A 61,237-nucleotide genomic window follows, 5' to 3' on the forward strand; every position below is an offset into this window, starting at 1 on the left:
GTTCATGATTATTTGGGGTGTCTCTTTTCGATTGCTATAGAAGTTCCTTTTGATCTTAAACGTAACTAACTGTAAGCCAAATTATAGTTCATGTAACTTGCACATTATTACACTTGCGTGACTCCTGACCATTTCCCAAAACATGCGATATTTTTTTACCCTCCAGACAGCACTGTGACTATTGGCCACATTTGTCAAAGTTTTGAGAGACTGTAAATTCTTTGTGGTTGTGTTTTCCAAAACCCAGAGTTAGACATCTCAGAAATTGGCATTTTATCTATTATGTGTTGAAAAAGGTAAATGTGAACAAGATGTAGAAGGAAATTGTGAAAATACCACATAATTGTTCATATTGTTACTGTGCAAAAAGGATCAATTGTAATGTGCAGAGAGGGAACTTTGTTAATTCCTTTGAAATAAGTCCCCCTCATTGCAATAAATACAAATGTTGGCCCCAGTGTGAATGGAGCCTATTTCAAAACTAATTGATAGTGTTTGAGCCAGAATTACCAGGACTACCATGGATTGAGTAGGCGTGAAAGCACCATTTTTCATTTAGTAACCCTCACAAGAATTCAGACATGATGCTGTGTTGGATCTGCTGGATGCTAAATAAAACGTTTAGTGGCGAGTGTTGTTATTTAGCTCTGCAGAGTGTAACAGTGTCTGCGTTTTTTTTCAGATGGGAGGGACGCCATTCGGAAGTCTTGGGGCTCCCAGCATGGAGCAAATGGCTGCCATGGGAATGCAGGGCCCTAACATGAACCCCCAGGTGAGCACTTGATCAGTCACCTACACAGTTGCAGCATATTAAAACAAAATGTTTCTAATGGTAATAACCTTGTCGCATCTCTTTCAGGCTCTTTCTGCAGACTTCCTGAAGCTCATGCAGTCCATGGACCCCAAGTAAGAAACTATACACTATTTTAATCGGAGTATGCAATCTAGTACGCCTAAATACTTTTTTTTGCAGTAAAAAAACTAAATAATTGACGGCACTTGCAGACTGAATCCATTAGCGGCCGGACTGAACTTGAATGCAGGGCTGAAAAACGATGCCTCCAATAAGGAGATTGAAGAGGCCATGAAGAGAGTCCGAGAGGCCCAGTCTCTCATCTCTGCAGCCATTGAACCAGGAAGTGAGTGCCCGTCTCCTCATGTCCCCTTTGCAGAAAAGGCTACTTGTTTTATTTATAGTACATTATAATGAGTGAAAATGCTAATGTCCTGTTAAAACATTGTGCTGGAATTAATTTTTTTTTTTTTAACGTCATGTGAGCAGTAAGTCTGTACTACCTGTTAGACATTTAACTTTGTCATTGTTTTTACAGATAAGAAAGATGACAAGCGCAAACATTCCCGCTCCCGTTCGCGGTCACGGCGCAGGCGCTCCAGATCTCGCTCAAGACACCGGTAAAGACACCTGCATAACAAACTCTGACTCTGGATGAGCAATATCAGATGTGAAAACAAAAAAGCAACAAGACATTAACAGTGTATTTCATTTCTGACAGTAATTTACTGTTTTAAAATCTGCCACTGCTTCATTTTGGCAGACGTACGAAGAGCAGGTCTCGGCGGAGGTCTCATTCAAGGAGTAGGAGGAGGTCCAAGAGTCCGCGGAGGAGGAGGACCCACTCCCGGGACAGAGGCCGGCGTAGTAGATCTAGGTCAGCATCTCCACTGTTGTTGTCCTCAGTACTAAAATATAGCTGCCTTTTTATTCTCAAACACGTGTGAACCACTGCTACAGAATTTGAGCTGTAGTTGTAGTCATGATTTTAATTTAATTTTTAAACCTGCCACTCTCTGAAAACACAATATTTTGCAAAAGAATTCACTTCCAAGAGCTGCCAGTACATCCAGTTTTTGTTTCCTGCAATGTGCTGCTGTTTGCTAATTGTTGACCTTGCTTGTGTCTTGATCAGGGACAGGAGGAAGGAGGAGAAGTCTAAGAAAAGGTCTAAGACGCCCCCCAAGAGCTACAGCAGTGCCAGGAGGTCTCGAAGCATTAGTCGGTGAGTGGTCTGAGCGCTGTGTTGTGGTGAATCACAGGCACACATTCCGGTCACAACAGGTGTACTTCCTTTCAGTTAATGTGAAGCTACGTTCACAAAAGCACATAACTTCAAATGGCAGCAGTCCATAATAGTATAAACGTTTATTTGTATTTTTTTTACTTTGCGTCTCAGGAGGCACAGGCGAAGCCGCAGTGCATCTCGGTCCCCCAGGAGGAGGCTGTCCAGGTCTCCGTCGCTGAGACGGTGAGTTGTAAGGTGCATTTTTCATGCAATTAATTAAGTACAAGGACTAAAAATGATACATTTGTCTTGTTCAGTCACAAGAAAGAGAAAAAGAAGGACAAGGAGCGCGAGAAGGACCGGGATAGAGACAGGAGGGAGGACAGGGACCGGAGCCGAGATGAAAGGGAACGCTCCAGCAGTAAGAAGAAAAAGAGCAAAGACAAGGAGCGAGATCGGGAACGCAAATCCGATAGTGAGAAAGGAGACGTTAAGGTACGTTTAGAGTGTGTAATTTTAGATTTAAATTACTGGCATCTAATTGAACATCCCAATAGGTGGTTACATTCATTTTAATGTGAATTTTGCTGAAGCTTCTGAATTCCCCTTTATTTATTTTTTTAACTCCTTCAATTGTCTTGACAGGTGACCCGGGATTACGATGAAGAGGAGCAAGGTTATGACAGTGAAAAGGAAAGAGAGGAGGACGACGACGAGAGGAAGAGCGACTCCGACTCTGCCTCATCCCCCAAAGGCCAGGATGAGATGGAGAGATCAGAGGGTCAAATCCCCAAAAAGTCCAAACTGAATGGAGACGACCACCATCAGGAAGACATGGAGATGAGCGACTAAGAACATCCCGAACCAGACCTCGTTACCTTTTCCACTTTCCTCTTTTATATTTTTAATATCGGCCACAACATGTCTGTGCCTGATCACTCAAAGTTAAAGATTTGTTGTCTTAACTGTAGAAGCATTTGGGGAAAAGCGGTTGTAGAAGGAAAGCAGTCCAATAATTTTTGTAAAGAGGACTAAAATATAACATGAGACATGGTTTTAAATTGTCATTGTACTTTTTTTAATATCCTGTTTTTTTCTTTTTGTTGCCTTTTGTGTTCAAACTCTGTCTTCCTGGCAGTAGAATACACAGCATTTCCCATTTAAAGTGCTGTTGTGTAAATATTTTGCTAGTCGGGATTGAGTCCTCTCTCCTTTCAGATTGTTAGTCACTCACCTCCCAGCACCAACCATTTTGCTTTAACTGTAATGCACGAAGTCCTGTTTCAGCTGACCTTCCTATATACAACCCTTTGTAAGTGTACACTGTAGATTGAAATGTGTTGTTGCAATGAAATACATTAGGTTTTCCAAAGGAAACTAATAAAATTGGCTCAAACTGTCAACTTGCTTTTGTCACTGAAAGAAAATGTAACTTTTCTACAGTTCATCACTTTCTGTAATTTCCTGGCATCTTCAATGGTTACCTGTGAACTGCTCAGCGCGGACATATCAGACACATAACTGCCCGTAAAAGAGCGAATTGTTTAAGCTTTGGACTTCATTTGTACAAATGAAACCAGGGATATTTCAAAGTTTTGATGACAGTGCCAGAATATAATTGCGGGACGCACAGGAAAAGTGCAAACAAAATGTCTTTTCCATCTCCCTTCCACATTGTACTGCCAGGTTGATCTTGTGTGGATCATCCACGTTTTGCCAAAGAATACACTTCATACCTTTCAACTTCTTTTACGGTCTTAACTACATATATTATGGGAGTCTGTACAGACATGGGTGTGAACTTGACTAGTTGGTGGAGACCTACAACCACAAGCCAGTAATTCTAGTTAATGATGTACTATGACTTTATTTTTCTCATTGATTTTTTTATTGCAACATCATTTTACAAGTGCCCAGGAGGTGAAGTGGCACCTTTCCAGCTACCAGTCCACCACCATACTTTGTTCCATATGAGGACTTGAACTAGCAACCCTCAGGTTCCCAACCCAACTCCTTACTGACTGAGCTACTGCCACTATATTTAGGGTTATATTTCTGAGAATTTAAATTATCATAAATACTGTATATGACACACTAATCATTTAGGAGCACTCTGCACCCAGCTCAAAATAGGATGTTCTTTTAAATCTGACCCCCAGGGAACTCTATAGCCTTTACAGGCCGACCTTTTTCTAAAGTAAAAGAAAACAGAATGTTGATCAATACCATATTGAGAGACCAGTTCTTGAAAGTTAAGAATATTATTAGGCCCATTAATGTCCTTAAGAGTTATGATAACTTTATCTTCCCAAGCTTTGTTAGTAAATGGTTTCCCCCCGGTTAAAAGGTGATTATTGTTCTATAATGGGGAAGACCTACACCATACACTCTTAATGTTTAGCAATTTTCCTGTTGCTCTGAATACTTTAAGCATATGAGTTAAAATTGGACCTTCATTTTTTGGTAGATAAACCTTTAAGGAGGAAATCCTTTAATCTTACTGGTGCCATTATTTTCGTGTTCCATAACCTTCCAAGATGACATTTTATCTTCATTTACCCAAGAGCTGAGACTTCTCAATTTAAATGCCCAATGATACAGTTTAAAATTAGGGCATGCCCATGCCCCATCTGATTTTTAGTATTGAAGAGCTGACCATTTTATAGCGGGTCGCTCACCATTCCAAATATAGCATCTCAGTAACTTATCTAGTTTTGCCAATATCCTACTGGAGGTGCTAACGGAATCTTTGAGCTAACAAAATTAATTATGGGTAATATGTTGAGAGTGAGAGGGAGAATCCACAGAGGAGGAGAAGGAGGTAGAGGAAGAGGAAGAGGCCCAGCCAGAGGTAGAGGCCGAGGTGGAGGTGGAGGTAGAGGAAGAGGGAGAGGGAGAGGAAGACCTGAAGCCGGAGAATATGCTCAAAGAAGAAGAGGACCAAATTTAGCAAATGAAAGTTGCGCAACACTAGTGGACCATGTTGTGAACCACGGATTGACGCTGAGGGAGGCTGGACTAAGAGTTCAGCCAAATCTTAGTAGATATACAGCGGCATCTGTCATGAGGACATTTCAACAAGGAAACAGGTAAAAGAAAATCTGTCTACAGTTGCAGTAATCAGCTGCTCATCGTATGCACCATATCAGCACCTCTGATACCCCTCCCTGTGACATTTGAGGATTGAGGGTCGAGAACGACAAGGAGGAAGGGGGGCCATATTCACGCGAGGGTTTACGATCTCCGGCCCCAGGCTCAGGTACCCCTCATTGAGGCCCTGGAGGTCGCCTGTGACCAAGTCGACGCCGCAGCTGCGCAAGGATGGATTCAACATTCAAGACGGTTGTCTTGCCAATGAGGATGTTTGCCTGTGATGTTGATGGAATTCTCTGGCCAGATACAGCTAGGCGAAGGGATAATGTCTAGTCTTTTTCTGTGTATTTCTGTGTATTTTTGTGATTGTAACCTGTACTGGATACCGTATTGTCTGTTGTTTGCTGAGCTAACAGTGTTATGCACACTACTGTAGTAGCATGAAAACTGGGACATGTTGTGATTCTCCATGTTGACATGTTGATTGATTTGGGTATATGGAGAGAAATAAATTATATTTTCCTCACTCTGCAGCATTGGTCTTGTGTAGTGTTTGGTGAACTTATTGTAAATTTGCACTTTCTCTAAGATGACTTGGTCTGCTGCCTTCTGCATAATACTTAAGTTTGGTTATATGGATCATATATTCTGCCCTGTGTCTTAATAAATCACTCAGTTCTGCTTACTTTATTTTAAGCTCACTTTCTTTTGTTCTGGTGTATCTCTTTATGATGTCACTTTCCATAACGCTACACTGTTCCTCTAAGTCCGAAATCCTTTGCAGTTAGCTTTTATGTAGGTGGGAGCTGAACCATATGGCATTATTTCATATAAATCCCTTGATGGAGGCCTAAACCACTGTCATATCTGAGACACTTCTTTTATTCAAGGTTATAAATTCAGTCAGTTTTAATCCTAGTTGTGTCACAAAAAGTCATAAAAAAGTAATAGTATAGTATGTCAAAAAAGTCATAGTATAGTATGTCAAAAAAAATTACAAAAAAGTCATAGTGTAGTATGTCGAAAACAGTCATGAAAAAGTAATTGTATACTATGTCGAAAAAAGTCCCAAAAAGTCATAAAAAGTAATAGTGTAGTATGTCAAAAAAAGTCATAATATGGTATGTCAAAAAAATTATAAAAAGTCATAGTATAGTATGTTGAAAAAAGTCATAAAAAGTCATAGTATAGTATGTCGAAAAAAGTCCCGAAAAAGTCATAGTATAGTATGTCGAAAAAGTCATAAAAATGTCATAGTTTAGTATGTCGAAAACAGTCACAAAAAAGTATTATGTTGAAAAAAGTCCCAAAAAATGTCATAAAAAAATAATAGTATAATATGTCGAAAAAGTCACTAAAAAGTCATAAAAAAGTAATAGTATAGTGTGTTGAAAACAGTCATAAAAAAGTCATGACATATGTCGAAAAAAGTCCAGAAAAAGTCAATGTATATTATTTTGAAAAAGTCATGGTATAGCAAAAGTCATATATACTACACTATGACTTTTTTATTGTATACTACTACTGTGACCTGCAGTGCCCTGCTACGTCCTGTGACGCCCTGCTATACCCTCCTACGTCCCGTGACACCCTGCAGTGCCCTGCTATGCCATGAACTACTACAACTACTATTTCTAGTCACTGTTCCATTGTCTTTATTGTGACTATTATTGCCACTGTTCATCACACCCCCAACCGGCACCGTCAGACACCGCCTACCAAGAGCCTGGGTCTGTCTGAGGTTTCGTCCTGTTGTGTTGGGTCTTTGTAAATTATAGAGTGTGGTCTAGACCTACTCTATCTGTAAAGTGTCTTGAGATAACTCTGTTATGAATTGATACTATAAATAAAATTTAATTGAATTGAACTATACTAACACTTTTTGGACATTTTTATGACATACTATACTGACTTTTTAAAAACCTTTTAGTATATCTTTTGTTAAACTTTTTTATGACATACTATACTATGACTTTTATTACATTTTATAAAGTTCCGCCAGATTTTACTTATTTAGGCCAAATATCCGTTGCAGGGTAAATCCAGACAGCTAGCTAGACTATCTGTCCATTCTGAGTTTTCTGTTGCACGACTAAAACAACTTTTGAACGTACACGTTCCACCAAAACAAGTTCCTCCCCGAGGCTATTTTACAGAGGCGCCGCTGCTCTGTACGGTGCTTAGCGCTGCCCAAGACAATTGTGATTAGTTTAAAGGAATGCCAATAAACCAGAGCATTTTTTTCTCCCATCCCAGAAAGCTGTGGACTCGGCAGACCCTCATATGCAGCGCTGTGGAGGTAGGTCTGGCAATGCGGGATTATGACATACTATACCATGACTTTTTTGACATTTTTATGACATACTATACTATTACTTTTTTTTTTTAAAACTATGACATACTATTACTTTTGACATTTTTATGACATACTATACTATGACTTTTTTTGAATTCTCTTATGACATACTTCATATACTATGACTTTTTTTATGACATACTACACCATGATTTAAAAAAAAGAATGTATAACATACTATGACTTTTTTAAAATTACTTTTATGACATACTATGACTTTTTTTTGACATTTTATGACATACTATACTATGACTTTTTTTGAATTCTCTTATGACATATTTCATATACTATGATTTTTTGTGACATTTAAATGTTTTTTTAATCCCTTCTTTGTCATCTTTAAGGTTTCAATCAGTAACAGTAAATTAAGGGTGTGAAAAAAATATGGAAGTCCAAACATATGTGGAATTTTTATTTTAATACATTTTATATGAAAATAGTGTCGCAGACGTATACAACAGTGTTTGCTGTACAACGGACATGTAGATGAATTCCCTACTGAAAACATGGAAAATTCAAGCAGCTGAAAACAGGGAGGAGCATGAAATAAAATGAAGAGCGTTGAAAGTGAGGAGGCACACTTCCAATAACGTTAGCTGCGCTTGCCGTAAGGAGGAAGGGAATGTGAAAAATGAAATGTACTGTATTTGGTTATACTGATACTGAATATAGATGTAAAAAAAGCTAATTGATTTAACAACACTTTGAGCCACCACATCGGTGTAGTACACCTTCATTTTAAAGTCCAGTAGCAGCCAGGCAAGTTAACGAACAAACATGAGCACAACACCTAAGAGTTTAACAATTCCAGCCTCCAGTCAACACCTGGACTTAATTTCAGGAGGAAGCTTGGTGCTTTGTGCTTTTCACCCTGTAGAGGTGAATTTTTGTTTAACACATCTGGAGGGGGTTCAAAAGGTTTATCAGATATAGTCGAAAGGGAAATAATGACAGAAGAATTATTAGATTCATTTTTCCTTTAAAACATTACAAGTATGTACAAAAATAGCAACTGCCACCGTGTTACAAATCAATTAACTTGTGATGATACATTTAAAAAAAATCCACAACTCTTCCTCTTGCAAAGGGCATCTTAGACTCATCAGCACAAATAATAAGAAAAGAGAACATAAAAGACAAAAGCTCATAAAACATGTATTTACATTCTGTGCAGGGGGAAAGCCTGGTTCTTGTTATAGTGTAAAAATGGCATGAATGTCATTCATTCCCTAATATCTACTTCCTGTACAATCCCCAGATCTCTTCTTTCAGCACGATTGTACAGTTTGTTACATTGTTACAAAGGTGTAGTATGAAACAAAAGACATCATCACTTACACGTGAGTAATGAGAAAAGAAACTAAAGAGAAAACTTTGTGGTACCGTTAAAAACTGCAGCATTTCTAGCTTTGCCTCGAAACCATAATATTTCAAATGCAGGATTAAGGGTTGAGTATCACAAAATGAGTGTTTATAAACTCTGAACTGAATGCCGAGTGGCTGTAGTGGATCTAAATAGTGCGTGAACGCTCAGTGATGCTACTCCATGCCCATAAAAATCAATTTTACGCACGCACGCACGCGCACACTTTAAGGAATTCTACAAAAACTGACCTAAACAAAATGCAACTTCCAAAACTGGTTTTTAGTATTGCAAATTTTAAGTGACACCAAAAAATTAATTTTTTGTGGAATTCCTCCCTGTCTGACACAGTAATATCAGTGCTTTACTACAGGTAAGTTAAAGACATTCCCTTTATGAACATTACTTACATATTTAAATACATAGTATCGACTGAACTGGTTGTTTGTCTTCTACTCATAGCCCATATACAGAAAAGTCACTTACTCCGCTGTCACTCATTTTAACTTCAATGCCCTCTCACTGATGAGAGGTTCAGACTCTCAGCTCCAAGTTAGTTGCACTTTCTGCCTCGGCTGCTGGATTTAACCAAATCTAAGAGTTTCCAAACACTTTGTTATTATGAAGATATGTCGACCTCTCCGTCACAGTTGGCCTCCCTAAGCTCTGATGACGCCATTTTAGTCCTGTATGTCAATTCGGGTCGTCTTGCTGCGGTTTGTGTTCAGGGTTGGGATGGGCGATGGAAATCCATAAACTGTGAAGGAACAATTACTGCGGTTTGTTTTTTTCCCTCCATTTTTCCTTTTGTAATTCGAAATATAGGTTTTGTAGCATAATGTTGTCTTGCTGCACGTTTGTTTCCTGTTCCAGCTCGAGAGGTTAAAGGTCAGGGAAGCGGCTAGGGTCTTCTTTATAGTCGTTGGGAATGGTAAAAATGGACTGATCAAACTCATCATATCGAAACTCCTGAAACGTCACGGTGGCTGTGATCGTAGGGAAGACAGGGATGTCTGCAGGGAGACATAAGCAGAATTACGAATTATATCTTTGGAAATCTTACAGGCATGCTTTTTTTTTATTTTTGGTATACCTGTCATTGTCTGATTTCTTTCCGTATTTTAAATGAGTTGGAGAAAATATCGAATGAAAAAAATCCCTTTTAATCTATCAATCTTACACATGAGAATTACATCTACTTACCCAGTTTGACAGGAAAGCCAGGGGGGAGCTTCATCTGAACAAACTCCCGGAGTTTATTAAAGTGCTTGAAGGGTGCAATCACCTCCAGAACATTCAATAACCTGGCGGAGAACAAAAACAACAAATGGTGACAGGTTACAGACAAGAAACTACCCACAAATAAACATATAGCTGAAATAATTTTTTTTTTAATATAAGGCTTATTTTACTGGTTATAAATGGTTCTTAGATGTTGCCATATTTTGTGAGATGTATTAGTAAATAATTGTTTATTTCAATACAACAGCATGAACTTAACTTAATTTGCCGCTTATATCAACCCAATTATATCAATCATTTTAAGCTTCACAGGACGGAACTGTAACACACTGTTGTACACAAACAATCAGTAATTACAAAATGAAAATAAAAATTCAAAGCTTTAAAAGACAAACAAAACAAAATCTGAGTTTTCAGTAAATGTAAAGGAAAGAATGAACTCCAACAAAAAGGTTTTTCTGCCATTTGCACAAATAAGTAATTTCCCTTTTATCACCACTCTGCAGATGCCAGGAGAAAATAACCAGAGGGAATATTGGCTGCCTTAAGTTCTTTTTAATAACAGTCTGGATGCCAAGTTAAAGAGAAGACTCACGATTCGATGCCCAGAGGGAAGTCTTGACTCATGGCTATTGTGGCTTTGAAGTTTTTCTTGCTCTCTTTGCAGACCAGCTCTCTTCCTAGATGAGGAGCTCTGAGCAGACAGAAAGAAACAACCACCTGTCAGAATGTAGCCGCTTTTTAATATGCAGAAATCTTTCACTGTACTTTTTGTCCAATACTAAAAACAGCTGATGAGTATTGACATTTTCGTTATTTTCACGGAAGTAACTCGCTCTGCTTTCTGTCACTCGTGTTCTTTCTGCTGAACAGTAACTGAACGTGACTCTTATCAGTCAGAGGAAACAACTGGCCTTGAAAAGTGCAGTTAAACATTCTGTGACACTGAAACTTGTGTAGAGATGTTTACACATGAATTCTTCTGTAAAATGAAAAAAATACATGCATAATATTACATGCGACGTGTGCGAGAAGACAACATAGTCTACAATGTGTATGGAAATTACATAAATACGTAAATCATGCAGCAATATATTTCCTATTGAAATGTGATTAACCTTAAATCTAACTTTCCATCTTTTTAGAGAGGGAAACTAAAAGAATGGTTCATTTTCAAAGGACAATCAGATATTTTGCTCCTTGATTCACAAATACAATATGTTACAGTAACATAATTTTTTCCTCAATGGTCTGGTTTCCTCTTTAAAACCTACTTTCCATTGTCAGCAGTGATGTATTCCAACCAGGATATAGTGTTGGGTGAAGGGGCAGTTAGAGATTGCCTCCTTGCCGGCTGAAGAGCAGAGAGAAAACAAAAACATGTTGAGGGCAGATCTAAAGACTAAACTACTGCAGGGCCACACAGAAGAAGAAAAAAAACAATGATTAAAATCCACACTGATATCAGACAAAACCCTATGATTCCTGATTAAACTGAGAATATTCTAACATTACGCTTAACCTGTTTCTTTGTAAAATCTGCGAGCTGCCAATTTCCGCTCAACAGTAAACCTGACAAAAGTCACATGAAGACCTCAGTTAAGAAAGTGGAATCTGTGGCCGGGTTGGATCAGTGGGTAGAGCAGGCGCACATGTACTGAGAGATTTATGCCTCGACGCAGAGGTCCAGGATTCGAATCCGACCTGTGACGATTTCCTGCATGTCTTCCCCCTCTCTCTCCCCTTTCTCACCTAGCGGTCCTGTCAAAAATCAAAGGCGGAAAAGCCCCAACAAATATTCTGAAAAAAGAAAGTGGAATCTCTACATTTAATCAGTATGTCTTGATTTATTCCCACAGCGATGATATGATCAGCACAGGCCACTAGAGGGCCCCAGTGCATCACTAATACCACAGTAACCTCAGTTTGGCCTTTTAGGCCTTGCAAATAAAGCGTAATTGAATTACTATAATTTAGTACACCACTAAACATCTGATAACAGCGACGTGATGCTATTTCACAGTGTTTTTTAATCTAGCTACGTACATATTGCCATTACTTTCTGAACAGCAGTGTTTCTGCTCTTAATCCTTTACAGGAATAAATGACTGCAAATACAGCAGCAATAAACAGTAAGAAAGAAAAGCAGTAAAGACATCACCTCAGACTGTCTGTTTCATTTACAACTCAATATGAAAGTTTACTGAGATAGGTACTTTACAAATTGAGGCAAACCATTTCTGTATTCATCTTTTGTTGCGGTTCTTTTTTTCCCCGTTTATTTTCTTAGCTGCCTCAAAAAGTAAGTGTGTAGCATTAAATGCATTAACAAAACATCTACAGCAAAAACCTGGAGGAAAGAACTCGGGGCACAAACAGCAAGATGGACAAAAAGACAAACAGAACATGTAAAAGAAAAAGTCAACCAGATAAAAACATGTAGAAGTTGCCTCCTCATTTAAAAAAATGAAGAAATAAAACTGTACATAGTTCTTCTTTAGCGTCACTTTAAGATTGGATCTACTTGTGCTGACACTGAAATAGAGCTGCAGTAAGCTCCATCATGTTTCTCCTAAAACTGACTTTCACCTAAAATGATCTTGCAGTTCTTGCCAACGTTCAAACACACCAGCTGACCTCGCTTTTTGTAAGCCGTAGTTAAATAAGCAAGTAGGGCAGAATAATGTGGAAAAATGTTGTGGATGACAGGACACCTGGCTGTGCCAAGAGTCAGCCGTGTGTCCTGTGAAAACAAATGTAGACGATATCTTAGTTCACCTTCATTCCCACCTACACTGCAATCATCAAAGAAATGTTTGGGTGTTTTCACGTTGGGCTGCGGCCATGTAAAGTGCTCGCTGTCACACACCGGGTGTATCAGCTCTGGCGTGTTGTTGTGACGAGGACAGAGTACACACAGCCTGCCGAGGCCCTGATCTGCTGGTATGCCGGTTCCACCCCTCCATCATTCCATGGCACCGGGGGTTTTAGCCTTCATCCATGTGATCAATAGTGTCAAGCCCTGTTCAAAAGCCCCCCATGCTTCCCTGTGTCCACAGATCTCCCTCGCTGTGGTAAACACAGCTACGTCACACCAGCTGCTTATTTTCTGCTCACCCACTTTCCACGTATGATTTTCCGCTGGGGCGGAAGGAAAAACTATTTCCACATCGACACGGAGACCCACTAAAACACAGCTTTTTCACTTTAAACATGAGTGGGCACTCAAATTTAAATGAGTGTAAATACACTGACAGACAACAGAGATAGACACTGATGAGACAAAGCCCAGCACAGAACGGGGCAACAAAAAACAACTGAGCAGTTAAAAAGGCACCCATTGAGTGTTGAGAGGCTTTGACTTCACTGTGTGACTGGCTTTATTGTCAGTGTTTAGATAAGGGCTTGCTAAGCAAAGTCTGGAACATACTATGAGGGGATGGTGGGTGGGAGAGTCATCCCTGTCAATGTGAAGGTGCAGCTTTGTAGCTTTTACTACAAGGCATCAGTGCTGGGACTCAAACTCATGCATAGTGGAATGGAATGGGGGGAGGGGTACCTGTCACAGTGATCGGGGCCAGCTTTTCATTTTGTTTTCATGTGCGAAACAAAAAAAAAAGTAACAACAGCAGGGAGTCCGACAGGAATGTTTCAATAAACCATGCAAAGTTGATTGACAGGGTCCGGCAGGAAGTCCATGCTGTTTCTACAGGATTTATCTTTGTACAGATACAGTAGTGAGAACTGGGGGGTTTATTATGTTTGAGACTCGTGTCCTACCCCAAGGTTCCAGCAGGACAGGACAGTTTCAGGACTGGACTGGTGGTTACTCTGCAGGTATAAGTAAACAGGATGTTTATCGAAGTTCCTCGCAGTGAGTCACAAAGTAACTTTACATGTGCATCTTTGGTCTAAGTGTCCAGCTGCACTCTATTAGCTATCGTTTCTTCTATGTTTCACTCTGAGGAAACCTCCAAGACTTTTTGAAGACAAAGATTTATGATGTCTGTGACCTGCCACAGCAAAAGGCCCAAAAGAAGGCAACTAAAATCAGTTGAACAAGTTTAACCAGGTTTTGCTGATTCAACGTGATTGAAAAAATATAAGTCAGAGTGATCAGAAATTCTTAAATCCACAGCATCCTGATCGGTTGTTTGCTGCCGGAGGCTGAAGACGCTAGACACTCCCTTAAAGTACATATTGTACTTCAGTTTCATAACAGGACTGTGGGAGTCAGTGAAGATTCTGTCTTTTTTTAAGAATGTCAAGGTGGATGTTGGTCATATTGGCTGCCATGTAATGTCATGTTGTCAACGTGCAGGTTTCAACACCAATCTACGATAGGATGTTCATGATGCGATGTTCCTAGGTGCCACGTAAACCCAATAATCACATCAAGGTTGATGATGGCGGGGGTATTGTGGATTCTCTGGTGGAAGTCTCTCTGCTTCCTCCACCACCCTGCTGAAAAGACAAGTGACAAACAGCCATATTTGAAGCCCGACTCACCTCAAAGTTCTGCTCTATGAGATTTCCTCCTTTACTCAGGCTCTCCATGATGGCTTTGTTCCTCAAGATATCCTCCTCGCTCAGGTGCTCCCGTCTCTTCCTGGACTCGAGCACCAGGCCGTTCACAGAGTAGAAATCTGCCAGAAAGTTTCCCACGCGCTCCTGGAGGTAGAAGAAACACTTAGACAAGTCCCCCTGCTGAGTCACCAATTTCCCTTTAAACACATGTCAAAAGGACAAAGGAGTGTGAGGACAGAAAGCAATACCCACATAACTCATCCACCACCTTCATGCCCCCTGCCCTGTCTGTGTTGTTGTTTAACTCTGAGCCTATCACCTGTGGTTCCCTCCTGGGGTTATCACTGATTTATTTACTGTCTTTCCTGCCTGGTATGGGAGATGTAACACAGGGAATATGATCAGGAGACTGGACGGAGTCTACAGCAATGAATAGCAATGAATTTATTTGCCCAAAAAAATTGAAAGAAAAGGGGAAAAGAACAAAAAATAATAATAAATCTAGCAATTCTAATTCAGTCCAGACCTATCAAACTATTGCTAATTTATCTGCAATCCTTTACTTTGCTGACACTATTGCTTTTACAGCAAAGTAACAGTAAAAAGTGTGAGTACAGGAATCCAATATATTTCTCATATTATGGCTTTTCATAAGACAAGGCATCTAACAGAGTCAGAGCACTTGCCAGACCAGATCGATTATGGCTTTTAGTTTGTCCATGTTGTCAGACATGTAAAGGGGTCAACAGTCTGAGGTCCTTTTGAGTAAACCAGCTGAAAAACATCATATATTGCAACTGTGGTATGTTACACATAATCTGTAATATACATTCTGATATATCTGTGTACCTTCCATTTCCTGCCTTACCCAGAGAATAGATCAAATTCCCAAATTTCTGTCTGGATCAAGCTTCTACAAATTCCAGAAATTCCACGCCCAGGTGAAACTCTGTGACCAACAGCTGACTTGGGAAAAGCTGTAGTGGTGGGAGTAATAATATCATAACAATACAACTAAAACAACAGACACCAACCGTCTTGTCCTCTCTGAACAGCCAGCCGGTCTGCGCCCTGGAGAAGGTGATGGACTTGGTGGATAGTGTGGCGGAGTACACATCGCTGCTCATCAGAATGTCCACTTCCTCCTCTGTCTCCATCTCCGACTCCTGAAAATACAGGACAGTGTCAGGAAACTACAGAGGAATTAACAAAGGTATGGACACTCAGTATGTGGTTCCTCTAAATCTTTGATAAAGAGCAAGATATCTTAACAACTACTGGCCAGATTGCACACAAATGTTGCATGAGTATTCATGCTTCCCAGAGGCTGATTGAAATGATAGTGGCGACATAACCTTTTGTTTAGTTTCACCGTCAGGTCACATTTTCCACTCGCGCATAACATCAAACTATGAAGGAACACTGCCCCGTCGCTTACTGAAAAGACTCATCATAGACCTTTTTGATTTTAAACAGCATTTCTGGCATCACCATCAGAACAAACCATACAGTTTTAGCCCCACAACCAAAAGTTCAGTAATGCGGTAGAGCTAAAACAATTTATTTGAATATGGCTCTGGAAAAATATGAAACCTTTTTTTTTTTTTTTTTTATTATTATTATGATTTTCTAACATTTTGTAGACAAAACAATGAATTGAGAGAATATTTGGTAGGTTAAATCAATGATGAAATAATGTGTGTTGTAATGAATATTGTAAACTTCAGGGTCTACAATCTTTCAGTCTTATATATTGGCATGTCTCACACACCTCATGGTGTATCCGCTGGTAGACTTTCTGTTCGTTGTCCAGCACAACAAAAGACTCTGAGGGGATGGCATTGCCGTTGAAGATGAAACTGAGGTCCCCGCGCTGACACTTCATGTCTGTGAAGTCTATCAGGGTAGTGTCCAATCTACATGCACACACAGACAGACAGACAGACAGACAGACAGACAGACAGACAGACAGACAGACAGACAGACAGACAGACAGAGAGAGAGAATGTTTAGTGTGGGTACTTTAGATACATGAAAGGAGAAAACAAGAAAAAAGAAAACGAGTTGCACTGACCAACGTTGGCCACATCCAAGACATCAGCAAACAGTGTCAAAACTGTAAGCGAAAAGAAAAAACTGTGATGGATGTCAACACCTTGGCTCTGAGAGTTTAAAGACAATGTGTATGGTAAATATTGCCATGGGAGACCAACAGCACATTTCAAGAATCTTTCTCTTTCACTTTGCCATAGTGGGTAGTCCTGGAATGAGGCACGACAGCAAAGAGAATGGCTGATCTGCTTGTGAAGTAGTATGAGTAGGTATGACAGGCCTGACCACAGGTGGAAAGTATTGAATTACAATTACTTGCGTTACTGTAATCGAGTAGTTTTTTTGTGTACTTCTTTTTAAAGTAGTTTTTAAAATCTGTAATTTTACGTAAGTATGTTTTGTTTGAAGTATTGTACTTCGCATCATTTTAAATCACATCCGTTACTGAGTAAAAAAAATAATAAATAGGCAGCGCCAGTTTGTGTTCACTTCCAGTTTGCGACCACTTCGGCTTCAAGTGCAAGAAAGACAACAGCTTTAGTGTAAGCTGTTTGCCCAGAGATCTCGAACTAGCAGCTTATAAAAACTCCACATTAAACATGCGCAAGCATGTAGAGGTCCGTTAAATAATAACTGTACCATTACAGTGCCGCTAGTTTCATAATGATGCGAAAAACATTTAGAACTTCTCATAACACAAAAGGTCCCTCACATTGTTTTGCGCCATTGCTTTGGCAAAGTATCTGTCAAACGAACTAAAATCAATATGGTAAGATACAACATTTATATAGCCCATTACACAGGCGAGACCCTCCCCACCCCCCCAAGTAACTAAACAACTTTTACTAATTTTAAATGAGCTACTTTTTACTTCTACTTGAGTATATTTTCATACCAGTAATTATACTTGTAATGTAAGTAGAACATTTTTGTAATCTTTTTTTACCTCTGGGCCTGACACACGGTAGCACTAGAATTTAAATGAACTTACTGCAACAATTTTTTTCTTTCAGTCTCAACTCCAGGCTAATAAGAAGGCATTTTGTATACCAAATTAAACATCCGGGAGCAGTTTCAGAGATTAATGACAAGCTCCACATCAAGGATATCTCATGCAGGAACCCGTCTTCAAATAGATGTAGTTGATATGTTATGATACCCAAATATAGAAGCATCTGTGTATGTGCTGGATAAAGGGCTGCCCTGGTTTGTCTAACATATAACCCAGTAAGAAAACTGGAATCCAAGTTGATGTCTGTGCATATGCCTTGGCTGTGAGAGCTGTAAACCTCAAGACTGTGGAACGCCGCTTGGTGTTAGCTTTTTGCCCACAGGCCATGAAGTACAGCAACGTGGATTCCAGCTGTAGATTCATTGTTGTGACTACGTGTCAGCGTGCGTCACAGGGTGATGAATTTCTGCTGACGCCCTTTGTAAGCGAGCTAGGCAGCACATCACTGTAACTCGCCTTCAATGGGACTCTGATTTGAATTGTAACACAGAAGTAAAAGATCTGTGCACCGTTCACTTCCTCATACTGCCAGGCACTGATTTCACACTCTAGTTAACCAAAATAGGTTGAGGGGAGAAAATGAGGAGGTGTAGAGAGAGAGAGCGAGCGAGAGGTAGAGAGAGGAAAAAAAGTAGAGGCTGATATGTGCAGCACAAGATGACAGATGAATTAGTTAAGACTCAAAAGTAACAAAGTGCCTCGATATAAGGTTTTCTCAAAGAATTACTGTTTCATTTTATGTGGTTTCCATAAGTTGGTTTTCTTGTTTGACTCAAGACCACCATCATAGACTTTATTTAAATGCAACACAAGGACTTGTTGACAGGACTTGCCTGATGTTGAGGCCCTGCTTGTAGATCTTACAGGCATCTGAAGGCAGGATTCTGGAGAGCAAAGGCACTGAAACATGAAAAGATACAGTAAGGACATGTAAAATGTCTAAATTTAGAAAGCTCACTCAATAATGAAGACTACCATCGTCTTCAAAGCCTCAGTAGCATATAGCTCTGTAGACTAGAGGGCCGTATAACGTGTAGTTCTGTCTCTAAATATTGATTAAGTAACTGAAGTAACTAAAAAGCAAGAAACCTCCCTCACTGTTCTATCACTGCTCAAAACTCTAGAGGTATTTTACCAGTCCAAAATAATTGTTTGAAGGACTGCACTGAAAAAAATAAATCCCTGTGACAGTCTCAGATCTGTGAGGCTGGTTTAAGCCATATGCTTCTCTAAGCACAGTGTTTCCCATACATTGATATATTTGTGGCGGCCCGCCAGACAATCAATGTTGACCGCCCCACACACACACACACACACACACACACACACACACACACACACACACACACACACACACACACACACACACACACACACACACACACACACACACCCCTCCATGCAGATTAATTAATGCCATTGATTATTATACACACTCCAATACAGTAATGTAGGTGGCAGTGTGAGCTTTATAGGTCCCATGACATGGTGCTCTTAGGATGCTTTTATATAGACCTCAGTGGTCCCCTAATACTGTATCTGAAGTCTCTTTCCCAAAATTCAGCCTTGGTGCAGAATTACAGCCACTAGAGCCAGTCCCACAGTGAGCTTTCCTTAGTATGTGCCATTTCTGTGTCTGTAGCTATTGAGGAAGGTGGAGGGTGGGGGTGTGGCCTTGACCAAGTGCCACTTTGCTCGTTTGAAAGCCATGAGGTCTCTCTCTCATGAGTGGGCCAAATTATCTGGGCGGGCAAAGCAGAGAAAGGGGAGGTAACCTTGCTCCTTATGACCTCATAAGGAGCAAGATTCCAGATCGGCCCATCTGAGCTTTCATTTTCTCAAAGGCAGAGCAGGATACCCAGGGCTCGGTTTACACCTATCGCCATTTCTAGCCACTGGGGGACCATAGGCAGGCTCATATTAATGTTAAAAAACCTCATAAAGTGACATTGTCATGCTATGGGACCTTTAAACTTGGTTTGTGAGCCGCTAATTAACACACAGAAGAAGACATCGACCGACATCGATCTTTTTCCCTGCAGAGAAGACACTGCGGTCAAGCCAGCCGACACTCAGATCTCCGTGGTCAAATCAGCCAATGCTGAAATTGTAGTGCACTCTTATACTTGTACTTTTGGTAAATGTATTAAACGGCGCAGATCGACAGTCTTAGCAAAGTGAGCGGTAATATACACATGGGACTACTTCTGGTTTTCAAAATAAGGTGTTGAAGTTTATATATAAAGTACACATAAAAATAAGATTATTGGATAATATTTTCAAGAAATAAAAACGAACATTTTTATTGTATACATTTTGAAATTTTACAAAGTAATTGTCCCACATTTCTACCGTAAAATGACTGAAAGTCGAGATGCTAAAAAACAATTTTGCTCCATAAATCCAGTCAATGACTAAAATATTTGAGTTTATTATCTGTAATAATTAAAATCTAACAATTTAACTGTATGAATATGGAGGTTTTTCCAAGTCCAACATTTTTACTGTAAAATGACTTTAAATCTGAATTTGGAGGTGCAATAAAAAAACGTTGGTCCATAATTCCAGACAATGACTGATATATTTGAGTTAAGGACATCTCTGACTACACCCTTACTGAAAATCAGACAATTTTACTATATAAATATGGAGATTTTTAGAAGTAAAATCCCATACCTCTACTGTTAAATGATTAAAGGTCCCATGGCATGAAAATGTCACTTTATGAGGTTTTTTTAACATTAATATGAGTTCCCCCAGACTGCCTATGGTCCCCAATTGGCTTGAAATGGTGATGGGTGTAACCCGAGCCCTGGGTATCCTGCTCTGCCTTTAAGAAAATGAAAGCTCAGATGGGCCGTTCTGGAATCTTGCTTACTATGAGGTCATAACAAGCGAGGTTACCTCCCCTTTCTCTGCTTTGCCCGCCCAGAGAATTTGGCCCACCCATGAGCGAGAGGGATCGTGGCTTTCAAATGAGCAAAGTGGCAGTTTTACTGTATATTTTTGGAAAGTTTACCAAGTAAATGTCCCACATTTATACTGGAAAATGACCTCAAATCTGAAACTTGATGCGCTATAAATAGACTTTGCTCCATAATTACAGACAATGACTGATATATTTGAGCACAGGACATCTTACTAAAAAAATCTAACATTTTTACTGTATAATTTTGGAGATTTTTCAAAGTAAAATCCCATACCTCTACCATTAAATGACTAAAAATATGAAACTGGAGGTGCTATAAAAAGACACTGGCATATACTACACCAGAATAATTGCATGTTGGGATGACAGTTATCCTTCTTTGTTCATCACAGTCTCTAAGAAAAGTTGCTTTTTACAATTATCTGCAGCACGCTACTCTCATATGTCCTTTTATCTCTACTTTCCCTTGCTCATTTCCTGGCATCTGCCCTCTGGCAGCTGACAGGTTGATATTAAGTAAAACTTTTAATTTTGCAGATTAGCAACCAATCAAAATAAAAAAATTTAAAAACTGTGACTATGACAACTGCAATGAAACATTTGGTTAAATTATGTTAAAGCTTGTTAAAGACCTGCATTTGTGAACAACAATTATATTAAACAATATCGGACAGCATGAAGCTCTGTCTTTTCAATTAAAAGAGGTTATTTATTGACCTTTTACCGATTCAGTGTGATAGCTGTGTGGTTTCATGCTCAGTGCCTACGGATGGAAACAGCACAGCTTGATGCTGCGAAGACAGGTGATTGGGATTGCTGTCTGTGTAGAAAAAAATGCAACATACAGTACGTGCTGTGTCTTTGTTTTATACTACTAGTGGTCCTCTATGTTAGCTAACAGTGCTGTAAATACAGTGTACGTGAAAAAGGGAGTGTGTTCCTTTGGTATAAAGTAGCCAAGGTACATGGAGTAAGCAGCTAAAAAAAAAGTGCTGTTGACATCATAAGTGTAAATATCAAAGTTATCAAAAACTTAACTGCCCTGACTCATTTAATCAGCAGCCTTAAAGAACATGGTTACCTAAAACAATTGGTCTTCCAGGTGAAGTGCTTCACATTGAGAAGCCTCCAAAAATGTTTTCCCCTAGAGTCAGAATTTATCTAACACCTTCCTGCATCGGTTGTTCTGTTCCTTAAACAACATGCTGTCACAGTGCTGTTGCTCTGTTGTTTAAGTTCTGAATATCATGATTCTTGTATTTATTTATTTAATTAGTTTATTTGTCAGGGACAATGTACAAAATACATTAATCTTACGAAAAGATGTTTTGTACCAGAGTTAGCTAATGCTAGTTTCCATCTGCAGTCCCCGGGCAGGTGCACACAATATTAAAACATTACATTACAAATAACTGTCAGTAGTATTAACAAATACATGCAAGATTAAACACTAATCAGATATTTAAATGAAAAACTAATCAAAAAACCATCACAGCCTAAAATATATACAACATAGTCAAAAACATTTACTTCAATATTACATTTGTAAACTTTTAAGTGTGCTGATGCTCACATAGCTGGTTATCGAGGATGTATTTCTTTAAGTTTCGAGAGAAATTATTCAAATCTACAGACAACTGTAGCGGTCATTACTATTGGAATTATTCAGATTCATTGTTCTTATAATAATTAAGTTCTAACAGTAGTTTTTTTAATTTAATTTTTCTAATGTTTGTTTGTATGTTTGTATTTTGTATTGTACCCTAACTACTAACCCAGATTAAATAACCATTACACTGGAATACAGCATAAATAAGTGGTTTTCCTGTGGTGCTGGCAATGTTAAAGAAAGGTATAGAAGGAAAGAAATCTGTACAAGTGGGGATATGCATACTACAAATAAAGTAATGTACTATTACAAGATCAGTTTATGCAGTGTTCGAACTGGCCTTTGGGGAGCCCACTGTTTTTTGTTGACACAAGAACAACGGTTAAAGTTACTCAGGCTAACGAAGAATACCATAATTCCTCCGTTCAATTAGGCGTAAGCGATTCCATCCTTACCCGTTTTGCTAGCAGCGTGTTAGCATTTGAACAAAGTGCTGTGTGTCCACAGTGTGTAAAGACTGTAGTTGCAGTATTGCCTGAGGCCTTTTGGAGGAGCAACACAAACATTGCAGCCGTTACTTGCATCTATTCTGAATAAAACCAAAGGATGCAGCCAATGGCCAAGTGTGACTTTGCTTAAGATGCAAAGGCATTACACTGTCAGCTATTCCATCAATCAATAGATAATCTCTCTCACGGGTTAAAGACGACACACGGGTTAAGAAACAGCCATGTATATGGGCTCTTCCAGTCTCTCCACTGCTAGCTGTTCCAATTTAACGGGAGAGAGGAGCAAGAGGGGTTATAATCGTGACCGGCCTCTGACGAGCTGTTACCACCTCCATCTTCAGCCAGAGAGGACATTATTTCTTCAGCTTCTTCTTGCGTTGTCACCCCGGCGGGAGGTGTCTAACAGGGCTTGCAGCAGGTGAATCGGTTGTGCTATTAACGTCATCGCTACACAATTTCTTAGTAAAACCAAAATCAATTAAACTGCCTTGTTTTCTTTTTGCCATGGCTATATGATGCTAACTGCAGAATGGATTTGAAGGACTTTTTGCGCCGATTAACGTTTATATTTTTCTACGAATCTTTGAGTTAACATGTAGCCTACTAAACATGAGTTGAATTTGCACCGCAGCGCCGCCACGCCCTGATGCTCATGACAAGAATGGCATGTATAGTTATCTTTATTGAAGTGAATTAGGTTTAAATCGCCATCATGCATGAATGAATGATATTTTTGCAATTTTACACATAATAATCCACGATGATCACATTACACAAAACTGAAATTGCACATCAAAATGACACACTGTTAATATTTTTAGAGTCCCCCCCCCAAAAAAATTTCACAAATCACCCAGCCCATGTCTTATTAAGGGGAGCCGAGCTCCCCCTAGCTCCCCCGTAGTTCGCACCCTGAGTTTATGAGTGACAAGTGCTACCACCAATCTACCATGTTGGTGGCAGTGGTGAATAAACACTGTAATTTAGACATTACACGTAATAAAGATTTTCAATATAGGCCTGGTATAACAACAACAGTTCCAATGCCAAGCTCCACAACTTTGTACACTCAGCTGATGGCCCTGGTAACTAGAAGAACCCTAACCCTAGACTAGAGGGGGGAGGCGGCCATTCCTTATTTCCCACACCCTTACTTCTGGCGCACAAATGTGGGACTTTTACTTTAAAAAATCTCCACAATTACACAGTAAAAATGTTTGATTTTCAGTAAGGATGTCCTGTACTCAAATTTATCAGTCATTGCCTGGAATTATAGAGCAAAGACTTTTATAGCTCCTCCAGTTTCAGATTTCAAGTAATTTTAGCGTAGAAATGTGGGACTTTATTTCCAAAAATCTCAAAAATTATACAGTAAAAATGGTTTCATTTTCAGTAAGGGTGTAGTCAGTGATGACCTGTACTCAAATATATCAGTAATCATCTGGAATTATGGAGCAAAGTCTTTTTATAGCACCTTAAGTTTCAGATTTGACATCATTTTACCCTAGAAATGTGGGACTTTTACTTCATAAAATCTCCAAATTCATACCGTTAAATTGCTTGATTTTTAGTACGGGTGTAGTCAGAGGTGTCTACTGAAATAAATCATTGTCTGGAATTATTATTATATATTATTAATGTTGTATCCTTGTAAATTCCAACAATACATTCCTTTCACAATTTAGTGGCATTTTATTTGTATTGTATAAGGGATAGACACAGGTTACATACATTTTACTTCTGGTGAATATAATCCATTAATCTTCGCTTACTCGATCTGGGCCGTTTGAATGCATTTACCAGGCGTGCCATTATAAGAGTGCACTATAATTTTAGCGTCGGCTGATTTGACCACGGAGATTCGAGTGACGACTGTCTTGACGGCAGTGAGAAGACGGCTAGAGTGACAAAACACAGACCCCTCTGCGTCTACGCCAGACCCTACGCCGTAGCCTGACGTGCACCTCTCGAAAAATGTAACTACACGTCACGGCGACGCATGCCGCTCGGCCGTGCCTTGGTAGCGTTGCATTTCCCCCCGACTCATTTCCTGGTTCTCCTTCTCCATAAACAACGTGAAATAAAAGGAGTTAACTTCTAATGCTCCAGATTTCCCACCATGGTCAGAAAACACAGGGGAGACTCTTTGTTTCTCTCACTATGACTCTAGAGTCGCTACTCGCTCCGAAGCTAATCGCCGGCACTCTCTCACTTCTCCCTCTACCACACACATGCGGCTCGACGCACACACCAGCGCACAAGTATAAACATCAGGCCACTTATGTAGGCTACGGCGAGAGCTCTGCGCGGAGCCTCCGCACAACTGTAAAACGGCCTTAAGGCTAACGCTAGCGATACTAATGCTAAATATAAGCAAAGCCGGTCTACGGAAAGCCGTTCCACTCCCTATTCAGCCACATTGTACCGAATTTGGTTGCAGTTCCACCAGAGTTCCACTGGGGGTGATCGCGGTCCAGTGCAAAATGAATGGGACCCTATGGAGCTAGACGGCTAAATGTGGCTCTTTCGCCTGATTTTCGTTGAGAAACCTCAGATTTGATTGTAGTTTTTGCAAGTTCAACATGGGTTATAGGTCGAAATTTGAATGAACGAGTACTTATGTCCTTTTGATTTCTTACAGGGTGAGTCGTTGTAGCCCATAACACGCTAGCATTCTGCTAATGAATGCTGATTGGTCAGTGAAGGTCTGATTACGATCGGAGATCCCGCTTGACGGCATCCGAAGCAGAGCCAGAATGTCAGAGTGAATATTTCGGCGAGGTCTTTAAAACATCAGCAAACCTCTTTCTAGCATGTGTATTAACAGGGAGAGCCTAACCGGTCAGCTGTGTTGTCGATGCCTCGAGAGAGAAAAAGGAAGCGACTCAGAGCTTGCCGTAAAGCAGTATCTCTGGCCATATATGTGTATGACGTCATTGACATTTTAAAAGGCTTTTTAGAACAAAAAAGCGACTTTAAAAAAATCTAACACCCAGCAGTGTGTATTTTCTCTGCCTCCCCTTTCGAATGCAACATTCAAATTACTAGACAAAAAATTATATCCTGAGAAAAGTGGGTTTTGAGGGGTATAGCTCCATAGAGCCCCATTCATTCTGCACTGGCCTGTGAGCGTCCCCTATATGGAACTCTGGTGGAACTGCCATTGACATATATATAATGGACCAATAGATCCCTTTGCTCTGGACGGAGACCAGTGAAGGCTATTAGAAGCACTTTTCCGGTGATGGCCAGCTTTACTGCACAGCCTCCAACTGAGAGAGACCGCGTAAATGTGACGTGAGCAACGTGTCTGAAAGTTGTAAGTGTTCTGGTAGCTGTGCCAAGAGAAATCTCAATCATTCCCAATCTTACAGAGACGGAGAGTGTAGGTATATGTAAGGAGATAACATAAGCACAGGCTAATTATTGCTAACTAACATGCTAGTTAACATTAGCAATTAAACCTAAACAGCTAATGTTAAGGTGCGTGCGCAGGCTTCTCCTGTACTATACGGTAATTTCTCTACTACTGCGACAGTAAGTCACTTGGTTATGACACAATCGTTAGCCTATTTTTACAAAAACGTCTGCTGCGGAGCCATAACGTGAGATACAAGGTAATGGAGCCTTTTATCCTTTGTTGTGTTTCTTTAGAACTAAACAATGGACAAATCGAGTCTTTAAACGCTCGGATGTAAAGTTATTCTCAGTCAAGTGACGTAAAAAATTGGCGCAGCGAATGCTAACAGGAGGTGATGGCCAGTTAGCAACTCCTTTCTATTCCAGAAATTCTATTTCTTCATGCCGTTCCCCATCTCACAAAAAACCTTCCACCCCACTTCTCTGCACTGCCATGATATTTCTTCTTTTTCTTTCCTTTGTCTGTTTTCTTTTTTATTAATTAATTTCAACCATCGCCCACGTCCATCATTCCACTTCCCCTACGGTTTCACATCTTGGGGGGGGGGTGGGGGGGGGGGGGGGGGGGGGGCGTTTTGGGGGGGGGGGGGGGGGGCACCACTACATCTTGCCTTCAATCCTCCATTCCTCCCTGCTGTCCATTCCACCTCCTCTGGGCTATTTTTCCATTTATTTCCTTCTTTCCAGCTACTAAGTGCCTTGGGTGCTTAAACTCCTTTCTGCATGCTCCACTCCTTTTCCATTCCATACTATGCTTTCCTTCTCTTCCTTTAATTCCATATTTTTTATATTCTCTTTTTCTTCCACTATGTATTCTGCCCTTTTCCTTCATCCACTCCATACCACTTTCCTTTCAGTTGTACCCTATTCCACCTATTCATTTCGTTTATCCATCCTTCCAAAATTATTCCATTCCATGTGCTGGGGTCCCTTCCTCCATTCCTTCCTTCTCCATTCCATTCCATTCCTTCTATTATTATATTCTCCTTCCATTATCATTGTTTCCTCTCCTAGTCAGTCCATTTCCACATTCTGTGTGGTCCTGTGTCCACTGTCTCTCTCTCTCTCTCTCTCTCTCTGTCTCTCTCTCTCTCTCTCTGTCTCTCTCTGTGTCTCTCTGTCTCTCTCTCTGTCTCTCTCTCTCTCTTGTCTCCTGTCTCTCTCTCTCTCTCTCTCTCCTGTCTCTCTCTCTGTGTGTGTGTGTCTGCCTAATGTGTGTGTTGTGTGTGTGTGTCTCTCTCTGTCTGTCTCTCTCTCTGTGTCTGTGTGTGGCTGTGTCTCTCTGTCTCTGTCTGTCTCTGTGTGTCTCTCCTGTCTCACATGTCTGTGTGTGTGTTATATCTCAGGTATGTTTCATCTGCCGATTGACAGTTTGTTATCAGATTGAGAGTGTATAGGATTGGATTGTTGCTGGAGGATTCTGCTTCAGATTATCAGTGGATATGTGGATCCTGATGTATATATGATATATATGAGGGTAGTTGACATTAGAGGATGGTGTGTCAGTTCATGTCCAGCAGGAGGAGTCATTTTCAGCCTGTAGCCACTTGTGACTCCTACAGTCAATGTCCCTTATGGCACAGATCAAACACTAACCAGACAGACTCCATCACATTTTACCATCTGTAACACATTCTTCTGTTGGTGTTTCAGACTACACCATTACTAACCCAGATTGGATAATGTCTGTGAAACAATTATGTTTTCTGCCACTATCATAAAACAGCGTAAAGTGTTGCTTGACTCACCCCAACTTTGGAAGTCCCAGTGAAGCTCCAAGTAAAAGTCTCCAAGCTTCAAATGAAGACAAAGAAAACTCAATCACAAGTGAAACTAGATGAGTGGCACTGAGACATTAGGAACAGAGAACGGAGTAAGGCCTACTTACTTCTTTCAGGGCTTTCAGCAGCTTGGGCCTCTTGTCCTCCACAGTCTCCCTGGACTGTTGCTTCAGCTTCCTCAGCAGTGCTGTGACTGAAAGACAGAAACAAAAGTCATGAAAAGTTTGAGTGAGACTAAAAGCATCATCAATTAGGCAGATGTTTTAGCGTGAAAAAAACCCAAAAAAACAGCGTTTTTCCATGCAAATTTTTTGGAAAACAGCAAACATCCTTATTTCCATGGCATGAAAGCCAGCTTCTCTTTAATCATGATTAGTTGGCTGAGGAAAAAAGAATTTCATTTTTACAAGCTGAACTTTCCTCACTTTTAGGAAGAGTTGCGCTCTTCCAAAATTAGCTTTTTTTTTGAGAGCATCTGCCTTCTGAGTGCATTGCAGTCCCTCCCTACTTATTTTAATGTAAAGATGTGATGCCAGATTTTATATGTGACCAGCTGTTGTTGCTTTATTCACGAAAAACAAAAACATTTAACTAAAACTAATATAAGTTTATATCACAAAGACTAAAAGGTGCCAAAATCCATGCTGTATTGAAGTAGCACTGTACAGGAATTGTTTTGCAGTGCAGATTGTTTTTTGTGTGCAGATTTTGCCCCTTCAACATGACAAAGGTGATCCTGTGTCATTGTGAGGGTTAAGGCTTAAGCCTTAATGTACTGTGAGTTTTTTTTTTTTTTTATCTTAGGAGCTGTCTCGCCTTGCAAATCCTGTCAGCAATGTGACATGCTAAAGGAATAGAACAGGCGGTTTACAGTAACGATGGCTTTTGGATCAGAGATACACTGACTTCTCGGGGCCAGATGGGACACTCCCAGCAGCATCGGGCCAATCACTGCACACTGCTGCAGGGATCAAAACATTTCCAGGAAGTTCAAAGGGAATAAGCCTGACAGATATGGAGCTGCCTGCTAATGAGCTGCGCCTTTAACCTCCTTAACGACCTGGGGGAGAGACATATGCACAGGAGACTTTTAACCATGACGGGCCGGATTAACAAGCATTCACAGCTCTTTGGCCCATTGGCTGCAGGAGACTCGCTTCTTTAAGCAAAAGAAAAATAGGATCCCCACCCAACTAGTAAACATATATTTAAATTTGATTAGCTACTTATAGGGGAGTGGGAGCATCAGTTGCTCACGGACATAATTTTGTTGCTTTAATGAAGCCAGGAGGGGATTAAGTTACGACACGACTGCCACTTATAAACTTATGGGAACAGTAATAAAAAAAAGAAAATGTTTGGCTTGTGACACCCAGACTGCCCTACATTTTAATAGGACGAAAGGCAATAGTGGACATATGGCATTATCATTAGCCTGAGTAGCTCCTGTGCACCACGTGGGGAGTCAACATACACAAACATGTCGCTCTTATTGATGCTTCCGACGAGTAGGGTTGGGCATCATTTAGATTTTAACGATTCTGATTCCAATTCCAATTCTTCCTTTCGATTCCGGTTCTTATCGATTCTCGATTCCGATTCTTTTGGGGTTGGAGTTGAAACGGGTCACGTGCTTATTTCACAAATACAAAAGGTGGGTTGCAGTTTGACGGGGCTTTTTCAATGTAAAATAAAGCCCCACTAGAGCACCGCCTACTGTGCTCCATGGCTCCAACACAACAAGCGCCTGGTCGCTACAGAAACCCAAACTTGCGCATGTTAAATTTGGAACCCATGATCAGATTTGAAACCAAATCCTCCAAACAATTCCAATAAAGAAACGATTCAGATGGAATCGTAATTTTTGAAACAATTCCGATTAGGAATCGGTTCTCGATGCTACCGACGAGGCAGCAAGGCCAAATTACAGCACAGGGACAGGCACACGCACACACGCACGCACACACACACACGCACACACGCACGCACACACACACACACACACACACACACACACACACACACACGACGGCACACGCGCCAATTGACACGACACACGTACAGGACGAAGGTGTGTTTGTGGCCCGGCTGCCTAATGAGTGTGGACAAGCTCTGGATGGGGCTCCTCCTGATCCTCGCGGCTTCTCAGCGGGAAGAGGAAAAAAGTACAATCCCACCATCTGCCCACAGACCACCCAGCCAGCACAGGCCGAGAAACCAACGCTGCCCGCTTTAACACTAAACCAAACTGACTATCCACGCTCAAGGAGCTAATTCACCCAGATACTGATTAGGGCACTTTCCTGACATTAATTAGGTGAGTGGTCTCAGTAATTTCACCTCCACACTTTAATGAAAAGAGACAGAGTCAGGACTTTGTGTAAACATCACCAAAAACTGCCACTATTTAACAATTAAGCCTTGGATCTAAATGAACAACTGCGGATGGCAAGTCTCCAACAATCTGAGAACACTCAATATTGACTCATCAGGTACGCTGTGGAGTCACTGTGTGGTGGAGCAAAGCAGGCAGTCAGGCAGCAGCAAACAGGCCAATCTGAATATACAGTAGTTCCAAATATTTAAACTTCCTGAGGCATGGTCAATCTAAAAAAACTCAAAACGGCCACATTAAATGGAGATAACACAACACGTGCAGGATGGAGAGCTCTTGATGATTGATTAAAATGTATAAGCTGCTTTCAAAATGTATGCATAAATGTATTGGGAAGGAAAAAATGATTTATTTAAGCTTAGCTTGGGTGATCCGAATCTTTCATATTTAGTTTTAATATTATTATGTCATGGGTGTTAATGCGTTTTAAATGGAATTAGGGCTGCACAATTAATTTTTTTTAATTTTTTTTAATCGTCATCGCAATATCAACAGGCGCAATATACATATTGCGAACATACAATATGCATAGACACTCACAGATTTTTTGTGTTAGTTGAAAGAAAATATCAGTAGAAAACTGCACTTTAAAAAGAAACTGTCGTTCTTTTTTTCGTGGTGCCTTTTATATTCAATTCAATGTTCAATTTGTTCAATAAAAGAATGTCGAAAATGATTTTCTTCCGTTAGTTTTAAGTTCAACAAGCAATTCGTTGTATTTTAGCAGAAAACTGAAAGCAGCAGAACTGTAGAGCTGAGTACACTTTAATATCTGTTTATTTATCGCAAGGAATATCGATATCGCGATATTCAACAACATTATCGCATATCGCATATTTTCCTCATATCGTGCAGCCCTAAATGGAATATGACTTCACTTCGCTATAAAACCTACAGTATTTAACTGTCTAATACTATATAGAGGACTCCAATACAGGCTAGGCACCAACATATATTGTATTTACAATATAACAAATATTCAAAATATTGGCTGTTTACTACCTAAATTGGCTGTAAAAGTGTACAAACTGATTCAACATGAACAATATCAAATTCTAGCCAGTTGGTGGTGATAATCACGGCACACCTGGGCTGACCTCAAAGCTCTTCCAGAAAGAAAGAAATAGGAAAATAAATTTCGAAAATTATATTACAGCCATCTCTCCGAAGGGGGAATTCCTTTAACTACAGACCAACCACTGATGGTAACCATGGCCTTAAAAAGAACAAAGCTTCCTTTTTGATACTGTCAATCAGAGACAGTGGCTTTGATACCATAGGATAACAATAATAACATCAAGGCAAAAATGTCCCCTCTCCTTATCACTTGGCAATGTATAATATGGTCAAATGTTTAAATCAAGAATAAGGCAAGAAACAATGAAAGCAAGCCTGTATAATCAACATCGGCATGACTGACAGCCTTTAAACAAGCTCCTGAAGTTGACAACAAAGCTGTGTAAGTGGAATGACAGAAATAGCTCTTATTGGAAAAAAAAGCACATGACAAAAACTATTTCTGAGCCATGTTTTGCTCATTGATCAAATAATAAATCTGTAAGTGATAAAAGCTCAGGTGACAAATACATGACATATGGAAATTAGTTAAAAAAAAAAAAAAAAAAAGAAGATTGGCTAAAAATAACAAAGCAAGAGTTAGGATTTATTTTATCAATCGCATTCAAGAAAATGTTTTTCTTTGAAAAGAAAGAAGCTAAAAACGACTATGACGATCCAGACCTTGATTACTAGATTATTTTACCAGTTTTCAGCACTGTCCAGCCCAGGACATTTTGCCTTACTGTAAATCAAACACTTCCCTCACAGACTCCTGCCACATGCTGACTCAGCTCATACTGAATAACTGCTAGACATGGCTCTACTGGGCTAACTCTGTGAAGGACTCAACATTATTACACTGAATAGGTAAAACAGTCTCAGTTTCCTTCAGCACCTTTCTCCTTTAAGGTCATCATGGCAGCCAGGTGAAATTCTTTATGTGGAAGGCTGAGTGTGATTGTTTAAGAGTGTGCAGAATCAGCCGTTTGAAGCTGAGCTGTCACAACAGAGGCCCTGCCCTGTACTTTGGAGCGACATTAAAGAACACAAAGAGGCAACGAGGGTTAAACAACAACAACAGCGGTCGTTCTCAGTGGCAGAGTTTTTGCTTCAGTGCAAGAGAAGCTGCAGTTCCTCTTGTAGGCTGATTCAGGTGATAAGCAGACTGACCTACTGTACCTGTCTGCCAGAAGGTTGTGCCTGTACCTGTCTACTGATCTCATACACTGATCTGGCCTACAAACTCCTCTCCCTGGCCCTCATCCAGGAAAAACTACAGCTACAGACAAGGAGGGGCTTTTTTAACAACTTCATAGTGTTTTAAATCTTTACTTTTTACACATTTGCTAATGAAGACTGTGTGTTTGATACCAATGAAAAATCTAATAAGTGTACTTTTTTTCTTAAACAATTTATTTATTGATTTTCAATGCTTTTGTTCCACAATAATACAGGACATATTTTAACTTTCAGAATGATATCAATAAGTGTACTTTGAGTTAAGATAATTTTGTCACACATACTAATCCCACAGTAAACAATACACGTTTTACTAAAACGGAAACCCTTAGATACTCTTACATTCTTATCGTCATATAGCACTATATTACATTAGTTTTTTATTATGAAGTGAGGTGAAATACTTTTACTCAACCGGCCTCATTTTCATATAACTTCAGTCACAGATTTTCTGTAGTTCCCAGAATGTATTTTAACAATATTATAACAACAGGAGCAAAGTTGCTGCAGTCAGCATGTAAGAGCAATGGTGAGTGCAGCAGCCGAAGTAACAGACAATATGTCATATAGTTGCATTACAAGGTGGTATGTACAAGTTAGACAAGGTAAGGATTGGTCACTGCTAAAGTAAAATGGCGTTACAGAGTTCATTCAAGGCTTCAGTCGAGAGACACTTGTAAATCTGGTAAGAGGCATTTGAGAGTTAATTACAGGATGTAGTAAATGGAGACACTTTAAGCTGCTCAATGTTGGTTCGATGTAGCTGTGCTAAAAAAGCCTTAACTATTTAATTCTGATGGACTAACGCTTAACAGTCTGTTTGAGAAAATTCAACAGCATTCTGCCTTTCAGCCTCATTGTAGCCGTATTGCAAATGTCTCAATGCAATATTTTTGCATCAATGCTTAGCCAGTTATCATCAGGAATAATGACACACACAACAAGATAAAGATATTTACCATCATTCTTCTAAACAGCACCAACGTCTGTTTAACTGTGACGTGCTACCTTGCCAGCTCACATGCTGAGGTATTTAAAGACAACGTAGATGCCCTTCCTGTTCCCAAAGAACGTAATATCAAGAGCTTTAAATAGATAATGGACAAAATGCACTTTTCACACAAAAGTAGGCTTTGAAATATCAAAAAACTACACAGTCTTAAAGGCTGAGTACAAACAGGGGGATAACTGTTGACTGATGAGGTGTGAATGGAGGTGTGCTTCCAAAGCACATTTTGGGAAATGCTCATGAGCAGAAGTTCAATATTCAATATGTTAAACATTAAACTGCCAGTGTACAAAGGTGTTCTCATCTAACACCCAGTATCTACAAAAACTGACATGACTGGTTTCACTTAAGTGGATATATAGAATTGGAAATGAAAATTATCCTTAACATTTTTAAATCAAAGTTTGAGCCACTATGAACTAAGGGTAGAAAATGGGAGTGACAGGGGCTTGAGCATAATCAGCCTATGAGGAGAGAGAGAAGCATCTAATGAATTGCCTTTCATCAGAACATAAAAGCCAGAGGGCTTTGAGGAATGTCCCCTCTCTCATTAAGGGACAAAGGAGGCAGGCTGGTGTCGTGCCCTCTCGTGGAGGCAGCGGCGTGGAAGAATGTGCAGTGGAAACTGTTGATTTGCATCTGTTGATCGGACCTTTTTTCTCCCGTCACTGTTTTCACACGGGAAAACCCAAACTGAAACCGTATTGAAGCCACATTGATTTCAGTGAATAAGCTGGCTGACCAACATTATCTCAGTATGTAGCAGCAGTGGTGTGGTTTCAGTACATTGCCAAGCAGTGGCAGTCACAGATACTTACTCATTTGTCGGTCTCCGTAGCTAATGGCCTCAGCAAGGGGGCTCCATCCTTGAGCGTTCTTCACCTTCACCGGTGCATTGTGGGCCAGCAGCAGGTGGGCACACTCTGTAAGAGGCACAGGAAGACGGTCAGATACGTAGATAATTACTTAAATCATACCAACCTCCTTTGAATGACACGTTTTACATCAACTATAACGTCACAATTAAGACAAATAACAACATATACTGTACAGTATGCAAATAACAGACCAGCAGCAAAAAACAACACAAGGGGGGGAAGAGAGAGAGCTTTACATAAATATGTGCCTTACATAAAGGTCTGTTTGTTTTAAGTCTGTAGCTTTTTTGGAAGTAAAAATCCCTGGAATACCGGTATAACCCTTTTACTGTATGTGTTTGAGCTAAACATGGGATGGGATATACATGGGATATGGTGTCTAAACACCATATGCCAAATATGATCATAACCGGGATACGCCTCACAAACGGGTTATTCATGTTCATGTAAATGCACTTAATAAAGCAACATCCAAAGGGCCTTTTTTCTCTGACCATCAATTAAAATCTTGGCTGCTGCTTTCTGCTTAAACAGCAGGCACTGGAGACACATTTAATTTAGGCAATAGAAAGAGAGGTAATACAAGTATGAATAAATTCTTCCTAAGTGATAAATGCAAGCCCATTAAAAAATTAAAACAAAACTGCACCTACATCCAAATCTCCATACACAGACGTTTTAGCCCAGTTTTAGAAATAATCTCCGTCCACACACACCTGAAAACGCACATGACCATTCATGTTCGCTGGGCATGTGTGGGCCAGTGTACACCAGTGGAGACGGGAATTCTCGCAAATCACTCAAATATTAGCTTGCCTCCTACGCATGTAGTAGCATTATTAAATGCACATTTTAACCGCATATCAGCTGCCAGCATCGACAACAAGGTTAGCAAAGCCCATGTTATCCATGTATAATTAACTACCAGCAGTCAGTCAAGGCTGTTGGTTGTTTTCATCTGGAAAAGGGTCAGGTGATAGGGGGCGTAACAAAGGAAACGAACATGGGTGTCTGGGTCATCATTTTCAAAAGTCTCCGTTTCCGCTCATCCTGACAAAAAATGCAATACCATAATTTTCAAACAAAAATTGTGTCAGCAGCATTTTCAAAAGTCTCCATTTATGGATTCGAAAACGCCAGAGTAGCGTCTACGCGAGGCGTAAACATAGCAAAAGTGAAGAGTTTTAAAATGAAAACATATTAGTGTGGATACCTCAGAGACAACTCGCAGGTACTAAGAAATTGGTTTTCTTTTCAAGTAGAAAGATAAAAATAGACAGAGAAACAGATGGGACTTAAAAATTGTGTGGTATTTAGCAAAAATGACCTTTATTAAAGGCCAAACGCCAATGGGGGAACAAGCTCTAATGACATTCCTCATTTGTCTTTCTGGTGTCCTGATGCTACACATCCACAATGCATGAATTCAAAATGTTAAGACACAGAAGAAGGAAAATTATGTTTTGGTTTGACAAAAATGCACAGGACATGTATATTTGAAATTTGTTTTTTTACTATATCCTGGAAGGAATTCAATAAGTTCAGACTGACCAAACAACACTGTGCCTAGCACTAATTTTGTGTCCAGCTCATCTTCATGAGACAAACCAACAAAAAATGAGACACTTTTACTGGCTTTATGTTTTCCTTCTTTGCTGCTTATGTGATCACTTTGCAGTATACTTTAAATACACATGTTGTCTGACTGCTATAAACAAGCAACAAGCTGAAGATGTTTCCTGTAGGTTCAAATCAATGATACAAATTAATCCTGGTTTTATAGAGGGACAAATTGAACATATGATTGAGAGGTCAGCTGACCCATTAACCAAAGAGCCATATGGGACCTACAGTTACACAAGACTCAGCATCCTACTTTAGAGTCTATACTGCTAGAAAACGAGGAAGACTTCTCAGGAATAAAATGTCAAAACATCCCCTGGTACGGTGTAGAGTAACCCTCAGAACTGTGCTTGTATTCCACCAATGGGAAAACAGCCAAAAAGCCTCGTCCCTCTTTCAGTGGCACGATCAGCAGAATCCCTTCCGTTTCTGAGGAGCTTGTCAACAAACAACAGCAAGCCAAAAATGAAGCCTGTTGTTCCGGCTCAACTGTCAGTTTTGTTGTGACATAATTCATTACAGTGTTGCCGTCTGTACGGCTCTGTCTCAGCGCTGGGCAGGAGCCGTCAAAGTCCCAGGCAAACCACTCAATGCAAAGTAGAGGCTAACTGCTAACAGTCTGTCGCTGAGTGGGTAGGGTTCTCACTTAATGGGGCAGGAACTTGGGCTTTATTATAAGCAGTAAGACCAACCTCTTCAATGATCATTTAGACTGACAAAGGTATACAGTCTGTATACAGCCCTTCTTTCATTGCAAACCTATGAGTCAACCTATTAGTCATGTAAACAAATTCAAATGGGTTCCTACCCTCATGTTCAGACTTGTTTCTCTGCTTAAATCAGTATGAAAGCTATTAAAAACGGCTTTAAATTCTGTACGCACAGAGCCAACCTGGTGCCTAGAACTAGAAATAACTTCTCTGCCTTTTAACAGAGAGCTTAACACATTGTCACATATATCACAAGTCTAAAATACCCCATCACCCCTCTCATCTACATACTCACAATTTTTTATTAATGACAAAGAGGCCAGGATCTCATGCATTCTTTATGACAAGAGGAATACATTTTGAAACTCTTCCTAATTAAACATATTATCCACACAACAAAGAGGAACGTGGCTATCCCAGGAGTGTAGTTATAGAAAATAAAAAGGTGTTTTGTGACAGCACTCAAAGCACTTAATCTATATTCATTACAGAACCAATTATCAGCAACACCATTGTTCTAATGTACAGCTTGCTTCCTTGTGGAAGCATGGCAAAGAAAATCTAAATTAAAGGAATACGTCACCGTTTGTTGAAATAGGGTTATTCACCATCTCCTTGATATTTATATACTGTAGGTGGGAAAACACATTTTTGTCTCAGTGCATGCATTGTCTTAGTCCGGCGGCAGCGCCACTAGCTTAGCTTAGCGTAATGAATGGAATCCTTTGTTGCCGTTAGCATGTCGTGAGTAAAAGTGACCCCAACAACAACAAAAACAAAACCTAATTACTTCTTGTGGCCTGTGTATTCACAACGAGTAAAAATGGCAAGGCAGATTAAGATTTCCTAGGCAGATATTGACTTGGGACTATATTGGGTGGAATTAGGCTACAGCCGAAGCACTGCTACTCGGGCACAGAGATATCGGCAGCCCGCGGGGCTCTGTGGCCGACGCAAAGTCACTGTTTCTGGGTTGCTGGACAACCAAATTCCGCTGCCCTGACTGAGCTCCATGGGGCTCGGCGGGCCGCTGCCCGTCCAGTAACCCAGAAAATGTGACTTTGCACCGATCGCAGAGCCCCACGGGCTGCCTGCCGCCGAGCCCCGCAGATCTCAGTCAGATGGTGAATAACCCTATTTCAACAAACGGTGGCTTATTCCTTTATATCCTGTTCACGCCAGGGGAGCAGCTGAGGTTCAAAGACTTTGCTCATGACTTAGTCTGAATTTGTTTTCTTATTACATTTCTGCCTAATTCTGCTCGACCTGATCTGCATGTTAAGCTATGAATATTGTCCAATGCTCAGCACTTCAGGAAAAAATGACTAATATCAGGCATATCCCATACATTAATTAAATAACGTTGGTGTTGGCACCAGAAATGATGGATGTAACTGCAGAGTGCCTCACAAAGAGCCTTACATCAGCAAACAAAAAAGCAAACCTCTGTGTTTATGCATTAGTGCAATCTGCGCCCGGGCTCGGGGATGAAGCAGCTGAAAACAGAGGTTGATGTCGAAAAAATACAGGCGGCCAAGTTCACAAGCAGTTTACTTTCTGACGTAAGCTCTGCATTCCCTCTGGCCTTTGACCTATATATCACCCGGCTAAAACCAATGATTGTGTAATAATAATAATGACTACATTTAGCAGATATACATTATATAACCATGAAGAGAACAGCTAGGTCATGTGTCCTGAGCTGCCAACACACATACATATACACACACACACATACACATGGATACATTAACAGTTTGCCCAGAACTCAATACCAATGGTTTGTGGTCTGATTCAACCCAATGTACAGTCGTGAAGGTATTGATAAGAGGAAGTCTCCCTGTGGGTCTCTGGGTTGATTGTATGCGTAGCAGCTGTACGGAGGTCCTGCTTGAGTCACACACAACTCTAACAGAGGAATGAGGGAGGTAGAGCAGAATGGAAAAATAATACGTGCAGTGGCTACAGATGGGGCACTTGTCAAGAGGCTCTGTGGGCTGTTAAAACCCCCACCATCACCATCTATTCTATGAAATGGTTTCCGCTCACTTCCTCGCCATCGATCACACACTTAGTGACTGAATCAAACAGCAGTTCAAGAGTCACATTGTTGCAGTCTCAGGCAAAACTGACGCTCTTTAACATCACCTGGTTTGCTTTGTAGATTGTCCCAAAACAATGGTGTTTTTTTCTCCAGACAAAATGAATGTACATCTTGATTAAACAGGCTGCACTTTTTTAGAGAGGACCTGATAACATGTGCGTATGTGCTGTTTCAGAGGAAGACTAACCCTGCCAGATTGGCACTTTGGTTTCAAACACTCACTAACACTCACACTCATTAAGTCCTTTTTAAACCAAAAATGCCCAAATCCCTCTGGTTACAGCTTCTCCAGTATGAAAATGTACTATTTTTGTTTGATTTATATAATTTTAAGCTGTATGATTTTGGGTTGTGGAGTGTTGGTCATACAAAACAAAACTTTTGAAATTGTCAGAGAAACTGTATTGGCTATTTTTCAGTATTTTCCAACATTTTAGTACCAAAAAATTAATTGAGAAAATAATTGGCAGACTAATCAATGATGAAATAATTGTTAGTTGCAGCAGCTGTGCACATTTCCCCTAAATACTTTTGGCAAACCCCAAAGAAAAAAGCTCCCTGTACTAGTAACAGAGACCGTATAATCCATTTTCCACAAAGGTCAAAACAAGTGGATAAAGAATTATGCCTCCATGTGCTGTGCCCAGTTATAATTATTAGGAGAGAGTTGGTGAGGACACTGTAGTATCTCACAACAAACATGTGCACACTGCTGTGCACATATTCCTTTTGGGACAAATGTTAATTTAGCCTTGCACCTATACTGTAGTTATGAACATTTTTGTTACCAATCAAAGAATCACAACAATGAACTGCATTGCATGTTCTGGTTTAGCTGTTAGTGACAAAAATGGTCTCTAACCATTTTTCACCTGTACAACAGTAAAACCTCAAATTGAAGGGACTGTAGACATGCATCACTGGCATTACTAGTCTGGTTAATAACAAACACACGGGATGCCATACACAAAGAGAGCCTTGTCCTCTCCATCCCAACAGACCAGCCACACCCAGACTATGATCTCATGCTGTAGATTTCAGCCTGTCTGGCCTGAGCATCCCTGGAGGACAGGCTAACAGTTCAGGCAAGAGATAGGCAACCTCATTAGCACAATCAATTCCATAGTGTCCCATCCACCACTATACTTTGGCAATCCTCTGTCTGGATTACTCTTAGGCAGTGGCAGGGCCTTCACTCAGTCAACAGGGATTGAATTTTGCGAATGTTAAATCAATTGAAAACCATGCTCCAATGACAGACACTAAACAAATGGGAATGTGCAGTACGAGTAACCCTATGCTTGATTTGTTCACTGAGAACCTGCAGCAGAAGAAGGGGGATTAATTTTTCAACAGCATGTTCTGAAGTCTCCATGCATTGCATTAATATTTTATGCACATGCTTTCAGTTCAGCCAGTGCAATTCAGCTAAGAACAAAGTCATGTAAAGACTTGATACATCATGACATATTCATCATACACTCCAAACTGATTGTTATTCCAGGACAGGTTACATAAATACATAACTTTTTAGTTTCCTTGATTTCCTTTTGGGACAATACACAGAGATGTACCATCTGTGCGAAGTGTCATTTGTGCCATCTTTTTCACAACTGATTCAAACTAATAACTATGATAATAACTAAGTAACCTTTTCAGCACAAGAGACACCAGCAGAAAACTAATAATAGCACACTATGCAAATATTATGGAAGTTGAAAATGAAATCTCTTATCATAATTAATTATCCTGTTTGCCACCCTCAAACTATTAGTCTTTGAGCCAGCGGTGGAACATCAATCAGAACAAGACACTTTAGCCACTGAGAGGATCCTATTGCTTGCAGTGTCATCATTATCTAATCCCCACTGATTAAATATGTTCTTTCTCTATAAATGTATTAAATAGAATAGAAGACCATTAGAAAGGAAGAAAATTCCTCAATTCTGTTTTTGACCAGGCAAGAATCCATATACACAACCTTTTTATTCATGCATGAGCATCTTGCCGTCTGGGATTTGTGTAGTGATCTGTGACAAATGTATGGTGGTGCTTAGCAAGACAAATGCACACACAAAGATGGGCAAACAAACTGAAACACACAAGCAAATAAACAGAAACAAAAACAAAAGACATAAAGACCCGCAGCGATTCAATTAGAACACCACAGAGACAGACGGATATAAACCACATGGAGGTGCAGCTTTAAACATTACTCACCTTTGTGCCCCATCATGACAGCGAGATGCAATGGTGTGTTTCCTGAAGGAGAGAAAAAAAAACAGAATTTGCCGGCCGCTTTTGATAATCACAATATGAGACTTGAGTCTATGATAAGCACTGTGCCTCCAGGACTGTCACACTCAGGGTGAATTAGATGTTGATATTAGGAGGCAGAATCCACTAAATTCAAAATTATATGTTCAGTAAATGCCTATTGTGTGTTTTCCTACCATGACAAGCAATATTATAGCATACCTACTGCACCCCCAAAATAAGCTGCATTTAACGAGAAGCACGACATCAGAAAAATATACAATTTGTTTGTTAAATATCGCAATAAACATAGCACTTTTGATAAATAAATGGACATTAAAGTGTACTGCCTTGCTGCTGCTTTCAATATACTACTAAAATACAACGGATTGCTTGTTGTATTCAAAAAATAAAATTATGTCTAACATTTTTTTATTGAACAAATTATACATTGAACTTGACACAAAGGGCACCAATAAAATGTTAGTAATGTGTTTATTGTGAAAGTGGACATCGCGATGCAGACACACACACACACATACATATATACATTTTATATATACACACATATATACATTATATATATATATATATATATATACACACATATATATATATATATATATATATATATATATATATATATGTATATATATATATATATATATATATATATATATATATATATAGGTAGGGGCAAAAAGTATTTACTCAGCCACCAGTTGTGCAAGTTCTCCCACTTAAAAACAGGAGAGAGGCCTGTAGGTACACTTCAACTATGAGAGCCAAAATGAGAAGAAAAATCCAGAAAGTCGCATTGTAGGATTTTTAATGAATTTATTTGCAAATTATGGTGGAAAATAAGTATTTGGTCAATAACAAAAGTTAATCTCAATACTTTGTTATATACCCTTTGTTGGCAATGACAGAGGTCAAACGTTTTCTGTAAGTCTTCACAAGGTTTTCACACACTGTTGCTGGTATTTTGGCCCATTCCTCCATACAGATCTCCTCTAGAGCAGTGATGTTTTGGGGCTGTCGCTGGGCAACACGGACTTTCTACTCCCTCCAAAGATTTTCTATGGGGTTGAGATCTGGAGACTGGCTAGGCCACTCCAGGACCTTGAAATGCTTCCACTCCTTCGTTGCCCGGGCGGTGTGTTTGGGATCATTTTCATGCTGAAAGACCCAGCCACGTTTCATCTTCAATGCCCTTGCTGATGGAAGGAGGTTTTCACTCAACACCTCACAATAATATATATATATATATATATATTTATATATTGTGCAGGTCATCTGGTTGCACTATAAATGCATTCAGGGAAAATAACATTTGAGTCAGGTGTGGATAAGCACGGGTTTTTTCCCCCAGGAAGTGAAATGTGCCTCATAAGCTTTGGAGAATCCCTCAAAAGGAAGCCATACTGCCCGGTCAACTCCTTCAGGCTTCGTCCTGGGAGAGAGCAGTAGGCAAGCATCCAGAGTAAGGCTACGTTCACACACACTCAGGTGGCCCGGCGAAAACACAAGTCTTCTATTCATTTTGAATGGTGTGTTTCGGCTGCGGCTGTGGGGGCTGCAGGGCGATGCCGAAAAACCCTGCAACGGAGCAATCCCAGAAGAGGAACGTCATGGATATAGACTATGGATCATGTAACCGACGATTAGAATTGTCAGTTTTTTAAGGTGATGGGAGTGAACCATACAGGAACCCTGTCTCTATCGCTGCCACAAAAATGTTGAAAAAACTACAAAAACAAAACACAAGCACTCAACTGCCAGGGAGTTTGTGTAACAGCAGACTATTTCCTGCAACAAGCTCCAGCACAAAGTACAGTCCGTCTCTTTGTTTTCGCCGTGAAATTCAGCTGCCTTCAAGTGCGGTCGGAAATGCAGAGATCTATAAACGATCCGATGGAAAACAATAATTGTAAAATATAAAGTCTACCTTTGCTACATTGGGGGGTTAAATAACACAACAGGACGTCACACAAATGGGCCAGGTGACATTTCACCGGACTGACCGATCTTGTCTGAAGCCTTAAGGAGGGCCTGCCTTGTAGAAACCCTGATGTGCGTAAAAAATACAAGCTGGGGATCAGCCAGCAGTCCCCCTGGATTTTGTGAAAAACGAAGACGCCAATTAAATGGAGGTGAATGGAATTTCATTTGTATTAGCAATGTGCCTTCCCAAAATCAGTATCACAGTTACTCCAGATCTTGCTGTCAGTTGTTTCCATTGGCACTATTTCTTCAATGAATCCATCACATTAGTCATCCATTTTGTCATTCATCAAGCAAATCTGCCAAAAATGAATGGTTCCAGCTTCTCAAATGTGAAGACGTTTTGCTTTCATTGAAAATGTTATATCTTAAATTTAGTTGGATGGACAAACAATTTCACAACTTTATTTTTCATTAATCTCTGAGATTTTACAGACACCAATAATTCAATAAAAATGTGTCTGATTAATCAGTAATAACAATAATTGTTAGTTGCAGCCTATTACACTGGACAACTCAAAAAACTGGAGCAAAATGAAAATCTAAATTGTTTGATAAAACTCCTGGTGCAGTAAGTGAGATATTTTGGTTTTGTGATGTGGATTTATTGACCAATCAATGATCAAATAATTTAATATTATTAGAACCATTAACTGTGCATTATACTTGCTATACTGTATGTGTGACTTATATTGGCTTCATGTGAAGAATGAAATGCAATAAAGCTTTATTTCTTCATTCTGATCCTATTTGAAGTGTAACGTTGACTGGTTGTAATGACATCACGTGACAGTTGGGCTTCAGCCTGTATCCAGTGGAAGCTAAACTAATGTGTGTGTAAAACACACAAACTGCTGCCACTGAACCATGCCAATCCTTGCAAAACTTTTGAAAAATACAGGCTCAAGTTCCAAAACAACATCAGAGGCAAATGCCCTGTCTGACACCTTGTTGCCTTACACCATGTCAAAGCTTTGTTTGAAGACAGACCACATTCCTGTACTGACACTGAGCTCAAGTACAGGCCATCTTTTGACTCGGCACGTGAAGTGAACCGGAACAAAACAATCTTGTCCTTTTGTTAGTTCAGGGAGTGTTTATGTGTTATGTTTATGGATTATCTCAGCAGACCTTGCCCTGCAGAAGATGTGCTATCAGTCTGGGAAAAGTCTTACAAATAATTCCCAAATACATACAAGGGCTCTTCACTACTTCTTCATTTAAACAGAGATGGCTTATCTGAGAAGGGTTTTGTGACTATTTATGATTAATTAGAAATTCCAGTGCTGTAGGTGGGAGGAGGCATTGAAGCAAAACAATCATTTTTACACTGTACTGTTCTGTTGATTTGAAGGCACTGGATTTAAAGTAACTGCAAGGTGGTGGAATCAAAATATTCATTATTTTGGCCTTGGTAGGGAGAAGCCTCGCCTACTTCCAGTGCTGCTAGGGGCTGATGGCCTATTAGCTAACTAAAACTGAGCTTCGCTGGACCTTAAAATGTGTGGATCATGATGGATTTTGGACACCTTCCTTCAGGGCTAAGAGATAAGCAGTTGGTAGACTCACCATGGACGTCTTTCTGCGCGATATTCTGCGTCCGTATGAGTGAAGACAGGCGTCGGACATCTCCTTTAAACACACATTCATGCACCGGAAAGTCCTGCCCGGTTCGGATGATGGGGTTTTTGTTGTTGTCATCGATGACATCCGATGTTGACAGTGTGTTGGTGTTAGCATTAACCTGCGACTGCTGGTTATGCTGCTGCTGCTGCTGTGTGGATGAAGACTTGATTAACTTGTGATTGCTGAAGATTTTACTCGCTCTGCTCTTGTTGTTCGTCTTGGAGGCGGTGAACGTCCCGGTTGCAGCCTCCTCATCCGGCTCTAGTAAATCCTCGTCCTTGCTCGGCCTGTGATCCTTGCGCAGGGAGCGGATCTTCTCTCCGGTCATTTTCTAAACAGTTGACGCTAACGGAGCAGAGGGTGTCGTCGCTGACGATGACCCTCCGGGCGAACTGATGCGATTCGCCAGTTGGATGTATTCACGCAAACACTGTAAACTGCACAACATGTAGCTAAACACACTTAATCCTCCAACGGACAAGTACAAACGACAGTGTTTTCAAAGACGAACAAGTAGCGGCTTCCGTTCACCGGTTTACTATGAAAACAAACACTTCAGTCTCCTCCTATCGTTCAAAACAGTCGCTGGTTGCTGCACAACATAAGCAGCTCCAGGAGACCGTTCTCTTAATACATCCATGCAGTAGACTAGCTAGTACGATTCGGCTGATATCTTCCGCCTCGTAGTATCGCGAGAGTTCAGGAAAGGTTAATAACGGTCATTTCCTCAATGCATTTGTTTCTGGAAAGTCACAAATGATACTTGTGTACAAAGTACAAAATTGAGGTACTACGACATTTCACAGCTATAGCAACTACAGTTACTTTTTTGGTTATTGATTTTACATACTATTTGATTATTGTATAAGACAGTGAACATATATTATTCCACCCAATAGAAAAAGATAGACGATATTGTATTAAAATACAGCGGAATTAGGAGCGCTACTCCGGATCAGTATAATATAAGACACAGGAAGTACATCACAAAGACAACTTAAGCAAATAAACATCCAAAGCCCACAAGTTCACGTTCAAACATAAAAGTAAAATAAACAAATCTAATGGGATTTGCACTGGAATAAGATCATAGCGCTATAACAAATGTAAACATTACACGAGTATGGTATGGATGTAGGACTTTTTTTGTATGTAGGCCTAGTATAAATAAAAAATAATAGAAAAAATGATACATGTAAACATTTCACTGTTTTGTATTTAATCATTGCACTAGAGTAAGATTATGCATATAAGTATAAATAAAAGTAACCAATTGTAGGGATGTAGTCTAGATTAATTGAAGATAAAACATAAAACTCGCAATATTTGCCCCCTTTCAATAATGTAACACACTAAATTGGGGAATTCTGCATAATGAGTATTTTTACTTTTAGTACATTGTTCTGATAATACTTCTGTACTTTTACACAAGTATTTTGAATGTAGGATTTTTGCATTACAAGTAGAGGATCTGAATACTTCTTCCCCCATTATGGGTTGGCAATGGTGGAATAAATATTACTTCAGTAAAAGTGTAGGTATCATCAAAATATATTTAAAACTAACAGTACTCTTATGCAGAAAATACCTTGGTGAACTTAATATATATCACATTATTAAATTGTTAATACTACTTATACATTTATGCGTTATGCTGTAATTGGTTGGAGTGCATCTTATTTGAACTTTTTTATATCCTGGGGTTAGGGTATATTCTAATCATTCACTTAAATCGAAGTTATAATACCACGTTGTAAAAATACTCTATTACCAGTAAAATTCCTGGATTTATAACACAACATAAATATAAGTAAAATTAAAGTACAATATACGTTATCACCAAAATGTCCTTAAAGTATCACACATTTTGTTGTATGACAAATATGAATTCAAAAGTTGAAAATGTTCCTCTGTTATTTTGTAAAGTAGAAGTGTGAAATAGCATAAAAAAGTGAAGCACTTCAACTGCACAAGTACTACTGGAGTAAATGTATTTAGTTACTTTCCACTACTGTTAACATTATACTGTACAGTTTATTGTATTGTACTGTAGAATAATGTTCTTACTATTTGCAGATAAATATAATAAGAATGTAAAACGTTTCCATAAGATACCAAGTGTGTTTTAGTGTATGCTTATTTAGCTTAAGCCATAAATAAGCAAAGTACATTGAGTAATAATAACAAGTGAAACAGGAGCAGAATGTACAGCTTTGCGAGAGAGCAAATGAAGACAAGACACAGCGCAGTGGCCTCGACCCGTGTGTTGTGTGAGGATAAGGCTTCCTGTGCTGGAGAAAAGAGGGGGCCCAAGAAAGAAAGTATAAGAGATGAGGGGAAGTATAACGGGGCTCACAAGGTCTGACAGTCTAGAGAAACGTGGTCCGGCTCTGGATTTTTGTCTGTTGCTAGGGAAACTTAGTCTCTGCATGCCTTGTGATCCCACAGATTTGTGTATTGAAACTCTGATGCTTGACTGATTAAACAAATGTATTTGACTTTATCTTATCGTCTTATTTGGCTCTTGCTTAGGATCAATGTAATTCCAATTTAACGAATGCGCGGGGATATATATATAGGTCTTTTATTGGAGTCAGACACATTGTCCCAAAAGGGGGGACACAGAGGAAATCCCCGACAGTACCTTATCTATAACAATCTTAAAGTCTGTGTATTTGAATTCTATTAGCAGATGATGTGAATGTTGATTCACTCAGACATACTGATCCGAACATATTGTGCAATATTATTTCAATTCCTGTGGTTGACTATAGGGTAGTCAGGCAAGATAAATAAACATTATTACTCTTACAGTTTATCATTTTGTTCTCCCTAAAAACGTACATGTAATAAAACATCTCCATTATCCAAGCACAGCGATGCTTGAAATAACCTTTGTTTTTACAAGAGATGGCAAAATAATGAGATGCAGAGCAGAATTTATTTCCCATTAAAAGAGAGCTCACTTGACTATTGACTACTGACATTTATTTATATTTATTACAATCATATTACTAAGTCATCTGTTAATTTGTTAATGTTTCCAGTGTTATCTGACTTTTCAGATCCTGTAGGCAAGCATCTGTGCATTAACTACAACTATAAGTATTTCTTGATTTTCTTCTGCTCATCATTATATTTTTAATACCTGCATGCTCAATCCAGCACCTATGGTATACACAATATATTATGTACTACTGTAGTGTATTACTGTGGCAGTATCATCGTAGAGTTTTTATTCAGTAGATTAGTTTAAATGTATTCTCATGTAAACTATGTATGTGAGTATATACATTTTTGTAAATTGCTTACCCAGTGTACCCAGGGTGAAGCAGAACACAGTGATGTCACTGAGTCAGTCAGTACAGAGCACTTCCTCCCCCTATAGCTCAAGAATGGAAACACAGCTAAACGTCTTTTGTGCTGTCTGCCACTATGAACAAAAATAACAATGACCACATTTCTATGTATATTTTCATAACGACAACAAACCTTATATAGTGGTGGTTGGGAAACATAGGCCTACTAAGTATTGTATATGGTTAGAGAGAAGTTAAGATTGTGTTCATTCTTTTTAGTTTGACTTTACAACAGAACTACATAAATTATCTGATTATTACACTCAGTAGAATTTACTTTATGAAGTAAAAAAGAAGAAAAAAAAACTCCCTGACTCAAAAGACAGGAAACGTTGCATCACTACTGCACACACACACACGCACGCACGCACACACACACACACACACACACACACACACACACACACACACACACACACACACACACACACACACACACACACACACACACACACACACAGAACGCAAACAACGTGCAGCATCACGTGGGTTGGACGCCCCTGCTGAACCACCAATCAGCGCCTTCCTCCGCATGTTGATGGGCGCTGATTGGCTCACAAGGACGAGCGCAGCGCACGGCCACGTCAAATTAAGTGCTTCGCGCCCCGTCACCATCCTTCGGTAATGCACACTCATCCTCAGTTCACTGCGGTATACGTTTAGGGGAGCACGCGCCATGGATCAAAATCACAAACAAGACGAGCAGAGCGACTTGTTCGCCGGCTTTAGTTCGGGGTATAAATCGTTCGCCACAGAGGCAATTCACGTTGGCCAAGAGCCGGAGCAATGGAAATCAATGGCTGTAGTGCCGCCGATTTCCCTATCTACAACATTCAAGCAGCTCGGACCAGGAAACCACGCCGTAAGTAGCTTCAAGGCGGGGGGTGATGTAAATGATCTGGTGGTACCATGGTGGTATGCACCATAGACTGTAGAGGTATGCACGCGCGTGAAGCAGACCCCATTCAGCGTCATGCACGCACCAGGATTTAGTGGGATATAAATTAATATGTAGTTGTTGTTTTTGAAATGATATTTGAGTCATAGAAACATGTTGTCAGTAAAGCTAAACTCTCATCTACATGTCTTAAGAATATATATTTTTTGTTTTATCAGAATATATTTTTAAGATATAAATCAATACTGACATCACTTTGTTTCATAGGATGGAATACTTTTATTAATCCCAATGGGGATTCCAGCCTTAAAAAAGCCATGTCACACATGAATGAATGCTGACACAGCAAAACAATATTAAAACACACAAAGAGGTAAATAAGAATAGTAAACTCGAGATCTAACTTTAATAGCTAGTATTTCCATGGCCATTATAAATAAATAAGGTGACAATGGACAATTATATAGGCTATAAACCCAACAATAGCGTACTGCATGGAAATAGCATGGTATTCATTGGTATTGCATATAGTTTATGAGTATTGGGAATAACTTTATATACACATAGTAAAAAAAAATTGAATATTTTATTTTAGGTCCTTTTTATATTATATGTACGTCTTATACTCCCACTACCTGCTAATTGTCAAAGTAATTGTTCTTCTGCTTCCTCAGTCAAAAGTGAATTTATCTTAAAGGTCCAATGTGTAGGAATTTCTCCCATCTAGCGTTGAGATCATATACGCAATGAACTCTCTCGCACCACGCAGTTCGAAGTACGTATTACAGCTACGGTAGCCTTCACGCTTCAAAAAGCTGGTCTCTTGATCTTTTCAATATCCTTTTTCTTTTTCTGGGCGAAGAAGAAATTTGGATTTTGAATATGTGTGGTCCTCCATGTTTCCTTCTTCAAACTTGCTGGGGCCTACGATACCCATTAGCAGCATTAGCAGCACCTGTGAGTTTATCATGTGACAGCGAAAGGCGGAGCAGTATTTCCTGTATGTCCCTTACTGGCTAACGTATTTCAAGATGGCGCATAAATATAGAGCGTCTACCCCAGTTCATGCGAATGCAAATGTAAAATTTCAAGCCAAAAGGAATACTTGGAATTGATGGTGGTGGTGGATATTCTTGAAAAAGGACAAGTTTGTGAACGGGCAACACAGATTTTGATAATTAACAACTAAACACGTTACACATTGGACCTTTAAGAGAGCCAACTTAACTTCATTTTTTCCCCCCTTTTCATAGAATGACCCCGAGGTCATATCGTGGGATATCGAGTTTCCCCTTGCTATCATATTCTCCCTGTAGCTACTAGGCCTTTTTGCTGCAAACTAAGTTCTACTTTTACAGCTGCTATTTGTCTCTGCCAATGATTATACTGTAGGTTAGGCCCTACTACTCCCACAATATTGTGACCGAGCTCACAATGCCTCCATTTCACAATGATTTAGAAATATTCAAACCAGAGTAAACTGGTCAGACTAGAGCCGTAACATTAGGCATATCCACCATTTCCTTACCACTGCATATTTACTTGTTCGAAGAGAGACGACTAGCCTACACAAACCCTCTATTCAAGCTCCAGCTAGCCTCTGGTCTTCGTTTATCCAAACATGCCTTGCTTTAATGTTGTGTGTTGGAAAGTGTAAAGCCTTCTTTATTTGTACTCAATGACGAACCTCCTTTGGAAGTGCTAAATACTTCCACTTCCATAGAATCTTTTTTTTTTTTTTTTATTATTATACCAGCAGATTTCTCTCTCTCTCTCTCTCTCTCGCTCTCTGTTTCTCATATTAACAGTGAAAAAAGTGTCTATGTACATCCTTGGAGCAAACACAAACTCTAATTTTAGGCTATACATTTTCTACATTCATTTAAAACTTGTTTTCTCCCACCAATCCGCTCATATAACTGTTATTACTGTACGACAGTTAAATTACTGGGTGTGGTATTCTTTTCTCAAATTACCCTGTTCTCACATTTGTCAAACTCGTGCACACACACACTTGAATCCAACTAAAGACACATTTAAGCACTGGCTTAGTCTGATTGTGAGAGTGGAGCCTATACAGGAATGTAAGGTGTCCCTAAACCCTGTTGGCCTGCCATCCAGCCTAGTTTCGCTAAAGAGAATGAAGAAGTTATGATACATTAAGGAATTTTTCAGTGTTCTAGTCCCGCTGAGCAAAAACCTAAAATGTATTCATGCACACTTGTTTTGGGTAACCTGTCCTCTTGTTGTTTGAACACCTTATCTAATCATAAATGTTGATTTCAGGTGGCTGAAATGTTTTTATGTTTTTTATGTAGGGGTTTGAATACAGCCGGAGTGGAAACCCTACAAGAAACTGTCTTGAGAAGGCGGTGGCTGCTTTGGATGGAGCAAAGTATTGTAAGTAAGACTATTATAGCAGATTCTCACATAATCATGGCCAGCATATTTCACAAAGGATTTTTGGTCTTGACAACGTTTGTGCTTTTTCCCTGCAGGCATTGCTGTTGCCTCGGGCCTGGCAGCCACAGTGACCATCACTCACTTGCTTAAGGCAGGTGATGGAATCGTCTGCATGGACGACGTGTACGGAGGTGAGACACCCCTTTTGTAAAAATATGATGCAACCCTAAAATGTTTCCATATGCCATTAGAAACTCACCTTTTACTCACTTGCACAAAATGGTTGCTTGGTGTAAAAGTGGAAGCATATTGTGCAAGTTGATTTTGAAACTCCACATTGGTTAATTTGGAAATTATAATTTAGTTTCACTCTCTGTATTGCAAAGGCACAAACCGCTACTTCCAAAGAATTGCCGTTGAACTTGGTCTGAAGGTGTCTTTTGCTGACTGTACAAAACCAGAGCTGCTGGAGGCTGCTCTGAAGGCCAACACTAAAGTAAGTCAAATGATATAAGAATAAAGTGCTCTTTGTGTCCTTTGTCTATAGCTATTGTGTTTGTAGTTTGGTATCTCTTCCAACACATTCCAAGTCCTTAAAGCTGGTACTTCAAGTCAGGTTTTTTTAAGTCGTGGGTGTGTCATTTCTCTTTGGGAAACTTTGTGAATCAGCACTTTGTGTGATGACTGCTATTTGTACAGTAACAGCCCTTTTCCACAGTGGATGTGTTTTCCACATTTTTTTGACACACTCTCCTGAACATGTTCTTTGTGTAGCTGGTGTGGATTGAGACACCCACCAACCCCACAATGAAGGTTGTTGACATCAAGGCCTGTTCTGAGGTGGCCCATAAATACAACAAAGACATAGTGGTGGTCGTGGACAATACCTTCATGTCTGCCTTCTTTCAGGTGAGCGTGACAGATGTGCACTTCATGCTCTTTTGATTTTGAAACAGCAGTTAAATGCTTTCCTGCAATCAAATTCCTGTTTGTGTGGAAACAAGCCATTGATTAACCCATGTGTTTGTGTTGTGCACTCTTAGCGCCCCTTGGCTTTGGGAGCTGATATCTGCATGTATTCAGCTACCAAATACATGAACGGTAGGTTGTGTACATTTCCAATTTTACTTTTACTTTACTTATTTTCAAAAATATTAACTGTATACATAGTCAGGCAAAGCTAAAAGATGTATGTGATCTAATCATAACATACTACATTTTGTTAATTACATATTGAAATCTGACTTTATTCTCAAAACATAAACCAATGAAATATGTTCTGTTGCCATTTTATTGAATTTTGGACTATATAAAATATTAACCTTTTTAAATTATTTTTTCCCTTTCTTTTAATTTGACAGGTCACAGTGACGTGGTAATGGGTCTGGCCTCAATGAACCGGGATGATCTGTATGAGCGACTGAAGTTTCTGCAAAATGGTGAGTGGAAAGAACAAAAAGTGACACTAGTCTTGCAGTCTGCTTTGATAAAATGCGCCCAATGTTGCCAAATATCTTAATAGGTCATTTATGGTTTGTCATTTTTGTCAAACAAGAAGCCAAATGTTTGCTGGCTCTGTGTGTTATTCAAGGAAACCGATCTCAGAAAGTTTTATCAACCTGCCCTACATTCACTCATTGAACAAATGGGACATGCGCCGGAGGCCAAAGTTCTGCACCAATGTAATACCTTTTCAGAAGGAATTATTTGTTTATGCTTTTGTTGTTTGCCTGATCTGGATTTTGGGAGGCTTTGTGACCTCTTTGGGTTTCCCATGTGATCTTGCCTTGGTTCAGCACTGGGCTGTGTACCATCTCCCTTCGACTGCTTCCTATGTAACCGAGGACTGAAGACCCTACACCTGCGAATGGAGCGGCACTTTAGGAATGCCATGGCTGCCGCCAAGTTTCTGGAGGCAGATCCCAGGGTGGAGCAGGTCCTCTTCCCAGGTGATCTCTCAGCACTGGAGTGGAGCAAACAAGTTTGATATATAACCTTCATTATTCACATATCATCTCATATGAAACGCAGTGTTTCCCATTATTGTGGGAAACACTATATCAGCATATTTTTGAGGCATGCCCATTATCACTCACCCAAATTGTAACTGTTTTATACAAACAAGCACCCAAGGTTACTTTTTAGTGTTCCGGTGTGTGGGGAAATGCCACAGAAAGTGCTCTGAGGACAGAGTTGTTGCTTAGTCCAAACAAACCAGGGCTCGTGAGCAAAAGGTTCATCTTCAAAAAAGACGATGTTGTGCACATCCATGTAATTGCAGGTGCAGGACAAAAAAGTGAATGTTCAAAGAAGGTAAAGTCCAAACAACACCATAATGCTCCGAAAAAATACTTTAAAGGAACATGCCGACTTATTGGGAATTTAACTTATTCACCGTAACCCCCAGAGTAAGACAAGTCGATACATGCCCTTCTCATCTCCATGCATGCTGTAACGCTGTCTGACGGCTCCAGCGGCATCAGCCCATCACAGAACAGGCAGGTGAATGGTTCCAGTAATCCTACTGCTCCAAATAAGTGACAAAATAATGCCAACATGTTCCTATTTACATGTTTTGATTTGTAGAGTCACAGCGTGTACAAAAAACAACGTAACATGAGACACAGCCATCTTCTAACCGTAAACAAACCGGAACTATATTCTCCAGGCGGAAGAATAGTATATTACGCGGAGGAGTGATATGCTCGCAGCAAGCCTGTCTGAGAATATAGTTCCGGTTTGTTTACGGTTAGAAGACGGCTGTCTCATGTTACGTTGTTTTTTGACGCGCTAGGTTTCTAAATCACAACTAATAGGAACATGTTGGTGTTATTTTGTCACTTTGTCACAATTGGGAGCAGTAGGATTACTGGAACATTCACCTGCAGATCTGTACGGCTAAGCTAATGCTGGAGCCGAGCAGAGTTACAAGAAGATGAGAAGGGTATGTATCGACTTGTCTAACTCTGGGGTTTTCGTGTATGACGCTAAATTCCCAATAAGTCGGCGTGTTCCTTTTAATAGTGCAAATAATGCACACAACGTTTCGGCCCACAATTTGGCCTTCCTCAGGTGACCTGAGAGTCAAATGTTGTTCTTTGTAACTTTTAAGTAAGCAATGGATTCATCAGCACTCCTACCTCTAATTTTGCTTTCTGGTCACAGACTCTTTCATCTTATGTAAGGGTTGCTAATCATTCACAACTGCTGGCTGCCAGATGCCATTAACCATTCTCCTTATACTCATTAACCCTTATGTTTTGTTAATTATTGCCTCAGGTGACATCTGCAGTTATACCTTACATCTACACCTGTAGCTGTTTGAATTGCAGTGAACCAAATGAGGAGTAAACACTCCAGGTTTAGAATAAACCAATCATACCATGTTTGGAATGAATGTTCCCTTTTACACATTTTCAAAGAAGTTCTTAAATCCATGCATGTGTATTTGAAAATAACGAAAAGATATGCAAATTAACAATGTTAAAATGTATCACACCCCCACTTGTTCATGCTTTAGTGAGGGAGAAACATCCTGTAATCACAACCTGACTGTTTTCCCTCTCTCAACGTAGGCCTGCCCTCTCACCCCCAGCATGAAGTGATGAAGAGACAATGCACCGGATGTCCGGGGATGATTACCTTCTACATTAAGGGAAAACTGGAGCACGCCAGCACCTTCCTCAGTAACCTCAAAGTAATTTGGCAGGACATTATTATTTGATCTGGACTGCTCGGTTTTGTGTTTTGAAAGTAGACAATGTTGTAAGGCTGGAGGGGCTTTTGCTAAATGATTGGATCAGATTCCCAGACTAAGAGGGCAGGTGAAGGAAAAAACACTTTAATACCACAACTACAAGGGTGCCTTAGCAAAGAACTAAAGTCCTACTTGCAGGCATATCCTGCAGCTGCTGAGGTAAGAAGATAACGAAAATGTTTTACTCAAGAAAAGGTGCTACGGACACAATGTTGCAATTTGCAAATTTTAGGACTGACATAAAACAGAATGGCACTCAAAAAATGTTTTTGAATGATCTGAAACACAAAATGTAAGCAAAAAATATGACAATGGCTTGGGTAGTTTCTGTAGTTGGTTACTTTTGTGTGACTTAATTTACACAATGTACACTATTTATATCCTGCACTATGTTTCACTTCATGTCCTCTGTTGTCTTTTTATTTCAGTTGTTTGCGATAGCTGAGAGTCTTGGTGGTTATGAAAGTTTAGCAGAACATCCGTAAGTATTCTTGCAGAATTTTACTCTACATATGTTATACATATATTATTTAAGTACATTGTTTTATTTTTGGTAAAACGCAGACTGTGTTTAGAAAAACAAGTGGCATGTAAAATGTGATAGAAATAGCAGTACTTTAAATAATCCAAATTCTAACTTCAGTGTGCAAGTTTATAAAACTGAAACTTTCAGCAGCTGTTATCCAAGATGTAATGTCAAAGTAGCACCACAAAGGGGCAGCAAAGATCAAGAAAAAAATCCCTACCAGACTCCTACCAGACAGATTTTCATTGAGACACTTTATTTCCATTATGAAGTCTGTCTCTAATAACCTAAAGGCTCTAATCTCTAATAAAACGATCGGATGTCTTTCTGTTTATGGCTCAAATGTCTTCTATCAAAATTTAGGGCAATTATGACCCATGCATCAGTGCCAGAAAACGAGAGGAGAGTCCTGGGGATCAGTGACACACTCATCCGACTCTCCGTGGGCCTGGAGGATGAGGCTGACATCATCGAAGACCTGGAGCAAGCTCTTGCTGCTGCTGTAAGTAACCTAACACTGGAGTACCAGATAGTCCTTCAAACCAATATGGTTTCTCTGGTTTTCAAATAAAATCAACTGTTAAAATGATTACGTTTGTGGGAAGCTGAAATTATTTTCAGCTCTTTCAACAAGTGAAGGGAATCTACTGCACACTAATTAGGTTTTCAGAAATTGTAAGTGAGAGCACTTCTAAGTTTTGATCTACAGAATAACCTACAGAACAACCAAGGTGACTCGAGGCGTTTTGGCTACTTTTTCAGTGGCAATTAAAAGGAGCGTAATTATGTTCGTCTTTTTCCCCCCAAAAAAAAAATACCTGCTTGATGAGACCGGGCACTCTGTTACTTGTTTATGGCTCTCTGATTAACTTAGAATGGTTCTCTGATTAACAAAATCTAAAAAACAGATGTTTGGTGGTCAATGAATGACGTGTGAACTGCTGCTGTCCCTTCATCTTCCACTGCAACTGAAAAAAATAAGTTTTACTTGTTAAAGAGCAATACCCGTAGTTGTACTTACGCCCACCGACAACACTGAATCGCTTTTACTCAACATGTAACAAGTAATTCTGTTGTATTTTAGAAAATTGAATGTATTTTTTCTACTGTTTCAGACACCACTGTTTCCATTCATGTCCATAAAAAAAGACGCTCCTTATTATTCCAGAACTTGCCTGAGAATTTTGAGCTTTTTTTCAGTATCAAAGTAATTCGGTGACAATTGTCTGTACATCCATGGGAATATTGCAAACAGGTACTGCTAATTAGGCATATTTTAAATTGTGCCATTTTGCCAAAATGTAAGACAGAATAAAAAAATGAATAAACAAATACAGAAACAAATGACATACATGCATACATACATATAACTATTTAAAATTAAGAAAGAATAAAGAGGCTGTATGGGTTAGTGCGGGATGTGCAAAAGTTCAGACTCCAACAACTCTAGGCTTAAAAAACATCCCTTGATTTGTAGCCCACAGCCCAACTCAATGCACTCACTCACTCACTCACTCACTCACTCCATGGCAATATTAGATGTCCTCCTTACACCCCCTAAAGCATTATGGGTAATGTAGTAACAAAACTTGGAGCATGATTCTCTACCAAATACGAGTAAAACAAATGGTAATGCGTGACAAAAATCCCATATTATTATTATTATTATTATTAATTATTATATAATTGGTATTTAATGTGCCACAGTCTGTACTCCACCACAGCTCACTTTAGGAGATCCAGATGCCACGCATGTGGCTTGCTAATGATTACTCCGAGGATAAATGCACCCATAAGTCTTTGTACTTTACAAGTACAAGGTTATATCTAATCTAAGAGCTGTGTGAGTTACGACCTGCACTTGTAGGAAATATGAAAAACAAAATCAGGGAAAATATATTTTAAGGAAATATTATAGTGGATGAGCCAAGAAACTGTGAAACCAAGCAAGCTGCCACTTGTTTACTTTCAAGGCACACAACAAACCATACATTCAACCTGTATAGTGCACAATAAGGGACGTCTGTCAACATGAAGACAAATCCGGCCTGGAGAAGAAGTGGCAATTATCTTGGGGAACATTCAGGGAGAGCCAGGCCAGGAGGAGGTGCAGACCAGGAATGAGTTAGGTACTGTATGCAGTGGTTGCACACTGAGCTTTGTAGAGGGTTGTTCACCCATCTAAAAAAAATAAAAAACTCTCCCAGCTGTATGACCAGATCCATCATGCACTGTGAGGTCTCTGTATCTATGCAGCAGTCTGGGGTAAGTCACTCTGTGTGGTCCACTGGGAATATTCCTCTATTTGCACTTGCTCAGAAAATCCCTGACAGTTTATATTGTTAATGTCATCTCCCAAAGTCACTCTTTGTGTTACCCATTTAAAGTTTGGGGAAGTGTTTATAGATTCTCACACTGATATCTTTAAAATAATTGAAGTTGATTTACTAGCTGCATGCTTGTCAGTATTTTTTGTTGTGGAAAAATGCAAAGTATTTCAGCTTAGTAGACTAACATAATGGCTCCTCAGAAGCACTCCAGTGTTCCCAGAATACAATTTAAAGTTCATTGCTCAGATTTTCCTCACTTCTGTGCACCGTTGGCCCTCAGATCTGGCCTGGCTTGTCCAGACATCTGCATTTTTATCAGCCCTCTCTGCTCAAACAGCTGGTGTCGACATCTGAGGTTTTATTGCACCGCTGTCTTTTTCTTTCTGCCTTAGCATGGCGGCTGAGGTTTCATCAAAGAGAGTATTTCCTATGGATAATCATTATTAATTTGTTTTATATTAATCATAGATGCACTAACTAGAATGCAACAGCTCATTTAGAATCAATTTGGCATATGATGCTGGTTGAGATCACATTAAAACTGTTAAATGAGCTCTGGTGTGCTGCTTTTGAATAATTCACCACTAATTCCCACCTACCAACTGCATTACGATCAGTAGGGAATTTGAGTTTCCTAAAACCCCTTTTTGCTACCTCATGCAGCTGTTTCCTGCATGGCGGGCTGCACCTCTTCTCAGGATTCAGATAATGTCTCTGAATCCCTCTGCTGCCTGTTAGTAGCAAATGGAAATTAAATGGAGAAAACTATCTCTGACTGTGTGGGGACTGGGGAAAGGCACCTCTGATGGGTGAAACGTTTAATTGGATGGGACAGCAGGTCAGATTGGGGCAGGTGGTTAAATTTTCGGTCAAGCGACCTCATCCTAGGGTTAGTTTTGAATCACAAACTTGGCTGTTGGTTAATCATTCGGATCTCTCCACTGTGTCTATGCCATTTATAACATTTCTGTAAAATGCTGGGAGTGTGGTGTTTTATTGACCAGTTTTCTCTGTGGTGCGCCCTTCTGTTAATCTGCTTTTGACTTGACATTTTGGCATCCCTCCTCAGCTCATGAAGCAAAGAGAGCAGGAATGACTGACTGTGCTCCTTTTTTGTTTGTTCCAAGGAAGTGTTGGTGTCATTTCAGAAAAATAGTAGCATGTAGCATCAACTGTAGCCTCATGTCTGTCTGCTGCTTCCTGCATGTGGACTGTACAGAGCATTGATTTCACTGGTCAATTTGTTCTTTTCCCGATGTCTTTTAATAGCATCCAAAGAAGAAGTGAAATGTCTTCAGGGCATCCTCGAGGCTGAGGTTGAAATCAATCGAAGTCGAGATGAAGACTGGAGGTACCTGAAGTCTCAAATCATCGCAGATCAACACTTGGTACCTCCATTCAGCGCACAAGCAGCAGAGATACAACTATCAGGGAACAACTTGTTCTTTAAAAAATAAAAATCGTGCTATCTGTGAATACTTAACACAATTTTTACATGAGAATCTTTTTAATGCCTATTTTACTAGAACATCAGTTAAGTAATCGTATTTATCTTATGCTGGGTTTTGCTTTGTTTTACGTTTGGTTTTGTTTTGTTTGGAAGGCTTTAATCGGCTGTAGTCCTATTCATTCAAGGCTGATACAGTATACGTTTCTGCAGGAAAAACAAACACACTTTCTGTATAATCTTGCTATAAACCTACTTCGGGCTGCAATCTAGTTTTGATACACAGAACAGTCTCCAAATGTAACTGCCCCAAGTACAACTGCAGCTGTAATCTGTATTAATAATTTCCTAATTCTAGCTGGCAAAGCTTCCTCTGTAAAAGAGGTAAGCACGTATTAAGGATGTCTCATTAATCAGATGAACCAGACTCACATGGCAAAGTTAATGTCCCCACCTACTGTCCAAAAGTCAAAAACTCTTTAATGTCAACATCTGCTCAAAGATTTGATGCTTTTTCAGAAACATTTAAATAATTTTATGAAGAACAAACAATATCTCCATTCATCATTAATATAAATTTGTGTATTTGGTTGCAGAATGTTAATATTATGCTTCATCAAGTGTATGCCTTGTAAAGAAGAGGAGAGGAATCCTATTCCTCACATTTGAGACTAATCGGGATATTTGCCAATAAATGAGGGAGTGTTTGGTAAGCACATGCCTTTATTTGGAGCACAATTTCCCAGCATTGATATGAGGTTTTTATAATAACAACTGAAGGTTATTATAGGAGTATTTCTCAGAATAAAGTTTGATGACACACTTGATGTGTGTTCTTGAACTCAAGTCAAAGCGTTTGGGCCAATGACCAAAAAAAAAAAAAAAGGTCAGAATTTGCATGTTTTGTATCTGCAGAGAAAAATGTTTCACTCAGGCACTTCCACCTGCTGCTCTCCCACACTTCATTTGGGACAGACCATTCACCATCAATGTCATGTATGTAACTGACAAATCCATTAAAATCAGTTTGCAGTATAAGTCTCTGCGTCTCACTTCCTCTAACCACCCCGCTTTACAAACTGCAGTGTAATTGTAAATTCAGCATCAGTAGCAAGTCAATAAGCCACATCCAATTTAACCTGGATAGTGGTAGGCAGCACACTGGGTTTTCCAGCTGATGGATCACTGAGCTAGTTCTCATCCTAATTATACCATCAATAACATTTCTACATGGAGACTGAAGGTTTTGGTTCTCTTTAGAAGACCAGTTATCTTTAAAGGTTCTGATTTACTGGAATATTAATTTCATGTTACAACCATGTCATGGATTTTACACCTCTGAAAGCTTCTGAATCATCCATTAACATTTTGTGTAAGCCATGCTACATCTCAAATCTCTGCCAAAGGCTGATGTGATAATTTAGCAAGCAAAAACATTCCCTGAAACCATATGTCCAATTAGATTGTGTAGATTTGGGGGACGTGATGGCCTAGATGGAAACGGCTAGGGGAGGTCTGCATTTAAAGGAGCAATGTGTAGGATTTAGGGGGATCAATTGGCAGAAATTAAGTATAATATTCATAATTATATTTTCACTAATGTATAATCACCTGAAACTAAGAGTGGTTGTGTTTTTGCTTGGAATGAGCCCTTTATATCTACATCTGTAACAAGTCCTCTTCCACTATGTTGCACCACC

At 39.7% G+C, this 61,237-nt stretch overlaps 3 protein-coding genes across 6 annotated transcripts in view; 2 read left to right on the forward strand and 1 right to left on the reverse strand.

The window, feature by feature from the left end:
- LOC120565772 (serine/arginine-rich splicing factor 11-like) overlaps positions 1-3,424 on the forward strand; it is an 8,553-nt gene extending 5,129 nt beyond the window's left edge. For all 3 annotated transcript variants that reach the window (XM_039811787.1, XM_039811788.1, XM_039811789.1), the window contains exons 4-12: positions 683-772; positions 860-906; positions 1,006-1,139; positions 1,332-1,413; positions 1,557-1,670; positions 1,929-2,018; positions 2,193-2,264; positions 2,339-2,516; positions 2,667-3,424. In XM_039811787.1, the coding sequence (XP_039667721.1) occupies positions 683-772; positions 860-906; positions 1,006-1,139; positions 1,332-1,413; positions 1,557-1,670; positions 1,929-2,018; positions 2,193-2,264; positions 2,339-2,516; positions 2,667-2,873 (1,014 nt within the window). In that variant the 3' untranslated portion in view covers positions 2,874-3,424. The remainder of the gene's footprint in view (positions 1-682; positions 773-859; positions 907-1,005; positions 1,140-1,331; positions 1,414-1,556; positions 1,671-1,928; positions 2,019-2,192; positions 2,265-2,338; positions 2,517-2,666) is intronic.
- A 4,444-nt stretch (positions 3,425-7,868) lies between these two features.
- Positions 7,869-45,492, reverse strand: LOC120565773 (ankyrin repeat domain-containing protein 13C). 2 transcript variants are annotated; one of them, XM_039811790.1, is made up of 14 exons: positions 44,761-45,492; positions 41,152-41,193; positions 34,435-34,539; positions 28,022-28,107; positions 27,882-27,927; positions 18,500-18,566; positions 16,374-16,518; positions 15,637-15,768; positions 14,585-14,746; positions 13,856-13,906; positions 11,350-11,429; positions 10,671-10,769; positions 10,037-10,137; positions 7,869-9,846 (listed from the first exon to the last, which is right to left on the reverse strand). In XM_039811790.1, exons 1-14 carry the CDS (start codon positions 45,143-45,145, stop codon positions 9,716-9,718), a joined length of 1,632 nt encoding a protein of 543 aa, XP_039667724.1. In that variant the 5' UTR covers positions 45,146-45,492; the 3' UTR covers positions 7,869-9,715. The 2 variants fall into 2 exon arrangements, with proteins under 2 accessions (XP_039667724.1, XP_039667725.1); XM_039811791.1 differs by lacking the exon at positions 13,856-13,906 and having other exon boundaries at positions 44,761-45,145.
- A 3,292-nt stretch (positions 45,493-48,784) lies between these two features.
- On the forward strand, positions 48,785-60,575 carry cth (cystathionase (cystathionine gamma-lyase)). The gene is made up of 12 exons (XM_039811659.1): positions 48,785-49,038; positions 51,393-51,474; positions 51,573-51,668; positions 51,864-51,973; positions 52,252-52,386; positions 52,521-52,578; positions 52,839-52,916; positions 53,274-53,426; positions 55,053-55,174; positions 55,663-55,715; positions 56,124-56,262; positions 59,360-60,575. The coding sequence occupies exons 1-12, from the start codon at positions 48,853-48,855 to the stop codon at positions 59,375-59,377; spliced, it is 1,230 nt and encodes a 409-aa protein (XP_039667593.1). The 5' UTR covers positions 48,785-48,852; the 3' UTR covers positions 59,378-60,575.
- Positions 60,576-61,237: the final 662 nt, after the last annotated feature.

This window comes from Perca fluviatilis, chromosome 9, assembly GCF_010015445.1.
Source record: "Perca fluviatilis chromosome 9, GENO_Pfluv_1.0, whole genome shotgun sequence".
Classification (NCBI taxonomy): Eukaryota; Metazoa; Chordata; class Actinopteri; order Perciformes; family Percidae; genus Perca; species Perca fluviatilis.

What these genes read in the sequence shown, in the direction of transcription:
- LOC120565773 (XM_039811790.1), bottom strand. Translation starts at nt 45,145, where the DNA reads ATGACCGGAGAGAAGATCCGCTCCCTGCGCAAGGATCACAGGCCGAGC. An exon ending in TGTCATGATGGGGCACAAAG is followed by an intron (nt 34,540 to 41,151) that starts GTGAGTAATGTT and finishes TGCCTCTTACAG; the next exon opens with AGTGTGCCCACCTGCTGCTG. An exon ending in TGTCCTGCTGGAACCTTGGG is followed by an intron (nt 11,430 to 13,855) that starts GTAGGACACGAG and finishes TCTGCTCTTCAG; the next exon opens with CCGGCAAGGAGGCAATCTCT.
- cth (XM_039811659.1), top strand. Translation starts at nt 48,853, where the DNA reads ATGGATCAAAATCACAAACAAGACGAGCAGAGCGACTTGTTCGCCGGC. An exon ending in TCGGACCAGGAAACCACGCC is followed by an intron (nt 49,039 to 51,392) that starts GTAAGTAGCTTC and finishes TTTTTTATGTAG; the next exon opens with GGGTTTGAATACAGCCGGAG. An exon ending in GGAGCAGGTCCTCTTCCCAG is followed by an intron (nt 53,427 to 55,052) that starts GTGATCTCTCAG and finishes CTCTCAACGTAG; the next exon opens with GCCTGCCCTCTCACCCCCAG.